At 33.7% G+C, this 72089-nt stretch overlaps 2 protein-coding genes and 1 long non-coding RNA gene across 5 annotated transcripts; all 3 read right to left on the bottom strand.

The window, feature by feature from the left end:
• Positions 1 to 22439: 22439 nt before the first annotated feature.
• On the bottom strand, positions 22440 to 29577 carry LOC120076667 (aspartic proteinase 39). 2 transcript variants are annotated; one of them, XM_039030562.1, is made up of 11 exons: positions 29133 to 29577; positions 28891 to 29020; positions 28548 to 28795; positions 27033 to 27260; positions 26534 to 26696; positions 26378 to 26451; positions 25785 to 25872; positions 24938 to 25013; positions 23981 to 24052; positions 22972 to 23159; positions 22440 to 22894 (listed from the first exon to the last, which is right to left on the bottom strand). In XM_039030562.1, the coding sequence occupies exons 1-10, from the start codon at positions 29384 to 29386 to the stop codon at positions 22996 to 22998; spliced, it is 1497 nt and encodes a 498-aa protein (XP_038886490.1). In that variant the 5' UTR covers positions 29387 to 29577; the 3' UTR covers positions 22440 to 22894; positions 22972 to 22995. The 2 variants fall into 2 exon arrangements, with proteins under 2 accessions (XP_038886490.1, XP_038886489.1); XM_039030561.1 differs by having other exon boundaries at positions 22440 to 23159; positions 29133 to 29576.
• A 20205-nt stretch (positions 29578 to 49782) lies between these two features.
• LOC120075933 lies at positions 49783 to 51505 on the bottom strand. 2 transcript variants are annotated; one of them, XR_005481458.1, is made up of 4 exons: positions 50951 to 51505; positions 50481 to 50806; positions 50227 to 50291; positions 49783 to 50092 (listed from the first exon to the last, which is right to left on the bottom strand). XR_005481458.1 is itself a non-coding variant. In XM_039029685.1 (2 exons), exons 1-2 carry the CDS (start codon positions 51420 to 51422, stop codon positions 50727 to 50729), a joined length of 552 nt encoding a protein of 183 aa, XP_038885613.1. In that variant the 5' UTR covers positions 51423 to 51505; the 3' UTR covers positions 49783 to 50726. The 2 variants fall into 2 exon arrangements, 1 of the variants encoding a protein (XP_038885613.1); XM_039029685.1 differs by having other exon boundaries at positions 49783 to 50806.
• A 10204-nt stretch (positions 51506 to 61709) lies between these two features.
• On the bottom strand, positions 61710 to 63298 carry LOC120076634. Its single transcript, XR_005481591.1, has 2 exons — positions 63018 to 63298; positions 61710 to 62836 (listed from the first exon to the last, which is right to left on the bottom strand). It is a non-coding gene; the product is annotated as an uncharacterized LOC120076634 (long non-coding RNA).
• Positions 63299 to 72089: the final 8791 nt, after the last annotated feature.

Raw genomic sequence — 72089 nt, 5'->3', positions numbered from 1 at the left:
CAAAGGGAGAAGAAGAGAATGTAGGCTGAAATTATGATATGATGGGGATGAATAATTTGTTTTGTTTGGGAGAAACTTGAAGAGAAGATGATCATGATTTAAAATTCCTCTATTCTTAAAGTGAAGCTTATCCAATTAGAATTTCATAAAATGGGATTCCAAATCATTAATCCTATCTAAACTACTTATCACATTTGAACTATAAAATGAACTTTTATTTTTAAAACTCAATTTTACTTTAAAAAATATTTAAAATGTTAAATAGTACTATTATTTATTGAGGTTTTAATTTATAATAAATATGAAATGTGTTGGACGCAATGGAAAATCTTTGAAACATAATTTCTTATGATTATGTTTTATTTAGTTAATTTATAATGAATATGGAAAGTGTTAGACACAATTGAAAATCTTTGAAAGATAATTTCCTAGGGTGAAATATAAATGATTGAATGAATATAATTTTTTTTATTAATTTTAAGACAAAGACTAAAGTAAAAGAGATAAAATAAAATAAGATATTTTTATTTATAAATTTAAATGTTCTTGAGTAATGAAATAAGGCCACCAAGAACATTTTTAGAAAGATAAAATGTGAATGGATGCAAGAAACAAAAAGTAAGAAATATAGTTATTATGGGAAGGAATTTGTATATTTGTTAAAAGATGGGTATGATTTTGAATTTCACTTTACTAATCATTTATTAATGCAAAAGAAGAAGAAGAAAACTAAGAGGGTCCATAAACAAAAAGAAAAAAGTAAAAGAGGAAAAATATGGTAGGAAATGAGGACCAAACAGAAAGGATTGAAAGATTTAATGACAATAAGATAATGAAAAATTAAATAGACAAAACAAAAATTATAAGAGATGTGATTTTGAGAACAAAATAGGAATTACAAAATCTTTAGGGCAAAGAAGGAGCTAAAAAATCTCCCCTCATAACCTATTTCAATATTGTGGATGGAGTGACACAATTTATAAAATGATGTGTGACACATTGGAGGAGCAAATCTAGATAGGAGTCATGTGATATATGCCTCCGTCAACTTGAAAGCTTTTTTTAATATACTAGCCAATAACATGTGTGATGCACGTGAAATATATAGTTTTATCTTTTAGTATGTAGAAAAAAAAAAGGTTTAAAATATTATAATTAATGAAATATTATCATTTACATTGTTTGATCTAAATAGTTATCACTATTTAAGGAGAAAAGACAAAATAGAAGTTAAATAAAAATTTAAGGGGCAAGAGACATGATTTTTCATTCAAACATATCTCCATCGTTAGATAGTGATGCTTTATATCTAGCTATATTCAAATTCCATAGATATGCGAAAGAATACAACACTCTGTCATGTAACAACTTCAATCCGAGTAGATGCAATGGAGCAAAAAGTGTGATTGTATGTTCAAATATATCTCCATTGTTAGATCTCGTTAGTGTTTCACACTCGCGTACAAAATATACTATTCATCGTCATGGTCACTTCTACACAAAAGTTGTAACGAGAGAAAAGTCGTGACTATCTATTCAAACAAATCTCCAATATTAGATCGTGATGTTCTATATCTGTGATCCAGATCACATCCATACACAAAAGAATATACAACTTTGAACATAGCCACTTTGACTCAAATAGTTGTAATGAAGAACGAAATAGGAATTGTCAAAAGATGTAAGAGTGAAATAGGAATGTAAAAGTTCTCTATATCCCCATATATACACATCAACGGTGGAGATATTTTGTCATTTTCCCTTCTCAAAATGATCAAGGAGGAGTTGACACCCTCACGGCCACAGGGTGGCACGGCTTAGCGCCCAGCCAAGACAAGTGGGCAACAAAAAGGCACTTGAACACCTAACGTGTGTGGATGGAAGCATAACGCGATGGGATGGGCATTGATGAGTGCAATGAGCACACATAGGCATGTGCACACCCAGTCGAATACGACACAGCAAGGGTCGCATTGGACAGCACACACAGGATACCTGGACACACGGGGGCACGAGGCAACATGCATGAATGAACCAGGCAGTGGGCAGTAGTGGTGAGTTGTCCTTAAGCTATGGGATGGTTGTTCAGGTTTTAACATCTCCTTAGTCATTTTAAGAAGAGGAAAATGACTAAAGTTGATATCAAAATTCTAGAAATTTGTGAATTAGAAATCCTTTGATGAACTCCAAATAACAAATTCCAAAAATCCTTAAGTCAATTGATGTCAATTCAAAGGGAAGAATTAGAATTGGATTACCTTTTAATTGACAACCAATAGATAAGGAGAACCAGTTCCTTACTCTAAGTTCAAACACTCCACAAGCAAGATGATCAAACTTACCAGAATATTCTTGACATGTAATCCTGTTTCAAGAATTGCAAAAAGATAGTCACGAGACTCTACCATCTACCAAAAAATTTTCATTAAGAGAAAATCCTAAAACTCAAAACATCAAAGACTATCATATGGTGTTTCCCTTTTCCCCCTTAAAACCCATCGTACTTAACCAAAAGGACTTAAAATGACCATTCGGACTTAAAATGACCATTCTTACCCTTACTCAAAATACTAAAAGCCCAAATAAAACATACATGGGTCCAATAAAAAAAAATACCAAAAATAAGGTATGTTTATAAATAAAAAATACACAAATTAAAATTTAAGGAAGTTCAGTCGGTTTCATCTTGTAGCATCAACTTAAACAAATTATAGAGCTTATGATCAGATATTGTTGCTTGGATCCCCTCAAATATTCAATGCTAACTGTAACTTCTTGGTCTTGATTATGTGATTAGTCTCATAGGTAACACTAGGACGTCTTAGTGTATATCATCTTCTCCCTCTTTTGAAGGATTCTTCCTCAAAATCAAGTTCATTAACTGCATCAGAAAGAGTTAAGTCAAAAACATTAAAAGTAACATTTACACCATATTTACCTTCAAGATCAATTTGGTCGACATTGTCATTGATTTTCTTCATCACTTCGAAAGGTCCATCTCCCTTTGGGTTTAACTTAGAATCTCGTAGATGTGGAAATCTTTCCTTCCGAAGGTGGACCCATACCCAATATCCCTCTTTTATATAGGCTTTCGATGTTGGTTAACCCTCTCGGCTACCATGGTATTTTTCTTTTCAATCCTTTCTTTAACCTATTGATGTTGTTCTTGAATGATGTAAAACCCGAACTCTAATTACTTTAAGTAAGAGTAAGTAATGTAATGTCTTCTAATGAGCTATGATGGAATCATGTCTTAGGAATTATGGAAGATGGAAGCAAGGTGAGGAAGAATAAAGCTCTCAAGTGATTATATGTAAAAGTGTGGCTAATTTTGGCTAAGTATGGAAGAAAGAAGAAAATGTGGTAGATGGCCTATGCGGCAAAGTGAATGAAGGGTGAATTGATTGACTGAATTTCACTACGTGTTGGCTAAGGATGGAGCTCACACAATGGGCACGGAAATGAGGAAAGGTGTGGGTGGTAGTTTGCAATCAGGTAGCAAGCCAAGCATGAGGTGGTTGGCCGAATGTTGGAGGGTCATGTTTGACGTTGGAGTGCGTAGTGAGAATATGGATGAGGCCATGAAATTCTTTGAGGTATAATGCTGAATTAACACTATGAGTGGAGTTAGGAAAGGAAAATTAGTTAAATCCTAGTCCTTCATCACATTAGTAGGCAATGTGGCACAAGAAGTTTTCATGCAGGATTTTGGGCGGTGGTAAGTAGAAAGGCCGACTTCATTTGATTGGTTTGAACAAACTAATCGGGCCATTTGTGTTATTCTAGTGGCATTTGAAAGCTCTGTTTGTCAATCTTTAATGGCCAGGCTGATGGAGGAAAAACTTGCTAGAATAAGGCCAGAGGAGCAAACTTAAGAGCAAAGGGTCCGTTTCTCGGGTGAATCTGGGCTATCAGTGAAGAATTGAAGCTTCAATAAGAATTGCTAAGATTTTTGAGCTGAAAAATTTGAGGCAATGTTTTTAACACAATTCTAAACAACTTTGTGGAAGGAAATTTTTTAAGATGAGGTCTGGAATTCGAGTTATATATTTTTGAAGTCTAAACTGGAAAATTGTTGAACAAACAGGCAGCTGCTTGAATTGGGGCCAATGATGAAGGTTTGAAGCTCCAGATCAAACGATGAGGAATTGTGAGCTGAAATTTTAAGGTAATAATACAATTATAAACGAATTTGTAGAAGGAAGTTTCTTGAGATGAGTTCTAGAAATTTAGTTACAAATTTTGAAGTTGAATTTGGAATTCGATAGTCAAGAAGGCAGCTGCTTGGTATGAGTATGCTAGCAACTCGATCGGAAGGAGGCTGCAAGCGTGCGGGCTGAGCGAAGATCACAAGAAAGAAGGTTGTGCACATGGGAGAGAAGAGGCGGTAGCCAAGGACAGGCATGAAGGCCAGTCGCTAGTTCAAGGGAGCACCAAAGTGTAGAGGCATGTGAGCTTGGTTTATTTAGTAGACCTAAAAGGAAGGTTAATGTGAACATTAAGTAGTATGCTTATATGTGTAGGTTCAATGCCCATTGGAGAAGCCTATCAAGCCTTAAGGAAGCAAACTTAAAGGATCTATGAGTGACTAAATAATCTCAATGTTTTCAATGTTTTAAGAATAAAAGACCATGCGATTTCAATGATGTTTGATGATAAGCTTATATGTTTTCAAGAAACTAAGTTTTATGAGATTGCATAGCATTTTCCTCAAATATGTACTTGTTTTATCGCATGCCAAGGTGATATGTTAGTTTTATTTCAAATTAAGTATTTTATGTTCAAGCATGCGTTCTAAAGACTATAGCTAAGTTTCTACAAAATGTTATGCTAAAAGTCATGTTTTGAAAGATTCTTAATGTGTATGGTTTAAAGCATGATATATTTTTAGTAAGTTGGATACTGAAGGTATGGAAGGTATCCAAGAAGTACCTAAGGTGTTGACAGTATTTAGTAACTCCACGTGTATGTAGGAAGTTCTGAATGAGAGGCTGAAGTATGGGTCTTCTAGGCCATATTCCAGTAACCTGAGGTCGAAGTATGGGTGTCTTGGCCTGATACAGACATTGGGAGCTAGAGCGGTGTATGCTCGTTCTCAACTAAGGTTTAATGATGTTTAACGATGTTTAATGAATTTTCTTCTCAAAAGCTTGATGTTATAACTATGTTTACGTTTTAAAAGAAAATTGCTTGAAATGATTTCAGTATGTTTACATGTCTTGTATAAATGAGAAGTATGGCATGTTATGTTTTCTAATAGTCATTCACTGGGCAATTAGCTCACGATTTTCAAATGTTTTCTTTCTCCAAGTAGCGATTAGATTCCTTGAGATTGATCCTATTACTGCTTGCCACATAAAGACTTAGCTAGCCGAAGAAACTTAGGTTAACAGTTGTATATATGTACACATGTTGTGAGGAGTGTCAGGGACTTATCTATATAGTTTTGAGCCCAGCTGTAGTCATGTTGACTGTTGTATGTGGAGTTAATGAATGTATGAATGAAGTTATGTGAACTCCTGGTTTTAATCTGGCTTGAGAAATTGTGTAGATGTTATTAAACTGTTTATTAGGTGCATAGTCCAGAAGTCAAGTTAAGAGTAGGCAGTAAGTGTTGATTAGCATTAGTAACTGTTGCCGTCACATCTTCTTCTAGGTTAAGAGGGTAATCTGGGAGGGGGTGTGATAAATGGTGGCAGTCTACTCATCAGCTTGAAAATTTACAACCTCATTAGAAGGAATAGGAAACAAATCAATAGGTAATAAAGGGTTAAATCCATACACAATCTCAAATAGTATACATTTAGTGACATTATGAATAGTCTTGTTATATGCAAATTCAATAAATGGTAGAAAATCCTCCCATTTTTGGTATTTATTTCTATTATAGCCCTAAGCATAGTCACTATTGTCCTATTGACTACCTCAGTTTTTCGATCAACCTGGGGATGACATGTAATGGAGTAAGCTAACTTAGTACCAAGCTTTCCCCAAAGTACTATCCAAAAATGACTTGGAATTTCACATCCCTATCATTAACAATGCTTCTAGGAATACCATATGATTTAACCACTGTTTAGGGGTATACATGAGTTGAGTTGGGTTGGGTTGGTTGGTAGCCCAAAGGACCCAAGTAAAGTCTCCAACCCAACCCAACCTAACCCTTAAAATTTGGGTTGAGTTGGGACAACACAATTTTTTTTAGTCAACTCACAACCCAACCCAACCCAACAAAAATAGAAAAAGTTTAACTCATCCCAACCAAGAACACACTAACCCAACCCAACCCTTACATTTTGGATGAGGTAGTCTGGGTTATTCGAGTTGTCGGGTTATTTGACCACCCCTACCACTGTTGGGATGTATGTCCTAAATCTCATAGTCTGTTAGTTATAAACAAATTATTGAATACATAAAGTATTATTATTTTCAAATAAGTAACGTGTTATTTATTATTTGCATAACTCAAATTCAATAAACTAAGATCCAAGGTTATTTGTTGTAACTTGAATAGTATGTGGTTGACATATAAGTAGATTGTGTTCAAGTATAACCTAAAAGGTCTATAGTATATGGATATGGGTGTCTTATCCTGGTAAACACTATGGATACATCCCACTTTGTAAGTGTTATAAATGTTGTAAATATTACAAACAATTTGATCCAAATCATTCCTGCGGAGACTTGTGTGTGGGAGTATCTTTTATATAATAAGATTGTATAAGACCGGACCATAAAATATATAATCTCTCTTTGTAACATCGTTAACTGAAGAGATTTATTTCAAACAATAGCTATGTAACTCGATCTCCATCCTGAGCGAGTTATGAAGACATGCTCATGAAGATCATCCTTTGATTTTTATGGATGAGAGTGGCCCGAGTCGCCAACTCAATAAGCCTACCATTCAGGGACGATATCGAATGAGGAGTTGGGAACATAGCTTCAAAAGATGTGATTTACTCCTTTCCACCTTTAGGATAAGTAGAAAAGTTGCTCCTTTAAGTGCCGACTCCAGGACTTGAACAATGAGGTTTCACCCCTCTCACGGGCTGAGAAGGACTTTGTTTACGGTAGAACCATAAATAGATTGTTTACTAAAGGAACAATGGTACTTAAGGAGCAAAAGGTAATAACAAGGGTAAAATAATAATTTGACCCAGCTATAATTATGAACAACTTGTGAAGCATTTACTTAAGTAAAATTGTTAAATCAATGACACATAAATATTCTACAACTCATAAGAGTGCAGCTATGATTCTTCAGTGGAGTTCCTCATAGTTAATGAATGTTGATTAATTTACTTAAAGAGTTTAATTAATTAATCCTCTATCATTGAAGCATATAACTGTAGGTCCATTAGGTCCCTCTGCTAGCTCACAACGGATTAAATAAGGATATTTAGTGTTGAAAGGATTTGAAGTGCTCAAATTATTTTTAAGAGATTTAATATTAATTGTATATGGTACAATTAATATAATGTATAAAGATACATTATAATATAAAGTTAATACTTAATTATATTCAAATTTAAACTTCATAAAATGAGAGAATTAATATTTAAATAAGATTCAAATAGTAAATAAATGTGAATAAGATTCATATTAAAACTATAGGTTATGAGAAAATATGTATGTTAGAATATGTATCATATATACATGATGATATTTAATAAATATTGAATTAATTTGATTAATTAAAGGAATAAATGATTTAATTATATTTTAATATATTTCAAATCGTATCTCTCAAGTGAGAATCAAATTCCCCCTACAAGTGGAGGAGTGGGGCGAGGGGAGTTAACTCCCCTCACGTATCTCTTAAGACTGATGTGTTCTGCCCTACAGTTATTGATTTTCTTCACTCTTTGTCTTTGGTGAAAAGATCACTAAAAAGGAAAAAACTCTCCATCTCTCTCAAGATTCTCGAAGTGTTCTCTGTGAGATTAAAAATTCCCCGTTAGTTTCATTGGATTTCACATTCCATCCTTGTCAAGAGGATAGCGGAGAAGATTTTTTGGTCGTGTCTTGCTCGTGATATTCGTTCGTGTAATCCTAAGTATGTCCTTTTATAAGACTGGGAGAAGATTCATTGAAGAGTTCTTCAAAGGTAGTATATTTATTTCTCTGTATAATTAGAGAGCATGCTGAACTTGTTTACTTCTCTGTTCTGTATCATTAAATTCCTGTAACAAAAGTTAGGGCAAATCAATCACATGCTTCCACTCAGGAATTTGATTCCTTCAACCACATCGTTAAAGAAGATGTCAACCACATGTTTAGCATCATTAGTTTTATTACATGCAATGAAATGTGCCATTTTTCTCGTGCCAACTACTACAAAAATGTTACCCTTCCCTCTCTTAGATCGAGGCACAAAATCTATTGAAGTATCTAACCACAATCCACTAGGAGTTGGTAAAGGCAAATATAGACTATGTGGTTTTGACTTACTTATGTACATCATGACTTATTCTAGGCTAATAAAAGTGTTCATTTAATATTTCATATGTATTAGTTATCTCAAAATGTCCCATTAAACCTCCCTCATGCGCTTCTTTAACTAGTAACTCATGAATAAAATAAATGGGAATGCAAAACTTATTTATACTAAATTGAAACCCATCAAACATCATATAATCAGGCACAACACGTTTTGCATGAGATTTTCAACAATAGATGCAACATAAGTGTCTTGTGAATACAATGTCTTAATGTGTTCAAATCCAAACAACCTAGTGTGAAGTGCGTTTAGCAAAACATACCGCCTAGATAGTGTATCAGCTACTACACATTCCTTACCTTTCATATATCATATCACATAGGAAAATTTTCAATGAACTCTAACCTTGCATGTCTCCGATTCAGCTTATGTTGGCCTTTCAAGTGTCGTAAGCTTTGGTAGTCAGTATGAATGACAAACTCTTTAGGCCCCAAGTAATGTTGCCATGTTTGTAGTGCTCTCACTAAGGCATAAAGTTCCTTATCATATGTAGGATATTTCAAGGAAGTTCCTTTAGCTTCTCATTAAAGTACATCAAAGGTCTTTGATCCAACACTAAAACAGTTCCAATCTCTATTGCACTGGCAGCACACTCAATTTCAAACATTAGTTCAAAATTAAGCAGGACAATTAAAAGTGCATTACGTAGCTTATCTCTCAAATTGTTGAAAGCATGTTCTGTTCTCACTCAAATTTCACTTTTTTTTAATAAGTTCATTAAGTGGTGCAACTCTAATGAATCTCCAATAGAAACCAGCTAGCTCATGGAAACTCCTAGTTTCACTAGCATTCTTAAGTGTAGGTCATCCCTTAATTGCTCTAACTTTCTCATAATTGACTTTCACTTCATGTTTAGGCACAATAAAACCTAAGGAACACCTTTTCCATGCAAAAACAACACTTTTTGAGATTAGCATCAAGCATTTCTTTCTTCGTGCAATCAAAACACACCTAACATGCATAACATGATCCTCTAGTGTCTTAGAATATATTAGGATGTCATCAAAATAAACCACTACAAACTCTCCTAAAAATTCATGCAATACATGGTTCATAAGTCTCATAAAAGTACTAGGTGCATTAGTTAAACCAAAAGGTATAACCAACCATTCATATAAACCATGCTTAGTTTTGAAAATAGTGTATCCCGGTTTAGTGAACGCTCTAGAGAGTTTGCCAAAAAATCCATAGGAAACGGCCCCCACTTCTACATTCACATCAGTGAGTCTATCAATAGTACCCTTATAGCTAGATATCCCACTTGATATCAAGTATAGATCTCATTAAAAACTATGTTCAACCTTTCGTACGCTTCAAGATATCATGCTCAAACTCTAGGTCATAGGAAAGGAACTTTGTGTTCTTTTTAGCATGATTCACTTCATATCACTTGTGATCAGTTATCACCAATTGAACCTGTTTCTTGGAATCTTCAGTCTACATGTTGGGTTTTCCTCATAAGTGATTCATCTTTCTGTAGGTATGAGTCTCATCCTTTCTGAAATTTTGAAAACCTTCTCACTGGCCAATCCTTTCGTCAAAGAATTTGCCAAGTTTTCATCAGTTTGTATATGATCCACTCTAACTGCACCAATAGTGATGAATTCTCTAATGGTACTTTGCTTACAACGTATCTGTCGTCTCTTTCCGTTGTAGTAACAGTTCTGAATTTTTGCAATTGTTGCAGTATTATCGCAATGGATCAATATGGCTGGTACCGGCTTTTCCCATAGGAGAATCTCTATAGCAGACTTCTAAGTCAGTCTACTTCTTCACAAGCTATTACTAGTGCTACCATTTCTGACTCCATCATAGATTGGGCTAAAATAGTCTATTTCTTAGATTTCTAAGAGACAGCTCCGCCTACTATATTAAAGATATAGCCACTTGTAGCCTTTGAATCATCCGAGAGGGAGTTCCAGTCAGCATTGCTGAACCCTTTCAGGACAGTGGAAAACTTCTAATAATGTAATCCTAGGTTTTGGGTTTTCTTTAAATACCTCATAACTTTTTCTATAGCATTCAAATGCTTTATACTAGGTTTACTTGTAAACCTACAAAGTAATCATGCAGCATAAGCTATATCAGGCCTAGTACAATCAACAGTGTATTTGAGATGGCTTATGATGCTCACATACTCAGTTTGATTAACATTGTCATCAGTGCTCTTGAACAACTTAACATTAGGGTCATAAGGGGTATATGCTGGTTTACATTCAAAGTAATTATATTTCTTTAGAATCTTTTCTACATAGTGAGATTGATCCAAAGTTCCCTTTTTTTATACTTAGTCACTTTTATATCTAAGATTACACTCGCTTTTCTTTATGGGGGATTTTGCTTAAGGAGCGGACAAAGTTTCGGGAATATCCCCATTCATAGGTCCGAGATCCACATCTCTTAAGTCTTTCATATCGAATTTTGCACTCAATGTGGATTTCACATCATTTATAACGTGCAAGTTCGATCCAAAGATCAACAAATCATCTACATACAAGCATAAGATCGTGCAAAGATTATTTTCAAACTTGTAGTAGATGCATTTATCACTTTTATTGACTTTGAAACCTTTGGATAGGATTAGATTGTCCATTGCTTAGGAGCTTGTTTCAAACCATAAAGAGATTTATCTAACTTGCAAACCTTGTACTCTTAACTATGGACTATAAAGCCCTCAAGTTGTTCCATATAAATCTCTTCTTTAAGTTCACTGTTTAGGAATGCAGTCTTTACATCCATCTGATACACTAAGAGGTTATAAAAGGCAGCAAGAGAAAACAGTACACGAATTGAGGTAATTCTAATGACAGGGGAGAAGTGTGTCAAAGAAGTCTATGTTTTCTCTTTGTCTAAAGCCCTTTGTTACTAACCGGACTTTAAACTTGTCAACTGTTCCATCAAGTCTAAGCTTCTTCCTTATGATCTATTTATACCATATTGCTTTGCAGTTTGGAGGTAGGTCTGTTAAGTGCAAGTTCTATATGACTCAAGAGAGTCCATCTCATCATTTATAGTTTCTTGCCATAAGTTGGCATCTACAGAGGATAAGGCAACTTTTAGGTCTTTGGGATCTTCTTCTATATTATAGGTCTGGAAATCATCCCAAAATCCTTGACGATTCTAGTTCTTTTGCTTCTTCTAGGTTTTGGGTCAGCTTCCTCTGTAGAGGTAGAATTTCTAACTAGGGTTAGGCTACTGGCTCCCGAACTTCCACTATTTCTCGATTTAAAGGAAAATTTATCCTAAAAAAAGTTAGCATCATTTGACTCAATCATCGCTTGGTTTACTAGGTCATAGAACGTATAGGCTAAACTATTTATGGCATAATCTATAAGGACACATTCATAAGATCTACTAGCAAGTCTTCTTCTTTTAGAGTCTAGAATTCTTACAAAAGCTAGACATCCCCAAGTTCTAAAGTATGACAAGTTTGGTTTCTTATTCTTGAGGACTTCGTAAGGTGAAGTTGTGTTTTTAGATTTAAGTATTCTATTTAGGACATAACACATGATAAGGATGATCTTATCCCAGCAATAAGATGCAGCTACTGAACGGAGAAAAATAGAAACTATTAGCTCATCTTCGGCTTTTCCATTCATTTCAAAAGAGTAAGGTGCAGTCTTTTCATGTATTATTCTATGTGAGTTAAAGAACTCATTAAAGCCGTCTGAATCATACTCAGTTCCCCTACACTATGAAGTCTTTTAACCTTTCGGTTATACTGATTTTCTACTTCAGTTACAAACAATTTATAAGCATCAAATACATCACTTTTGTTTTTCAGTAAATATACAAAGGTAAAATCAGATCAATCATCAATAAAAGTAATAAAATACTTTTATTATTCCTAGTCAAGATGTCATCAAATTCACATAAGCCAGAAGAATTAAATCTAGAGTATAAGAAGTCTTAGTTATTTTCCCTAAATATAGATTTATGCAGAGTCTTAGTTATTTTAGCCTGACTACAATACTCGCATTTATCAAATTCATTCATGGATAACTTAGGTGTCATTTCCAGCCTAATCATGTTACTAATTAATCTCTTATTAACATGATAAAGTGTAGCATGCCAAATATTTAAAGAATACAACATATAAACAAAAAATTTCATTTTATTTATGTCTAGGTTTAATTTGAACATGCCCTCAGTTGCATAACCCTTCCCTATGAATACATTGTTCTTAGTAAGGGTATATAAATCTACACTTATTATTTGAGTAAATCCGACCTTGAAGAGGGGATAGCCCGAGACCAAGTTCTTTCTTATCTCCAGAGTGTGTAAGAAATCCTTCAAGGTGAGAGCCTTCCCATATGTAAACTTTAGCTCCACCGTCGGTTCCAGCAACTTTCGTTGAATGGTGATCCCCCAACAATATGTTTATCCTTAGTTTCAGTATAAGTTTTAAAGAGACTAAGATCGTGATAGACATGGCGCGTAGCATCAGTGTCTATCCACCACCCCTCAGAACCACCGATCACATTTACTTCTGTGATCATGGTAACTAATGAATCTTCTGTCAGGTTCGCCTAACCAGCAGGACGACGTCTGTTCCTACAGTTCCTAGTCATGTATCCAAGTCTATTATAGTTCAAGCAAAGGAACTATATCGTTTCTCCCGAGGGGGGTTTCTGCTTCTTTTGATTGTTCTAGTTGTTGGATCCACTATTCTAACCTTTCCTCTTGGTTCCCTTTAACTTTTGGTCAGGCTTTATCACGATAGAGGTGGATCTCTAAGGAACAATATTCACCTCCTCCCTTTGGTCCTACTTCCGAGCTTCCTCTTCAATCCTCAGGCAGGTGATTAAACTCTCCAAAGAAAACTCCTTGGTCTTATGCCTCAAGATGTTCTTAAAATCCTTCCACGAAAGAGGTAATTTGTCGATGATAACAGCAACTTGGAATTGCTATTTTAGAGGAATACTTTCACTTATTATTTCGTGGGCTATCTTCTGCAGTTCATGGGACTGGTCCTCTACATATTGGTCATCCATCATCTGGAACTTTAGGTAATGGTTGACGACATATTTTTTCAATCCGGCCTCCTAGGTATCATACTTCTTCTGTAGAGCATCCCACACATCTTGTGTTGTCTTTATTGTACTATAATAATCATACAAATCATCAGTCAACCCGTTTAAAATAAAATTTTTGAACAATAAATCTTTTTCTTCCTAATCAGTTGCATCTTTTATTTGTTATTCAGTCGGATCTTCCATAGGGACAGTTGGTTTTTTTGTAGTACAAACGTCAGCAACCATCTTGAATGTGAGGAAAAACAGCATCTTCTACTTCCACCATTTAAAGTTCACTCCTTCGAACCAGAATGAACGGTTGAGGTCAGAGGTTATAATGTCGTTCTAATTTGAAAGGCCCATTACGGAAGCGGAAAATGAAAATCGTCTTAAAATTGTTCGAACCGCTACTCTCTGATGGACAGAAGATGACAGCAATGAACGGTAGTCGTCAAAAAATAAAACCTGCAAAACAGAAACTTGTTACAGATTGAGTTGCATATCTACTCTCTTTAAGACATTTCGCAGCTCTGCCCAAATGTGCAAGCAGTTCTATGGAATTTCCATTACATTGAAGGAACTCTTATACTAAAGTACCTTTGAGCGGAAGCGAAATCGTTCCAAACTCATTGTGACAGAATTAACGTGTTTACAATCTAACATAATAGATATGCAATATTCAACAAATTACCAGCATGCTTTGGAAACTAAACAACAAGAGAACAAATACATATCAGTTGAAGAACTCTTCTTCACCAAAACTCGTTCTCCTCCAAGGAATGCTCCTCTTGCACTCGCTGGAAAAGTCCAAGCCAATCGTCCACCAAAACCCGGTCGTCTACCCACGAACACAACAACGAGGAGGACACCACCACTTAGAACCCTCGGTATTCTCAGTGTGAGAATCCAGGAGGTGTGGGCTCTGTTGGATTTGGCAAAGGGAAGGAGAAAGAGCAGATTGTATACCACGATCAAGCAAGTGGGAGAAGGTCGACGTTTACCATATAGACGATGCTTGATCGTTTAGGAAGCGGTACACGATCGTTTAATAAATAGGTCGTGATCCTATAGACGATCGTTTAGTAAACGCTTAGGCGTGCGATCATTTACGAAAAAGCTAGACGATCGTTTAGCAAATCCTATACAATCGTTTAGTAAACTACGCGCATGTATACGGTCATGTAGAAACGTTGAGCTATCGTGTAGGCTCTCGGTTTACTATGCAATAGACAATATACACTTTACATGAGTGAATGACCGATCTCATTGCAAAATGAAAACGATTTAAATTTTATTCTTCAGTTATGAAAATTGCAAGTAACCTTCCACTATCACACGATTACGGAGAAAATGCCAACACAATTATCCTATAATTGTCCAATTAAAAAAAATAAATATAATCATATTATATTCATTAACCTATGATTTAATATCACATCATATGCAAGACATTAACCATAGTCTTTTTCTCCTCCACTAGATATAAATCATAATTATATCAATTTCCTCCAATTAATGTATCTCATACATAATGTCAATCATATCATATATAATTAACCAGTTCAATCATATCATATACAATCGAACTCCCTCTTGTCAATTTGAACACTTCAAACTGGCCCAAAAACTGATTCTCAACTTGAATCCATTGAGCTACCAAAGGGACCTTATGAAACTATGGCTCAAAGCTCCAACGGTACGTGAATAACTAACTAAATTCTTTAGCCACGAGATCCACCATCCGTTAACTGTCAGGCATTCCACTAAAGACCAACAACTGCACTCTTCTCACCACAGATATATTTCTGTGTCCATTGGATATAACCAATCAACAGTACGATAACCCTTCATAGATGCTCGTAAGTATAGTTGGGCCAATTTACCGTTTTGCCCCTGTAGTTACATCTAACTCCTTAAGTATCACCGATCCCTCTAATGAACAATATAACATAGTCCTACTATGTGTGAACACCTCTCGGGCCATGAGAAGGTTGTGCGCCATATCGTTCAAGTCCCGGAATCAGCTCTAAGAGCAATCTATCTACTTACCCCTACTTCGGAAGGAGTGAATTCCCTCTTTGTTAACTGAGTTCCCAGCTCCCAAATCAGATGAATCCCCAAAGTGGTAGGTTGAGTCGATGATCTGACCACTTGCACCCATAAAATTAAAGGAACTTCCCTCAAAGGTAGGAGTTCCCAACTCACTCAGGATTGAGGTCATATTACCTATGGTCATCCTAATGAAGTGAAGTCTCTGTCATGATGGCATTTATATAACGAGACATATAACACTTCGTGGTCCGGTCTTATACAAAATCCTTTGTATAGGAGCGCCCCGCTCGCATTCCCACATGAATGATCAAGACATACCATTGTTGCAAGAATACAACATTTGTAACTATCTACAAAGCGAGCCGCATCCGAGCGTACCAAATAAGGTATCCTCCTATATTATTACTATCAGACCATTTGGTCATCACTTAAGACTTGATCTACATTTTATGTCCACATACAATGCTAAGTTACAAACGACAATCAAGGATCTTAGTTTATTGGTTTTGTTAAAGCAAATAAAACATCCATGTTCATAGACAAAAGTGAAGAAAATATCATATATTATACATCACAAGCGTTTGTTCAAACTGTGTTTACAAACTACAAGACACAATAGTTTAGGACATCATCTCAACAGTCCCCAGGATAAAATACCCCAGAATTAAATAAATCTGTCTCGAGAGTTGCATCATATCCAACCCAAAAAAACAAACACCCTTCAGGACTACTATGTAGTCTCGAAAACACAAAATGTAAAGGAAGAATTGAGAGAGAAATGAGAAATGAGTTATGTAAGAATGAGATGGCGAGCTGAAGAGGCTTGCCCTTGTATACCTCGAGGGCCAACTGTGGTGAGCAACTAATAGGGATGGAAACACTCGCAGTCGTAGTACGTGCATGAAGACCACACGTAAGATTCGGAAGTTATGCGGACCACGTAAGAACGAAATACTCTTTCTTTTATTTAATAATTAAAATAAATAATTAATTAATTAAATAATAAATATTTTAATAAAAATAATCACGCACGCCTGACCAGACGGCGCCACGCGCTGTGTGGATGTCCACCATACCACATTAGCCTATCTTCTCACTCTCTCTAAATCATGGATACTCCTTGGAGCCCAAAACTCAATCTGTAACAAGTTTTGTTTTCATATTCCATTTCCTAACGACTACCCAAATGTGCAAGCAGTTTTACAGAATGCCATGACTCCTCAGGATAAAATACCCATAATAATAAACTCGTCTCAATCGAACCTGCATTGTACCCGACTGAAAAATGCACACCCTTCAGACTAATATGCTCCAAAAGGAGTGATATGCTCGGAAACCAAAAAATAAAGGAAGAAATCGAGAGAAAGAGAAAAATGGAATGCTAGTAAGAAGGAGAATGAGTGAACTGAGAGAGGCTTACGCCTTTTATAGCCTCAAGGGCCAACTGCGGCGTGCAACTAACAAAGAGAGAAATGCTCGCAGCCAATAGTACGTGGACAAGGACCACACGTAAAACGCGGAAAGTTGCGTGAACCATGTAAAAGGCAAAAGTCTCTTTCTTTTATTTAAGCAACCTTCTTGATTGTGAGGAAAAACAACATCTTCTACTTCCATCATTTGAAGTCACTTGTTCGAACCGAAATGGACGATTGAGGTCAGAGGTCATGTCGTTCTGATATGAAAGGGTCATCAAGATAGGAGCAGATGAAAATTGTCTTAAAATTGTTAGAACCGCTACCCTCTGATGGATAGAAGATGACAGCAACGAACGGTAGTCATCAAAAAATGGAACCTGCAAAACAGAAACTCGTTACAAACTGAGTTGCGTATCTGCTCTCTTTAAGCCGTTTCGCGACTCTGCCCAAATGTTCAAGCAGTTCTACGAAATTGTTACAACGTCCCTAGGATAAAATACCCCATAATAAATAAATATGTCTCGATCGAAGTTGCACTGTATCCGACCGAAAAATGCACACCCTTCAGGACTGATATGCTTAAAAATGACTGAGATGCTCGGAAACCAAAATGTAAAGGAAGCAATCGAGAGAGAAATGAGAAAAGGAAGTTATGTAAGAATGAGATGGGCGAGCTGAGAGAGGCTTGCGCCTTGTATAGGTCTCGAGGGCCAACTGCGACATGCAACTAATAGGGAGAGAAACGTTCACAGTCGTAGTACGTGTACGAGGACCACGCATAAGACGCGGGAAGTTGTGAGGACCATGTAAGAGGTGGAAGACTCTTTCTTTTATTGAATAATAAAAATAAAAATTAATTAATTAAAATAATGATTATTTTAATAAAAAATAATCACGTCACGCCTAATCAGATGATGGCACGCACGTGTGGGATGTCTACTATACCCACATTAGCCTATCTCCTCACTCCCTCTAAAACATGGGTACTCCTTGGGGCCCAAAACTCAGTTTGTAACAAGTTTCTGTTTTGTAGGTTCCATTTTTTGACGACTGCCCAAATGTGCAAGCAGTTTTACGGAATTGTCACGACGTCCTCAGGATAAAACAACCCATAATAAATAAACTTATCTCAATCGAAGTTGCACTGTGTCACAATCGCTCTTTCGGAAGCTTCTCTTAGCGATTGTGCGGCACTTGTTCCCGCTCACGAACAAGCCAGCCAACACTCGGATTACGGACTGCCGATGGCACACAGAGTGCCTCTTGCAACCTCCACCCCCGTTTTAGGGAAAACGGTTTTAGAAAAACGGGTTTGGAGAAAAGGTTTTCGTAAGAAGATTTGTGAGTGTGAATAAAGAAAGAAAGATGGTAGTAGACTAGAAAGCAATAAAGCAACAACAACGGCTTTATAGAGTAACTACTCCGGGTATGAGGAAATGATGGTTAGTCCTTATCCCCATAATAGTGCATTCTGAACAAAAAGCCAACTGGCGCCCTTGCATATGCAAAAGGCGGAGTGGGTCACTTACAATGAAAATGTAAAGAAAGCAAGCTAACTAACTAATACAATACAGGACATGAAAAATATGCTAGAAGGGGGTTGGATTGGGCATGCGGCCATGGCCAACAGGCCCGGACAAGCATGACCGTTACATTCTCCCCCACTTAATTGGTTGACGTCCCCGTCAACCGACCTTGTTCAAAACCTGCGATGGCCGGAAGCCGCATTCTTCAAGTCTTCGGCCCGCTCCCAACTGATCTCTTCATCGGGGAGATCCTTCCATTTCACCAAGAACTCTGTCAGTTCTCGTCTGGGTCTTCCACTGCGGCGCGTACGTTTATCCAAGATTTGTGCAACTTCTTTCTCAGCAAAACTCTTCATCGTGACTGATGGGCGCCTTAGCATGTTCCGCTGTCCATCCTCGGGGTTCGGGATGATAGGGCTTCAGGAGGTTCACACCGATGACGAATGAATCTTCATCCATGAGGGTAACTGAACCCTATATGAGGTTCTCCCGACCTTCTCAATTACCTCACTGGACCTTTCGTATTTCCTTACTAGCCGTTGGTCTCTCTGGCCTCGGAACTGAAAACTGTCCCGGTCGTAGCTTTGATCAGGACCTTGTCCCCAGCTTGAAACTCAAGGGCCCTCTGCTTCTTACCAGCCCATTTCTTCACTCTCCTTGATGCTCTTTCTAGTAGGCGCGAGCTATCTCAGGGGTTTTGCTCCACTCTTTAGTGAAGTTATGTGTCTGAGGACTTTTGCCTGCATAAGGGTGGTCCACCAAGTGTGGCCTGAGTGGCTGTCTGTCGCACACTTCGAGGGCCGATTCAAAAGCTCGGACACTGTACCCAACCGAAAAATGCACAAAGGACTGATATGCTCGAAAAGGACTGGTATGCTCGGAAACCAAAACATAAAGGAAGCAATCGAGAGAGAAATGAGAAATGGAAGTTATGTAAGAATAAGATGAGTGAACTGAGAGAGACTTGCGTCTTTTATAGGCCTCGAGGGCCAACAGGGGTGCACAACTAACAAGGAGAGAAATGTTTGCAGTCGTAGTACGTGTGCGAGGACCACACGTAAGACGCGGGAAGTTGCATAGACCACGTAAAAGGTGGAAGTCTCTTTCTTTTATTTAATAATAAAAATAATAATAAATAAACTATAATAATTATTATTTTTAATAAAATAATAATCACACCACGTCCGACCGGACAGCAACACGTGCTTGTGAGATGTCCACCATACCCACATTAGTGGGTCTCCCTACTCCTTCTAAAACATGGGTACACCCCCTTAGGGCCTAAACCCACAACTCAAGATGGGAGTATATAAATGAGGTCTCATTTCCCAATCAATGTGAAATTCTCAAACAAATCTTTTTCATTTTAAACTTAAATTTTCACTAACATTTTTATTCAGAGAAAACCTTAAAACTCAAAACATTAAAAGATATCGTACTATGTTCTCTTTCTCCCCTTAAAACCCATCCTACTTAACCAAAGAGACTTAAAAAGTTCATTCTACCCCAAAATCAAAATATTAAAAGTCTAAAAACATACGTGGGTCCAATAAAGAAAATACCAAAAATAAGATATGTTTACAAATTTTAAAAGGAAAAAACAAATTAAAATTTAACAAAGTTCAATCGGTTTCATCTTGTAGCATCAATTGAAACCAATTATCAAGCTTATGATCAGATGTTGCTTGAATTCCTTCAGTTGAGTTCATCTCTATTTGTATGCGATTCTTTCTTAAAATACATCTTTTCTTTTCTTTTCTTTTCTCTTTTCATTTCTTTTTTCTTTTTTCTTTTTTCTTTTTCTTTTACAATATTCCTTTTAACATTTGCTACTACGCTTAACATAAAGAAATGGGGAACCTAAGTTAATGTTCATATATGTGGAATCCACTAATGACCAAGGAAAGAAAAAAGTAGGGTAGAGAGAGAGAAGAAATATGAGATAGATTTTAAGTAAAATGGATTTAATAAATCTATGAGAATTTGAAGGTTTAATTTTTACCTTCATCATAGTTTGAAGGTTTAATATTAACCCTTGAAAGTTTAAGATATGATTTTTAATTTTAAAAGTTTGAGAATTTGATTTTAAACATTGAAAGTTTAATGATGTAATTGTTACTACTACCATCATACTTCAAGAATAGATTTTTTAATTTGTCCCTTTTGTAGTAATATAAAAAAGACAAGGAAATAAACATTATCAAATCACTAGACACGGCACCAATGATCCATGGGGGTGGCCTTCAAGTCAAACACCAAAAATGTTGGTTTATTGTATATTATATCCTAGAGTGCGAGCAATGGAATTACAATTTTCGTGGACAAAAGGAGTAGCCTAAAATAATGTCTCGTCGATAAAAAGCTCAAATACCATCAACAAAAGTTTGAAGTTGAAACAACTATGACCATCAAGTAAGTTTAAGACAATCATCAAATGTGTTTTACCCATTATTAAAAAATTCTTACCTCCTCGGCTTAAACAATTTTGTTTAAGAGAGCAACAACTTCGACAAGCTAAAAAAAAACATATTCTAGTTCATCAATCATATGTTTGTGTTGATGTGGAAATAAAAGTTATGAACATACTTTTATTGAATCGGGATTCAAAATTCTGGAATTGCCCTTTTTTAAAACCCTTCTTTATGGTTTGTGATTGGCTTAGATTGAATCGGAATACTAAGCTTTCGCAAGTCTATTCATACCCACAGTTTTGTGAAAACTTTTATGATAGAAGATCGAATTGTTACGAATTTTAAATTTAAAAAACTAAGACCATGTTTAGTAATCATTTGATTTTTTATTTTTTATTTTTAAAAATTAAACCTATAGATCCTACTTTCATCTCCAAATTCTTGTCTTGCTATCCACTTTTTACCAATGATTTAAAAAACCAAAACCAAAATTTGAAAACTAACCAAAGTAACTTTTTTGTTTTTGTTTTTAAAATTTGGCTAAGAATTCCTTAAGAAAGATGTAAATCATTATAAGAAATGAGAAAGAAATAGCTTAATTTTCAAAACCAAAAAATGAAAAACCAAAAAATGAATGCCTCGTCTGATAACCTTTTTGTTTTTGTTTTTTTAAATTAAGTTTATTTCCTTTTCATTTCTTACCATTATTTGCATTTTTCCTAGCCAAATTTTAAAAACAAAAACAAATTTTTAAAAGCTACTTTTTCAGTTTTCAAATTTTGGTTTGATTTTTAAAACCATTGAAAAATTTGAAGGTGAAAGTAGTATCTAAGTCTTAATTTTCAAAAACAAAAACAAGAAACAAAATGATTACCAAATGAGACTAAAATGATTACCAAACAGAACCTAAATCATTACATATAAAGTTAATGAAAATTCCCGGAGTAATTGTTGCTTCAAACAAATTCAAAAGTCAAAAACTAAGACCCCGTTTGTTAACCATTTGGATTTTGGTATTGCTTTCTAAAATTAAACTTATAGACACTACTTCCATCTCTAAATTTCTTCTTTTGTAGTCTACTTTTGACCAGTAGTTTAAAAAACTAAGCCAAATTTTGAAAACTAAAAAAAAAAAAAAAAAAAACTTATTTTTGTTTTTGAAATTTGGATAGGAATTTAACTCTTGTACATAAAAAAATTTCATATCATTTAAAAAATAGAAGAAAAAAAACCTTGATTTTCAAAAACTAAAAACAAAAAGCAAAAAACAAAATAGTTACCAAACGAAGCCTACAAGATTGCGACATTACCTATAAAACTTCATGAACTTTTTGAAAACATTCAGAACTGTGTAAAATAGTAATGATAAGAACAAAAAGATGGCAGTATAGCATGAATATTTCCCTTTTTTCCTCCTTTATTTATTTATTTTTTTTTTTTTTTTTTGGGAGAAATACAAGAAACTTAGCAACAAATTTGGCTTTCCATCATCATCAGGAAAGCTCAAAGATCCGATAAGAAAAATCTGGTAGGCAATAGGCAGAACAAACCTCAATCACAGCTGAACGAGCTAAGCCATCCATCATCATAATGCCCACTCTGTTGTATTATATATAAGCAATAATTTTTCTCTACAAATTAGCATTAACAAAAATGCGAAAAGGCAAAAAGGCCAAAACTTGAGAACTATCAATACCTCAAAGTAGAATAAATACTTTTGGGTGCACAAAACTACCTGCCCCCCTTTTTCTACTGTCATAAACTGTACTGCTGAGGGTCTGCAAATCTTTTTGCAGACATAACCTTCTCAATTTTGCCAAAAGAGGCTTCACTTTACAAATCTAAACACGAAGCAATCAGAGATGATATGTTTCAGAATCTCCTGGGGAAAGAAATTTCCCAGCAGAAGAAACTTTCAAAGAGAAACTATCTATCTCTCGCTCTCACTCTCGCTCTCTTCCATTATACACAACTGCAATCAGTTGAACATCTACAGTTAAATTTCAAGGATTTCTTCTGTACTTGATTCTATCAATCTAAAAATATTACCTTCTGGTTTGTTGGTATTCTTTGTTAGCTAAAGCATCTGAAATGGGCTGACCAGTGCATCAGCAAGATTAGGAATAGCAAGATCACGCCCCATTTGGTATTCAATCTGTTGGCTGAAGAAATGTAATGTGAACCAACTAAATGAACTGTTCCAGTCTGTTCATCCTGTACTTTGATGCTTGATGAACCTGAATATCAATTACTACAGATGTGAGATATTGATTCACCAGATTGAATTATCTCCCTAATGCATCAAGTTTCTTATCCAACATCTCAGAAATATTTGTTCATTAGTGAATAAAACAAGAAATATTGTTAAGGTTTAAAGTCTCATTTTGATAACCATTTTGGTTTTTTGTTTTTAAACATTGTACTTGTTTTTTTTCATGAAAAATATCTTTTTGGTCCCTAGATTTTGGGTCCAATTTCCATTTCGCCTCTAAATTTCAAAATGTTGATCTTTTACCACTAAGTTTAGAGTTTGATTTCTATTTAGTCCTTATGTTTCAAAATGTTACACTTATATCCTTGAATTTCGAGTTGTCTTAATTTGTTTGGTCCCTAGGTTTCAATACTTTCCACTTTTATCCTTGAGATTTTGCTAATGCTTACTTAGTTCGTTGATGTTAACTTTCAGTTAATTTAAAATAGTTATGAAGTGAAATTTTAAAATTAATTTTAAAAGCGATGAAAAAGATAGTGAATTTTTTTTTTTTTTGACGGAACATTCCGATAAGTATTTGTATTTGAGAATATAAACCTTTCATAAACTAGATGCGATTTAGATAGATAATACGCGACATGAATAAGACTAAGAATGGAATTCTTTGTGCAGCTGAATTTCATCAGAATCTTCCATCATGAGACTAGGGTTAAAAAAACAGAAAGGACGAAAAACCAACACTGAAGTGAAGACAAATTACAGCAAACACTGTCAAAGTTGGGCTGCAAACACATGTAATGTCATTCAGAGATAACTTAGAAAACAAAACAAAAACTTTGTACTTACAGTTGTATTCGGTCCATCCGATTGACTGATTTTCAAGATCATATAAAACTAGCTTATTTGAAAGCACTAAATCTGCAAGCAAAAGAGACATGAATGAAGGCCTACAAGAGGAAGATGAAAAGAAAGAAAATAAGAGGGTCCTCCTTTGCTGAATTTAACACAAACAAATAAGAAAAGAAAATCATCCACCATTCAGCTGGGACTAAGAATTAAAAAACGATTCTCTTTTATGCAAATATAGTACAAAGAATTAAAGATAACTCATAGATGATCACATACTTAACCAACTGCAGCGAATAGAAGGTAAAAATGAGATTAATAATCATTAATTTCTCCTCTTAAGGGCCTTTAAGGATGCGCCTCTCTTATCTCATATAAAATTATTGGTGGTTATACTTTATATTGTTTCTCACTTTCATTTTATTTCCAAAGTCAAATTCATAAGAATTGATTATTTCATTTCTTCCCATTACATGTAACATCTGGAAGGAGCTATCATGCTTTCACGTTTCTCCTGCTGCGAGAGATTGAGGTAAAACCCAAAAGAATTATAAACTTGGCCGACCTGTGAATAAACTAGTCTAAAGTATTAAATTTTTTCCTTATAGATAGGTTTTGGATCCTCACCCTTCATTTTAGTAATATTCTATTTTGAAAAAATTAATTACCTGCTCGTCATTCCTTGTAGCAACAGAAAAAAAGCTAAGTAATGTCATCCACAATGAACACAGTATTGAACCAGCACCTAATTTTTCTTATGGTATGATTTCTAACCCATAAAATTCTCAGAGCGATCAAGAGCTCTACATAGCACACTGCCTGAATATACAGCACATCAATTGACGGGAAAATAAGGGATTATGGATACTCTAAAAGTTAGCAACCTTCCTGCCAATAGCAGGCGAGCTAGAATTTTAAGACAAACTAATATTCACGTGGACAAATTTTGGAGTTTACCTCCAAAGAGTGTAACGTTCTTCCTATCCCTAGATTGCATCCCACTGTTTTGCCAACCAATACACCACAAGCTCTCCTGTAGAAGTCCATATTAGTTAACCAACTCATCCATCTACTCCAAGGAAAGAAATAACCCAATTTGAAAATAAAATTTCAGTGCATGGGATAAACTCTACAAAGTAAACAAGCATCACATTCATCTTTAGCAATCTTACATTGCCAAAATAGATGTAAGAATTACTTTAAATGAAACAACAATAGCAAACTACAAAACAATAATACTGATAAATAAAAATGTCTATCTGGTCTAGAAAGCTAGATCGTATAGAACTGGTCCATCAAGGTTTTGCTCACAAGTCACAATGACATTTCATTTGATTTCAATAGCCTTTTTTAGTATAACACGTGGGGTGGGACACTCGAATCTCTAACCTCTTGGTTTAGGGTACATGCCTTAACCAGTTTCAATTGATCATTTGAATTTCAATAGTAGAATACATTCAATTGTCAAACTGGATTGATAGGGAAAATAGTGAAAGCTCACAAGGTAATTCAGTTCATGCTCAAAAATTTCATCTAAATCTCATGAGAGATGAGAACAATACCACAGATCAATTAATAACAATGTCAAAAAGTCCAAAGATAAGAAAGATTTCCAACAGAAAAACTGTACCAACAAACTGGATTTAAAACGTTAATATACATTATGAATCTAGGAGTACCGTGCACCTAAGCAATTGACAAAGGCAGCCTAACGGTGTTGTTAGACAGAGAAATTTTAAAACACCCATTCTTGCAGCAAGTTCAAGGGTTAGTGCACACAGAATGGCAAGTCCAGCATACTCACATATTGGAATAGATACTCATGAGGATAAACCTTCAACAAGAGTGAGTTCTCGAAATGGAAAATAACTGGAGGAAATCCATCGTCAACCCTGCAAACAAAGCAAAATATAATAAATAATGCAATTCTACACCATTGATATACAAGTCAAAAACAATGCATAACAGCTAATCTCTCGATATCTATTTTAATGAAAGAAAGTGGATATAACATTTTTTGACACTAAAAAACAGAGTAAAAGATGTTATCAGGCAAACTTTTCCAGGCAAAATAATCAGAGATATCAGGAGAACAGTTGCATAAGACAAGATCGCCTACTTGATTTTTCACTTCAATATCTCAAATGAACAAGTGAACAACGATGGACGATGCATCCATTAGACACAGAAATTACAAGTAGAGACCCCCTATCTTGCTGGTTTGGCTTTTAGGTCAAATGGTAAACATCACTTTAGGTTTTATTTGGATTTTTTTCTATGAACAATACACCAATTAAGCAAATCCTCTGGTTTGACCCTGATTAACACAAGACAGAATTGCACAGAAAGAATTTCATCTGAACTATAAGAAGTAATCGAATTCAGAATGCTCCATACCTCTCTGAGTACTGAAAACATTTATATTCTCCATGAATGGTTTGAACTTCCAAATTGTGTTGCTGAGAGAGTATCTACAAGAACAAAATCAAATATGATCATTTCAACTTTGTAATGAAGTTCTCCAATGGATGAAGCTCTGGCATTATTTAGTACCATGGTCACTAATGGCTTATAAATCAGCTCAGGAAGATATGCCAAGGTTGTACCACTATCGATGATTGTCCCTTTTCTGTCTCCTGCCTCGAATACATCGGCAGAAATATTTAACATGACACGACCAACTTGTACTCCCGTCATATTGACATTGTAATGTGGCCTAAATTTAATTAATGAATAAAAGATAAAATCACGCACATAATAAAGATAAAATAATCAATCATATGATAACAATAAAATATATTTAATCATCAATGGTACAATATAGTTTTGGGTTTGCCATAACAATTTCAAATTAGTTTTTAATAGCTGATATATTTCATTAGAACAAAATACATAGCATTTTGCATAAATTTTGATTTATAAAACTCACAAAACAAACCAATAAGTTAATGCAAGGACCATAGAAACCAACAAAATTCTAAGATGGGAAAAACATGGAAACCAAAAGATTAATGAAAGCAACAATTGAGAGCTAAGAAAGCAAATTACATACTGATTTGGTACCAATGGAGTCATGTTAACTCTTGGCTGCACAACATGTCCCATCGCAAAGATACCACCCCCATTTATTCCATCTAGGCAATGAGCAAACATCTTCTTCACTTTTCTTGAGGATGCTAGTTGTGAAATAATAGATGAATTTGATTTTCCAAAACCAAGTATGCCATCAAGTGCTTCTTCGCCAGATGAGCCTAGATCCCCAGATTGTCTGGCACCACATCTATCAAACAGAAATAAATAAATTTTAAAATCATAGGAACCAAATAGATTAAATGAAATTCTCCAAGGTTATGAAATTAACAGGACAGGAGAATTAACTCAGAGGACCAATGTTGACAAAAACTACAATGTGGCAGTTGGCATCTCTTAGACATTGATAGTTTCAATTTTGCCCCCATAGATCAATATAGTAAAATAACACAGTTGTTCTTTGCTGAAAACCCAATGATCTTGTACATGTACCCAACCTGTTCTGAAAGGAAATTGTTGACTTGCATGGATTCAGAATTTGATTACAAGTCATTTGGATTCAAATTCTCAAGCCAGTTTAGGAAAAGCTTGTGAGAGAAGTTTTGACACATCGTTAGAGATATAGAAAATGTCATCCCTACCTGATGGTCAAATGGAGGTGATTAATGAGACATTACGAAATTTAAATTGATGGCTTAACATGAAAATCCTAGAAGTAGGACTTGCGTCTCCCACAAGCAGAGTTCATATTTATTAATATGAACAGATCGATGAGCAGAACAACTTTCATGATGGTATCTAATAAATTCACCCATTTAACTATTGAGCTAATAAATTTGCCTAGCTCTACAAATGTAATCCCAAGATTGAAGCGAATATTTGATCATATGAAAAAGGAGCATATTGAGGTGGTCGATAATTATGTGGACTAACATGCAAATGTGTGACCATAGCAAGTCACCACTGTAAATTAGTGGACTAACATGCAAATGTGTGACCATAGCAAGTCACCACTGTAAATTTCAGGTACACCTTCATCATTCAATTTTTCTCTAGTCTGCTGTATAAGAAGATTTCCTTTTTGTACATAAAACTATAATAAGAACCTCTCATAAGATTCTTTATTTGCACAACTCATAAGTAAGGTGGCAGGGTGGGGATGGGTGGGATGGAAAGCTCCATTTATTCTTTGGTTGTGGAGATCTCAAATTGTGCCTAATTCTCTTTCGCCATTTTTCTGACTGCTACCTAGTACTGTGGCTTGAATACCATGCCTAGAGCTCAAGCTGAAGGAAGGAACAACGGCAGTTTGCACTCTCCTTGAACAGCTATTCTAGAAAATTTTCCTCTACATAAAGGCTCCTGTTCGTTTAGAGTTTTGCAAGGAACAAAGTTTATAAGGAGATTGATGCATGGTGATCTCTCTATAGTTTCTTCATCTTTCTAGGTTATATGTTTCCCCCCTCGTTCATCATTCCCCTACATTGTGTTGGAGCTACACTACAGAGTACAGAAAAGCAGGATAAAAACAACTCACCCAAACTTGATACTTCCATTGGCAGCTGTAGTTTCAAGATCTCCAGAAACCCGATCATATTGTACATAGTCCTTCACAAAGTACCCTGCAGTGGAGCTCCCATCACCATATATCTGAAGATATGGGCAGGACATATTAGTAGTGCAGCCTGAAAGTGGACCCCCATTCACCTCCAAGCAAAATTGTTCATCACAAGAAACCAATTTCCCAGTCGTGGATTCCTCTAAATCATAAGGAGTGAGTTCCATCTGATGCCAAAGGAAAAACACTCCAATTAACCCCTTCACATCATCAATCAAAAATAAAAAACAACATGCTATGAAAATAACAAGACATTTAATACCCCAAGAGAGCTTTTCCTCGGACACTCCCTACACTGAATACAGTTCACCCACACGATATCGCTCCCTGTATCAACTTGAACATAATAATCCTTCGGAGGAGTTCCTATTCCAATTTTCGCATAGTAAAGCCTAGAATCAACAAAGTGAATCCTCCAATTAAGACCACAACACAATCAACACATACACAAACAAAAAATTTTAAAAAAAAAAAAAAAAAAAAAAAAAAAAAAAAACCACTAACCCGACGGCATCAGGCCGGCCAGAACCACCGAGAGGGATATCGACTCCGGCAAGAAATCGAAGCTGACGACTGATGTCGTGCGCCTTAAGAGTACTGAGAGAACGTTCCCGTCCGGCATACTTGTATTTGACGCTGAACACGCCGTTATCAGCATAGACGCCTCCTCCGCCGGTGATGGTGTTGGAAAGTGAGTTGATGATTACAAAGAGCAATAGAGTCAAAGGGCGTGAAGTACCGATGCCGGCGGTGGCCATGGTCGACGGTTTCTGAAGCTCCACGGGCTCCGGAAGGGTCTCAGCTTCGCCCTAAGGTTCTGAAACTTCAAATTCTGAGCAGAGGAAACACCATTTTTCCTCTTCCAAGGATGACTGGAAGAAACCAAGGGACACAAATGGGCTCCTCTTGTTCTTGACTTTCTTTTTCTTTTTCCTTTTTTCCTTTTACTTCTTTTTCCCACTTAATTTCACTGATATCTTCTTTAATCTCATTTTAGGCATTAATTTTATAAACACAATCATTTTGGTCTTTATGATGTTACTACGTTTTTCTCTCTATTTGTATCTAACTAAGTTTTTTCTCAATTATCAGCCGAAAATAGAAGTTCAATTCTCTATCCTACATAGTGTTAAGAAAAAATATTTGACTTGAAATCATTCTCGTTTTAACGTGCTAGTACGCATACTTCAAATCTACTTCGTTAATTTATTAATCTTGAAACGAAAATAAGGACTAAAATAGATGTGTTCATTTAAGTTTAGGAATTAAAATATATAATTTAAAAGTTTCGGGTCAAAATAAAACAACCTTTAAAGTTAATAAATTTAATTTCTCTATTTTGAATACTAAATTTCATTTGAAGAAATGATATCTTCACAAGTCGAAATGTTTGTCAAAATAAACACAAAAGCCTATTATCAAAAGGTAATTCAATAGGTTGATGGTCAAAATAAATATAAGATGGAAAACACCAATATACCAAACCAAAGTCTTAAATGACTCGTTTATAAAAGAATCTATATAATCATTCCTTCTTTTGAGGTCTAGGATATTCATACTGTAGTCTTGTAAAATGTCAAGATTTTTCATTCCATACTCTACTATATTGAAATCTATATGATTTTTGGGATATATTATGATAATGATAAAAATAAAGACTAATTTTTTTATATCGAAGACATGGTTCAACTTTCACATTGATACTTCTCACCATCAAACAACCATAACAAAACTACAACGCATATAAAACTCGATGAGCAATATCTTCCCTGCATTTTTTCTTTGAAATAAAAAGAATTTGAGGGCATCAAAAAATGAACAAAGTCCCAAAATGCATGGATGTCAAGACTACTTTTCTGAATGGCAATTTTAAGGAGATCATTTATATGGAGTTGTCTGAGGGATTCATAACCCAAGGTCAAGAGCAAAAGGTTTGCAAGTTTAGTCAGTCCATTTATGGATTGAAGCAAGCTTCTCGATCTTGGAATGATACTGCAGTCAAGTCTTGTGGCTTTGATCAAAATATTGATGAACCTTGTGTTTACAAGAAAATCATCAATAGTTCAGTAGTTTTTCTAGTGTTGTATGTAGACGGATATCCTACTCATTGAGAATGATGTAGATCTACTCACTGAAATTAAAAATTGGCTAACAATCCAATTCCAAATGAAATATTTGGGAGAGGTGCAGTTTGTTCTAGGCATTCAGATCTTTTGAGATCGAAAAAACAAAATGCTAGCTATGTCTCAAGCATCGTACATTGACAAGATGTTTGTCAAGTTTTCGATGTAGAACTCTAAGATAGGCTTGCTCCCTTTCAGACATTGAGTTATATTGTCTAAAGAACAGTGTCCTAGGACACCCCAAGAGGTTGAGTAAATGAGATGGATCCCCTATACATCAGATGTTGGTAGCCTGATGTATGCGATGTTATGTACTAAACCTACATCTGCTATGCAGTGAGGATAGTTAGTAGATATCAGTCTAATCCTGGATTTCATTACTAGACCGTCGTTAAGAACATCCTCAAGTATCTAAAAGAACGAGGGATTACATACTCGTGTATGGTTCTAATGATTTGATCCTTACAGGATACACAGACTTTGATTTCCAAACTGATAAGGATTCTAGGAAATCCACATCAGAATAAGGGTTCACTCTTAATAAAGGGGCAGTAGTCTGGAGGAGCACCAAGCAAGGGTGCATTGCTGATCCCACTATGGAGGCTGAGTACGTAACGGCTTGTGAAGCTACTAAGAAAGTTGTGTGGCTCAGAAAATTCCTAGCTATTCTGGAAATGGTTCCAGATATCTCTAAGTTTATCACCCTTTATTATAATAATAGTGGTATTGTGGCTAATTCCCGAGAGTTTAGGAGTCACAAGCGTGGGAAGCACGTAGAGTAGAAGTATCATCTCTTCTCATCCGAGAAATTATGCATTGAGGGGACGTGATCATCACGCAGATAGCTTCGGAGCACAACATTGTCAATCCATTTACAAAGGCCCTCATGGCTAAAGTGTTTGAGGGTCACCTGCAGAGTATGGGTCTATGGGATAGGTCACATCTAATCTAGGACAAATGGGAAATTTTGTACTAGACACGTATTATGCCCTAGTTTATTGTTTTATATGTACTTTTATATTAGTATGACTTTTATATTATACACCCTGCTAACTTTAGGACAAGTAAGAGATTGTTGGGGTTGATGCTCTAAATCTCGTGGGTCCTGTAGTTTGTAATTGTAATGTACAAACATTGTATTTATTTAATAAAATATGAGATGTTTTATTCGACATTTAGTAGCATTAACCCACAAACCAATAAACTAACATCCAAGGTTATCTTCTGTAGCTTAAACATATATATAGAGACATACAGGTGGATCATGTTTAAGTGATAACCTAAATGGTCTATAGTAGATGGATAAGGTTGGATACCTTATCATGGTAATACTACGAATATGGTCTATTTTACAATTGTTGTAAAGTGCTATTGATGATCTGATCTTGATCATTCATGTGGAGATATGTGAGTGAGGGCATTCTATACAAAGGAGTTTGTATAAGACTGGATCATAACATGACTAGTCTCATTATATAACACCGTTAATAATAGAGACTTACATTTCACCAGGATGACCATAGGTGATATGACTTGAATTCTAAGTGAGTTGTGAACTCCTGCCTATGAAGGCAGTCCTTTGATGTGTATAGGTGAAACTCGTCAAATCGCTGACTCGATAAGTTTACCATTTTGTGGATTCGTCTGATTGAGGAGTTGGGAACACAGCTACACAAGACGAAATTCACTCCTTCTTTAACGTCAGGGTAAGTAGATAAATTGCTCCCTTAAGGGCTGATTCCTAGGCTTGAACAATGTGGTGCCACACCCTCTCTTGGCTTGAGAGTGGTTTGGTCATAATTGGCTATGACTTATTGTTCATTGGAGAGATCAATGGTACTTAAGGAGTTAGATGTAACTACAGGGGTAAAACGATAATTTTGGTCTAGTTGTACTTACGAAAAATTTGTGAAGGCATCACATTGTTGACTGGTTATATCCAAAGAACACAGAAATATATCTATTATGTAAAGAGTGCAACTACCGGTCTCTAATAGAGTGACCGACAATTAATGGTGAAGGGAAACCAATGACGGTTTTGTTGAGGTTGATGCCCTAAATCTCGTAGGGTCCTGTAGTTTGTAAACACATGTATGAAAAAACGCTTGTGATGTGATAATATGAGATATTTTCTTGATTTTTGTCTATGAAATATGAGATATTTTAGTTACATTAACCATAAACTAATAAACTAAGATCCCTGGTTGTCGTTTAACTTAAGCATGTATGTGAAGACATACAAGTAGATCATGCCTTAAATGATAACCTAAATGGTCTGTAGTATATGGATAAAAGAGAGCAACCTTATCCTGGTAACACTATGGATACGACCCACTTTGTAGATGCTACAAGTATTGTAAAGTGCTACAAATGGTCTGATCCTGATCATTCATGTGGAGACATGCGAGCGAAGGTGTCCTATACAAAGGAGTTTGTATAAGACCGGACCATGAAATGTTTAGTCTCGTTATATAATGTTGCTCATGATAGAGACTTTCATTTCATTAGGATGACCATAGGTAACATGACATTAATCCTAAGTAAGTTGGAAACTCATGTCTATGAGGGCGGTCCTTTGATTTGCATGGGTGCGAATGGCCAGATTGCCGACTCAAACCTACCACTTTGGGGATTCGTCTGATTGGGGAGTTGGGAACTCAGCTACACAAGATGGAATTCACTCCTTCCCTGAAGTAGAGGTAAATAGATAGATTGTTCCCTTAAGGGTTGGTTCTGGGACTTGAATGATGTGGCACCACACATTTTCTCATGGTCCGAGAGGTGTTCACTCATAGAAAGACTATGATGTATTGTTCACTAGAGGAATCAGTGGTACTTAAGGAGTTAGATGTAACTACAGAGGCGAAATGGTAAATTGGCTCAACTGTACTTACAAGAGATCTGTGAAGGGTTATCGTACTGTTGATTGGTTATATCCAATGGACACAGAAATATATTTGTAGTGAAAAGAGTGCAGTTGTCGGTCTTTAGTGGAGTGCCCGGCAGTTAACGGATGGTGGATTTCGTGATTAAAGAGTTTAGTCAGTTATTCATGTACCGTTGGAGCTTCAAGCTACAGGTCCATAAGGTCTCCTTGATAGCTCAATGGATTCAAGTTGGGAGTTAATATTTGGGTTAGTATTAAGTGTTCAAATTAACAAGAGTTATTATATATTCCATAAGGTCTCCTTGGTAACTCAATGGATTCAAGTTGAGAATCAATATTTGGGTTAGTATTAAGTGTTCAAATTAACAAGAGTGATTATATATGATATAATTAAATTGATTCAAATATGTGTGATATAATTGATTTGATGTATTAGATACATTAATTGGAGGAATTGATATAAATATGATTTATATTAAATAAAGGAGAAAAGAAATATGGTTTAAATATTACATATGATGTGATATTAAAACTATAGGTTATAAATATAATATGATAAGTTAGTAATTATATTTATTTATAATAAAAATAATTATGAGATAATTGTTCTTGGTTCGTTATTTTCTCCATTAACTGTGAAAGTGGGACGTTATTTTCAGTTTTTAATAATTGAAGGATAAAATGAAAAGAGTTTTCATTTTTGCTAATCGATCGCTTCATTTAGTGGATTACTAATCGTTTTGCTCACGAGAGACTACATGATAGCCTTCACGAGAGACTAAATGATAGAGCGAGATTTACTAAACGATCGTGTAAACGATCTAGCGAGAGACCAAACGATCATGTAAAACAAGAAACTAAACAATCATGTAAAGCGAGAGACTAAACGATCGTGTAAACGATCTAGCGAAAGACTAAACGATCGAGCAGTGATTTGCTAGTCAATTGGCTAGGCGATTCTCACAAGAGCGAGATTTACTAAACGATCAAGTACTCTCTGTCTATGCGATAGACAAAACCATTTTCCCACTTACTTGATCGTATAGTTCAATCATTTTCTTCTTCCTTCTCTCTACCAAATTCACACAGAGCCCACACCTCATGGATTCTCACTTCGATAATACCAAGGTTGCCGAGTGGTAATGTTGAAGGGTTCTTTTTTTAGGAGCAGTCTGTTCGTGATATGAATGACAGCGAGAGATTAGCTAGACGATTGTGACGACAGCGAGAGGTTGTTGTTCAATTGCTCACAAGAGCGAGAGATTGTTGTCCAATTGTTCACGAGAGCGAGTGATTTACAAAAGAAGAGTTCTTCGAAGGTATGTCTCTAAATTTCTTTTGTATTTGATTAAGAAAGCATGTTGTAATTTTGTTTAAGATGCATAATTATTTTGTGTGTTTGTGAATGTCTTTATTCTTTCACAATGGACTTGGAAAGATCTTGCTTTCACTCATAGAGATCTCTGTTTAGATTTTCTTCAGGTTTCTGTGCGGAAGCAAGGATCGATCCCATCTTTAATTTTCACATAATTCAAAAATTACAAAATAACAAGAAGAAGATTATGTATTAATAAATCTAAATTTATAGCATGCATTTGTATAATAAATAGGGAAGAAATCGCTTACCCTTGAAACCAATTTCTTCATGTTTTCCTCAATCTAGATCACGGTCTCTTCTCCAATTAGGACACCACCATATAAAAGAACCTTCTGTATTCTCTAGAGTTGAGAATTGGCAGGAGTTATGGGCTCTACCCTAAATTTGGAAGAGGGAGGAAAGATTGAGAGGGAAGAGAATAACCTTTCTTCTCTATCAAGTTTTTTGGGAGAGAAACTGAGAGAGTTTTTCAGTTCCTCAAAATGGTGGAAGAAGACGATTGAACTCCCAACCCATACACTGCACGTTTTTCCTGAGAGAATTGGGAGGAGGGGGAGAGTTGTAACTCTCTTCCTTTAATTAAATTAAATATAAAATTAATTTTATTAAAATAATANGTAACTCTCTTCCTTTAATTAAATTAAATATAAAATTAATTTTATTAAAATAATATATATATTATATCAAATACAACATATCACTTATAGTTTTATATTGTATCAAATACAATATAACCTATAGTTTTATTATCTCTCAACAATGCATGATATTTAATATAAATCATATTATATTAAAATTAATTATATGAATCTCATACACATAATTAGTATTTGAATCATATTCAAATTTCTCTCAAAATACTTTATATTATAATGTATCAAATATATTATATTAATTATATCATATATAATTAATTTTCCTCAATTAATTTGAGCAATTCAAATTAATCCAAAATTAATTCTCAATTAAATCCCTGTTGAGCTAAAGAGGGGACCTTATGGACCTGCAGATTAAAACTCTAATGGTGCTTGGATAATTAACTAAACTCTTTAATTAAATTACCCAATTTCCATTAACTATCAATCACTCCATTAAAGATCGATAGCTACACTCTTTGCATTACAGATATATTTTTGTGTTCATTGGATATAACCAATCAACAGTGCCATGAGCCTTCACAAATTGCTCATAAGTACAGCTAGATCAAAATTATCATTTTGCCCCTGTAGTTACATCTAACTCCTTAAGTACCACTAATTCCTCTAATGAACAATAAGTCATAGTCCAACTATGACCAAGTCCCTCTCAGGCCAAGAGAGGGTGTGGCCACATTGGTCAAGCCTCGAAATCAGCCCTTAAAGGAGCAATTTATCTACTTAACCTCGACATCAAGGAATGAGTGAATTTCGTCTTGTGTAGTTGTGTTTCCAACTCTCCAATCAGACGAATCCCCAAAATGGTAGGCTTATTGAGTTGGCAATCTGGCCACTCTCACCCATACAAATCAAAGGAACTCAACTACACAAGACGAAGTTCACAACTCATTCAGGATTCAGGTCATGTCACCTATGGTCATTCTGGTGAAATGTAAGTCTTTACTATTAACAGTGTTATATAATAAGACTAATCATTTTGTGGTCTGGTCTTATACAAACTCTTTGTATAGGATACCCTTGCTCACATGCCTCCACATTAATTATCAGGATCATATCATTTGTAGCATTTTACAACATTTGTAACATCTACAAAGCGGGTTGTATCCGTAGTGTCACTAAGATAAGATACCCAACCTTATCTATCTACTACAGACCATTTAGGTTATTATTTAAACAAGATCCACCTGTATGACTCTACATACTTGTTTAAATTACATAAAATAACCTAGGATCTTAGTAGATTGAGTGTATGCTCATAAAAGGACAATTATTTTATTAATAACAATTTGTTTATACAATGTTTACAAACTACGAGAATATAAGAGATTTAGGACATCAATTCCAACAAATGGATGTTAAATAATTTAATTAAAGGAGTTTAAGTAATTATTCAGGTACTATGGGAGCTTCAATTTACAGATTGATAAGGTCCCCTCTGTAGCTCAACAAGGATCATTGAGAATCATTTTTTGATTAATTTGAATTGTTCGTATTAAATGAAGGAATTAATTATATGTGATATAATTAATTTAATTTAATTACATATGATATAATTAATATAATGTATTTGTTACAATTAATATAATGTATTTGTTACATTATAACATAAAGTATATTTGAAAGGAAATAAATATTTGAATATGATTCAAATATTAATTATATGGATGAGAATCATATAATTAAATTTAGTATAAATGTGATTTATATTAAATACTATGCACGTATGAGAGAAATAAAAAACTATAGGTTATATTGTATTTGATACAATATAAAAACTATAGATTATGTGTTATAGATGATATAACATATGGTTTAATATATATATTATATGATGAATTAGTTATCATATAAACATATATTAAAATTTATTGTATTTGTTAAAAAATTAATTAAATTTTGAATTTAATTTTGGGAGGAGATATAACTCTCTCCCCTCTTTGCTCTCGTTTGAGACATGTGTTGGTGGGAAGTTTTTAGAGGAATCATCTTTTATTGTCTTCTTCTTCATAGAGAAGTAAGGTGATGCTTCTGCTTTTTCCTCTAAGAAAATTCTCTCTCATTTTCTCAATCCCTCTTCCAAAAATCTCAGAGCCCACATAATCCTGAGGATTCTCCACCTAAAAGAGAATACAGAAGGCTTTGCTTATTGGTGTCCTCGTTGGGTGTTCATGATCTAGTTGTTCGTGATAGGGTAAGATCTTTAAAACCCTGATTTCTTTTTTCCCCTCTATTGCATACTGTAAATTTTTGTATTTTGCATAATCTTGTTCTGTAAATTTTGTTCTGTGTAAAATTAAAGAAAAAAAATGAGACCAATCCCCAATCCCCGCTTCCGTAATGGAACTTCACAATTCATTCAATTGGTATCAAAGGGTGGTTTTTTGTCCCAAATTTTAATTTTTCCAGAATGTTTTTACAGATTTATGGTGGGTTGCATTTTGTAAAATTTGTTCATGTGATGAATATATGGAATGATTTTTTTGTTTACAATTTTTCGATGTTTTCGGGATTGAATTATAGTTTTACAGTTTTATTTTACAAATTTGATTTGTAAATGCCCCTTTTTTAAGGCATAAATTGTTATAGAGTCGGTAATTTGTAAGTCTTGTGTCGTTCGTGATCATTTCAATGAATTTTTGGAGAAAACGAGGCCTAAATTGGAGAAGGATCGACAAAATTCGCAATTGCACAGTGGCTAATGTATAGTAGCGTGCAACATTGTGTTCTAGCATTGTAATGTTGCGAACGGCGGATGAAATTTTTTTTCGTAGCATTGCAATCACAATATTTCAATGATCTGAGATGGAAATTTTTTTCGGTTAGACTGCATCTGGTTCACGTCCAATTTGCTTGGTTCGAACGGTTTGAGGGTGGTTCGGGTGCCACGGTCGTACTTCTCCAACCGTACGGCATCATGATTCCTACACAATCATGATTAGCCTTAAGGGAAATTCAAGTCCCGATTCACTTTTTGCTCGACTCTCTGAAGCTTCGTCAAACCTTGGGTAAGGTTCTTTCATCCTCGTCGTATCTCTTTTTATCATCTTGCTTCCCAACAACACATCCCCAATACTCTTACATTGCTTTGGAACTTCATTGGGATGAGTTCGGACCCTTCATTGAGCCAGACTTATAACATTTTACCAGGGCTTACCGGGTGATTCAGACACTTATTGGGGCTTACTAAGACATAACAATGCTTATCGGGCTCTGCCTAACTACTTCAGTGCCTACCGGGCTTCTACCGGTCTAATGGTCGACTATTGGGCTTTATCAAGCTATACTATGCTTATTAGAATAACTCAAGCAAGTATCGGGCCAACCAGGAACTATCGAGTCCTACTGATGCTTCAGGATACCATCCCGAATTTCAGGATGTCATCAGTTTTCTTTCTCCTACTCAAGCACATTTATTAAGAACCATCATCAACCAACTCATGAGCAACAATCCAACTCAGGTCTTCCTGGGCATCTATCCATTTGGACATAATCGAGACTTAAACCCTTCTGAGTCCTCGTCGAATCAAAACTGTTGGGATTGGTGCTCTAATTCTCCCGTAGTCTCGTAGTTTGTAAACAATTTGTACACATCATTATAAATAAAATAAGAGTTATTTTATTTGCATTTACTCATATCCAATAAACTAAGATCCGTGGTTATTTCATGTAAACTTAAGCATGTATGTGAGACATACAAGTGTATCATGCCTTAAGTAATAACCTAAATGGTCTGTAGTATAAGGATAAAGGAGGGATACCTTATCCTAGCGACACTACGGATACGCCCCGCTTTGTAGAAGTTTACAAGTGTTGTAAACTATTACAGATGGTTTAATCTTGACCATTCATGTGGAAACATGCGAGTAGGGGTGTTCTATACAAAGAGTTTGTATAAGACCAGATCACGAGATTATTAGTCTCTTTATATAACACCGTCGATAATTGAGACTTACATCTCACTAAAATGACCATAGGTGACATGATCTTAATCGAGTGTTTTGGGAACTCTTGCCTATGAGGGCAGTCCTTTTATTAGTATGGGTGAGAGTGGCCAAATTGCCAACTCAATAAGCCTACCTTTTTGGGGATTTTTCTGATTGGAGAGTTGGAAACTCAGTTACACAAGATGGAATTCACTCCTTCTCTGAAGTAGGATCAAGTAGATAAATCACTCCCTTAAGAACTGATTCCGGGTCTTGAATATAGTGGTCACACCCTCTCTTTGGAAGAGAGGACTCAATCATAGTAGGACTATGACTTATTATTCATTAGAGAAATCAGTGGTACTTAAGGAGTTAGATGTAACTACAGAGGCAAAATGGTAAATTGACCCAGTTGTACTTACGAGCGATTTGTGAAGGGTTATTGCACTGTTGATTGGTTGATATGGACACAGAAATATATCTGTAGTGAGAAGAGTGCAGACATCGATCTTTAGTGAAGTGCCCGACAATTAACGGATGGTGGATCTCGTGACTAAAAAGGTTAGTCAGTTATTCACGTACCGTTGGAGCTTCAAGCTACAGGTCCAAAAGATCCCCTTGGTAGCTCAATGGGTTCAAGTTGAGAATCAGATTTTAGGTTGATTTAAAGTGTTCAAATTAACATGAGGAAATTCAATTATATATGATATAATTGGTGTGATGTATGAGATACATTATTTGAAGCAATTAATATAAATATGATCTGCATTAAGTACCATAAAATAGAAAAATAACTATGGTTTATATGTTTTATGTGATGAAATATTAAAACCGTTGGTGTTGATGCCCTAAACTCTCGTAGGGTCCTGTAGTTTGTAAACACCTGTATGAACAAACACTTGTGATGTACTAATATGAGATATTTTCTTCATTGTTATCTATGAAATATGAGATATTTTATTTGCATTTACCACAAACCAATAAACTAAGATCCTTGGTTGTCATTATAACTTAAGCATGTATGTGGAGACATACAAGTAGATCATGCCTTAATTGATAACCTAAATGGTCTGTAGTATATGGATATAGGGGGGAAACCTTATCCTGGTGACACTACGGATACAAACTGCTTTGTAGATAGTTATAAGTTCGTGATGTGCTACAGATGGTATGATCCTGATCATTCATGTGGAGACATGCGAGCGGAGGTGTCCTATACAAAGGAGTTTATATAAGATCAGACCACGAAGTGTTTAATCTCGTTATATAACATCGTTCATGACAGAGACTTTCATTTCACTAGGATGACCATAGGTAACATGACCTTAATCCTGAGTGAGTTGGGAACTCCTGCCTATGAGGGTGGTCTTTTGATTTGCATGGGTGCGAATGGCCAAATTGTCGAATTAAACCTACCACTTTGGGGATTCGTCTGATTGGGGAGCTAGGAACTTAGCTACACAAGATGGAATTCACTCCTTCCCCGAAGCAAGGGTAAGTAGATAGATTGCTCCCTTAAGGGTTGATTTCAGGACTTGAACGATACGGCGCCGCACACCTTCTCATGGCCCGAGAGATATCCACTCATAGTAGAACTATGATGTATTGTTCATTAGAGGGATCAATAGTACTTAAGGAGTTAGATGTAACTATAGGGTAAAATGGTAAATTGGCCTAACTGTACTTACGAGCGATATGTGAAGGGTTATCGTACGGTTTACTGGTTATATCCGATGGACACAAAAATATATATGTAGTGAGAAGAGTGCAGTTGTCGGTCTTTAGTGGAATGCCCGACAGCTAACGGATGGTGGATCTCGTGATTAAAGAGTTTAGTCAGCTATTCACGTATCGTTGGAGCTTCAAGCTACATGTCCATAAGGTCCCCTTGGTAGCTCAATGGATTCAAGTTGAGAATCAATTTTTGGGTCAGTTTGAAGTATTCAAATTGACAAGAGGGAGTTGGATTATATATGATATGATTAAACTGGTTCAATTATATGTGATATAATTGATATGATGTATGAGATATATTAATTGGAGGATTTTGATATAAATATGATTTATATTGAATAAAGGAGAAAGGAACTATGGTTTAAATGTTACATATGATGGAATATTAAAACTATAGGTTATAAATATAATATGATAAGTTAGTTATTATATTTATTTTTAATTAAAACAATTATATGATAATTGTTGGCGGTTTATCCTTTAACTGTGTGTTAAAATGGAAGGTTATGTTCAGTTTTCATAACTGAAGGATAAAATGAAAAATGTTTTCATTTTGAAATGAATCGCTTCATTAAGAGCATTACCAATCGTTTAGCTTATTAGAGACTACACGACAGCCTTCTAAATGACAACCTAAATGATCGCGTAAGCGTCTTTCTCTAAATGATCGTGTGCCTAGCGAGTTTCTTTAAACGATCGTGTAAACAATCAAGCCTATTTTACTAAACGATCTTGTACCTCCGAGTTTTACTAAACGATCAAGCACACAACGTTTATACGATAGACAGTTCATTTTCCCACTTTCTTGGTCGTTTGGTTCGATCGTTTACTTGCCTCCAACCCTCTACCAAATCCAACAGAGCTCACACCTTTTGGATTCTCACTCCGAGAATACCAAGGTTACTGAGTGCTGGTATCTAAAAGGTTGCTTGTTCGTAGAGAAGTTTGTTCGTGACCACTAGATGATTGGGTAGGCGATCTGGGCAAGAGCGAGAAATTGTTGTCCAAGTTCTTCACGAGAGTGAGAGGTCAATAGAAGAAAAGTTCTTCAAATGTATGTCTCTCGTTCCTTTTGTTTTTAATTATGAAAGCATACTGTAATTTGTTAGAAGATGTATAACTGTTCTGTTTGTTTTTTAATGCCTTTAATTCTGTCACAATCGATCATGGGTTCTCTTTGATAAGAGTTCCTTAAAAAACTATAGGTTATAAATATAATATGATAAGTTAGTTATTATTTTTATTTATAATATATTAATTATATGATAATTAATTCTTTTTCTCTATAACCAATTGAGTGGGAGGTTATTAGAAGTTTTATGGTAACCGTGAGATAAAAGAAAAACTATTTTCCTAAATTTAGTAATGTTCCATTTGGAAAATACTCATGGAAAAAGCTATCAAGTAAAAGAATTTTACTAAGCGATAGTGTTTAGAGACTACACGATCAGCTAAGCGGTCGCTTAGAGTTGACTATACAATAGTTACTCAGCTGATCATTGCTACACGATCAAGTAGCAAAGTTACAATAGGCTTTAGTTTACTAAACGATCGAGCACATCGTCTATGCGGTAGACCAGCTTCTTATCTCCCACTTGCTCAATCGTCTACTTAATCGTAGACCTCCAGTCTCTTCCTCAAGCCAAGATCATACAGAGCCCACAACTTCTGGATTCTTACATCGAGAATACCAAGGTAACACTTGTGGTGGTGTTCAACTCTGTTTGTGGATCGAGTGGGACTTGATTGGGTTTGAGGAGCTTTCATCCATTCGTGTTCATGGAGGCTGTGTTCATGTTCATTGGTGTTTTTGTTCGTTACGTTCGAGAGTTGCTGTGGATGCATTGAACTTCGTTTGAGGGATTCTTGAAGAATGGTTCTTCAAAAGTACGCATACTCTATCCCTTGAATCTCTTGAAGCATGTTGTAATTTCTATTTATGCATAACCTGTTAGTTTTCATTTTAGACTGTAATGGTTTGTGTTCAATCGGAATGGAATTTGGAACGATCTCTTCCGTTGCTTATGGAAATCCTCGTTTTTGATTTCCTTTCGGCATATTGGGTGCTACGTTGAACCTTTGGCCCATGGGAAGGGGCACAATGCTGGCACACCTGTGTCGTCCAACACTATCCATGAAATCTCATTCTCGATGGAAGACGCCTAAAACACTTGTCTTGTAACGCTCGCCCATGCCAAGAAACACGCATGTGCCATGGGGTAGCTCACTTAGGCCACAGGGCCTAGGGATGGTGAAGAGTTGACACCATGCCTCCCCCTATAGTGCATTCTGAACATTTTTCTCTTTACCACCCATGCATATAAAATGTGGAGAATGGTCACTCACCAACGTAGAGCGCCCGTTTGAACTCTGATTGACATGAAATTTGACGTGCTTGCATATCTTATCAATATGCATATAACTCTAGAGTCGTTCATCCAAACTCGTGATGAAACCCCACTTTTCGAGGTCACAGCTTGGGGTCCCATCTGGCCCCCACTGAGCTTGTCACTAACACCACTGATGACATGGTTATTTGTCTTTCCACTTAATGTTCAACATGATATGCTTGCTCACTTATATTGGTGTGTTGGATGATACACCATCCTCCTCGATTGCATCACGATACTTCTCTTGGTCCTCCTTCTTTGTTGGATGTGTCGGCACTCACGTGTCGCCATTACACTTGTCTACACAAGTGGATTCATAATCTATTATCTCAAAGTTAGATTGTGACACTTTCCCACACTTAACCGCCGTCCCGATGAAACACTTAGGGGTGCAATCCACTTTCATTCTCGTGGGATTGCAACACTGGGCAATCTGGTTCGAGCGGTTCAAGGCTCAATTCACTTGTTTTAAACCGGTTGGCTATTAATTATGTAATAGTTGGTTGTTTTTAATTAATTAAATTAATATAAGTGTTATATTAATTGTTTAAAAGTCCAATCTCGATCCAATAATTGTTGTTTAAATTATACATATGATGTATGGTTTAATTTATATAATTATATGTCATAATGTATGCCATATAGTAAATCCCACCATAGGCTATACATTATTCATGCATCATTTATATTATAAATGTTGTAATATATAGTTCCATGATTTATTTTATAGCATGCTCATGCATCATATATAAGTGTTAAATATATGTTTGGATGCATTAATAACATAGTCATTCATCATTTATATTATAAGTGTTATAATATATAGTTGGATGTATGTATGAATGTATGTTATTGATTATTTCATTACTTTATTATATAAGTGTTATGTATGTTGAGTAACGAAATGGAATTGCATGAAACATGACATTACTTTAGATTATTTTATAATTATTATAATTTACCTAAGTATGCTTCCACATGCAATGATTAGTTTTAGTTTATTTATTTCTTTTTATAAATGTTATAATTAAATGAAATAAGAAATTAAAATCATCAATTTAGAATTGCATGCAAAACTTAGGTTAAAATCATTTTTCAAAATAGTTTTAAAATATTATCGACATAAACCTAAGATCACATTTCTAATGAGATTAGAAATAAGTTTAATCTTTTAATCAATTTAAAATTGGTTTTAATTAAAAGATTAAATTTGTAGCAAATGTATCTATAGGGGACCTTCTATTTAAGGCTAGTTCTGTCTAGACTGAAGTATTTAAACTGACGGAAACGGAACACCCCTACCTGAGAACTGATCTGGAAAGGTAAATTAGATAGATTTGCTACAAGCATGCAATCATTGATCAAAGTTTATTAAAGTGTTTAATTAGCATTAATCAAAGTTGTTTAACTATCTAAAATACGTGTTCCTTTTGGGCAAATTTAAACAATCACTTAGTAAAAATAATTAGCCGTATTTTTCTAAGTTAAATTAACCCTAGATAAAACACTTAGTGGGAGGAAAATGGGGTATATGATGCTTCATTTTTCCTTTTTCATGTTTCTCCCTATAAGTTCACACCGTGAGATTTATACTCGACCTCGAGGCACCTTTGTTTGTCTCCCCTAGGGTAGTGTTTGTATAGGCCAATACCAAGGTGAATGAAGGGAGTGTTTATAGTAAGTGGGAGAGAGACGTGTGTCAATACATCCCTCGGTATCTCTCATTAGGTTGTAGTAAATTTTCATGCTTAGCCTCGAGGCACATTTACTGGTGTCCCCCTACGAATGGCATTTGCATGATTTTTTACTCAAACTCCAGAACTGGATTTGATTGCTTTTTTTTTTGTCCCAATCAGTTTTTCCCTACAATTGGCTCATTGGGGCAAAACTCTAGAATCTAAAATGGGAAGTTACACTTATAAGAAAATGTTGAGCCAGTTAACAGTTTATGGACCGAACAATGGTGATTGATATTTACAGTAACAAGGAGTTATTCTATATATTGGTTAAGATGGTCTCATTTCAGTGAAGGGGTATTTAATCACCCTACGATCACTTTTACCCTGCCTCACTGAAACATCATTGCAAAAGTCACATGGGGTGTATAGGACTTTGGTTACAGAATAGTTACATTTTATTAGAAAATGTATATGTTGTTCCTGAATTAAAAATGAACTTAATTTCTGTAAAGTGTTTACTGTGGCAAAAATATTATGTTTCATTTAATGTAAATAAAGTGTTTATTTACAAAAATGGTATCAATATTTGTTCTACTAAGTTGGAAGATAATCTTTATGTGCTAAGACCATTTGCAACTAAAGCCCTCCTGAATACTAAACTATTTAAAACAAATTTCTCCAAAGGAAAATCCCAACGCATGAAGGTGGTATTGGAGTTGGTCGCTTGTGTTTGTTATCAGAGCCCAAAGTTAGTCGTTAGAGTTGGTTGCGTGAAGATGGTCGTCGAAGTTGATCGTTGAAGGTAATTTTTGCCAGAGTTTGTAGTCGGAGCCTTGGTCATCGAGGTTGGTCGCATGAAGGTGGTTGTCGGAAGTGATTGTCGGAGTGTAGAGGTTGTTCTTGGAGTATGGCAGCGTCGCCAACGGTGGCTGATGGTATGGAGGCATTGAAAACATTGTAAGAATATAGAGAGTTGAGGTAAGTTGGGTAAGTTGATAAAATATATCAGCTCAACTCTACCAACATTTAAAGTTAATGGGCCAAACATTGAGTTAGTATATTTTTACCAACTCAACTCAAATCATGTTGGTGAGCCATTTTGAAAGTTACAATCAAATAGAAATTTGACAAAAAAAAAAAAAAAAAAAAAAAAAAAAAAATTGAGGGAACTTTTTTTTTCCTCCTCTAAATTTTCACTATCATTTATATCCTCTAATTGAAGTTTATTGGACATTGATACATGTTTGAGAAATAACACAAATCCAAAACGACACGCCATTTGCAATTTTGATTGCATTCTAGAAAGAAACATGCGAGTCCAACAATCATCATTTGTTGCACTCCTAAGTCATGTTTTTCACTATTTGCAAAGGCTCTCCCTCCTTTAAAATCAATAATAAATAAACTACTAATTTCATGTTTAATTTTAATTTATGGATTTTTAAATGTTGAATATTAGTTTATACTTTCGATAGTATAAATCTTAAATTTGATTCATATTACTAGTTTAAATTATTTTTTTAATTGTTTAATAATGTTTTCACTTTAAATTTTGAAAATTATACCCATATTGTATTTTCTTGCATTAAAAGTATGTGAATTAAAATTAGACATTTAAAACTACAATGACAACATGCAACTATTTGACAAATTAACAAATGTCGCCTCAAATGGGTGTCTAGAAAGGCGTCGGACAACAACAATAGAAGTATAGGAGGATAACAATAATATATATAATTGTAGATAAGGGGATCCAAACCACAAATCTCATGGTTGCTAGCCCACTCGTACATAATAGAATTGTATTCGTTTCGTAATTTGAAACTAAACTTAAAACATAAGATTAATAAAAATTCGTGACAAATAAAGATGATTAAGTATAAAATTAGAATATAAAATTTTATTCCTTTGTTTGTCCTTTCTCATACAAGATAAGATAATTTGACTAGATGTTAATAGAAATGATTTCACCATTGTTTTAAGATTCTTTTGAGTGGAAGCAATTTGTTTCAATTTGATGTGAATAATAATATTAGATGGAGCAATCCAAATAAGACCATGGTTTAGGCAAGTTGCCTTCATCCAAAGATTTCTTCTTGGTGGTCATCTTTAAAGAAGAATTATCCAAAGAATTATTCTCTTATACCTTCCACAAAACATCACTTCATACCAAAACAACTTCAAACACAATTATCTTTTGTATGGAAAAGATATATATATATTTGTAAATAATAAGAACAATTTTTTGCCATCCCAAAAGCACTATATAAAGGGACTTGCTTTTGAAAGCTATTTTGTATTTATGAAAAAATATACAATGTAAACACTTGGTTAACAATTTAATATAAGGTCATTCTCATTGCTTTTCTTTTTTTCTTTTTTCTTTTTTATGTTTTGGAATATTGTTATTTTATTGATAAAGCGAAAATATAGACCAAGTGCAAAGAATGACCTTAATTAGAGCATAGCATACTACTAATAGCCTGTTTGTTTCATAGAATATTTGATGAATTTTTGTATGAAAAATTAGTGTATGTGTTTATTTTATGTAATTTAGTTTTTAAAATGTTGGGTATTGATTATTTTTGGTTAAAAATATCTCTGTGAAGATTTTTTTTTTTTTGGGATGCTGCATGAGAGAGGAAAAGAATGACTGCATCACCAAAAAAAAAAAAAAAAATTACTGCTTCTCTTTCTAAATCAATAACATCATTATTTCATATTTTAAATAATTAATATATTATTATTAAATTAATTTATTATATTTTTAGTAAAAATATATACTTTTAAATTAATTATAATATTAAATAATTATTTATATTCTTTTAAGTTTTAGTTAATCATTTAACATTTAATTCTCATATATTAATTATATTTACATATTTAAAGGAAACATTTAACTCCCCGATATTAATTATACTATAGATCCTTACATGCATTTATTATTCTAGATATTTAATATCTATATCTATAAAACAATATTTGCGATCCAAACAACCCCTAAATGAATAAATAGTATACCGAACAAGGAAATTACAAAAATGATTCAATTAAAATTTTAATCGACAATAAAAAATAACAATATGAAAGTCAAAGCGAGTAGACCAAATCGTTTCTAAAAATCAAACCGAACCGAACCAAAAACTCAATGAAACCGAAAAATTCGATTCGATCTGGTTTGAAGAAATTTTGAAACCGAATTAATTCGATTCAGTTCGATTTCACTTTTGAAAACCGAATGAAACCGAACCAAACCGTTTTTAACTAATATATATATATATATTTATATATTAAAAAAAAAAGTAAAACCAAATTTAAAACTGAATCGCTTTTTAATTAAAAAAGAATATAACATGAATTTTTTAAAAATGGTAAAACCGAACCTTCAGTTCGATTTGAACCAATAAATCGGTTCGATTCAGTTCGGTTTGACCACCGAACCGAACCGAATCGAACTGTTTCCACCCCTAAAAGAGAGCATAATAACCCAGATTTCTTTGATTCAAATCTCCACTCAAATTGAAATAAACACCTTTATTAGATATAATACTTGATGGTTATATAAAACGTTTAACAACAAATCATTTTGATATTGGAATTTACTCTAGTAAAAAGTACTTTTAAAATGTTTCACATAAGTACCCCAAGCACTTCTATGCACTTTTATGACACTAAAACAAGCGTAGTCAATTTAATTGACTAAACATCAACTAGAGTTTTATATCACAGAAAGATCATACGTTCTTTCAACAGCATCATAGGCATAAATAAATAACTAGTAAAATAACCAAAACATTGCAAAATTCCATTTCTAAAAGAACTATTTGGCAAAACAAGCTAAGACTAAGGGTCTATAACTTTCCAAGTACTTAGAAACTCTTTTTTCACTAAAATAATCATCACTACACTAAATAAATAAATAAAAGCTGTTAGAAGAGAATGTCTTACCCAAAAGACTTGCTCAAATGCCAAATGGGGCTGTGTTCTCTCCTTGTAACACATAGAACAACCCAAGGGCTTCCTAACTAAACAAAATGAAAAACCAAACATGTTTTCGAGTAATTACAAAATAGTTAAAATCATTTTAAAAATATGTATTAGTTTGACTTTGAATTATTGACCGTTTCAAAACGATTTTGATTCTAACCATTTCAAAGTTACTTTCAAATATGTCCGAACAAACGGAGGAAACAATCCTTCTCTAATCATGTCATTACAATCATATTCAGAATACAAAACCAGAGAAAGCATCTTCAAGTTCAAGATGAAACAGGCAGTTCTCTCCCATCTCTCCCTACAACAAAGGAAAATTGGGGATTGATCCAGCCATATAAGAACTGAACAGAGATTAAGTAAGAAACCAAACAAACAAGAGGAGCAAAAGTAAGTAAAAAGGGATTAAATTGATGGTTTTCTAGTAATGTCATTACAATTTACAATAAATGATCATTCACAATCCAGAACAAGAAAACAACTCCAAATTCAACATGAAAAAAGATAAAACCAATCATAGATTGGTACAAGGCAGTCAGTCAGTCAGTCAGTCAGAAAATGATCGATCACCCGATCGTTTTCCAGTCGTATCATTAAGAGAAACCAGAAAACATCCCCAAGTTCAAGAAGCAAAACCGAGATGAAGCAGGCAATTCTCCGAGCAAACCGGTATTCAAATTTCAACCAACTATATTTGTGGACTGAACAGAAACAGTTAGCACAATCTAGCATTTGTTAGCACTCAGGAATCACAAAAATATGAAAACATGACAAAGCAATGGAACATCAAAAGAACCATCAAAGCATTGTTCTTCAGTTAGGTAAGGTTAGTTACCTCAGCATGTGCAGAGGTGTGAAGCAAAAAGGCTGTTGGTGGAAGCTCTGATGGGGCTCTCACCACTGCATAAAAGCCACTAAACTAACTAAGATTGGAACTTGAAATGGAAAGCCACCAAATTAACAAAGCAGCAAACATATAATCAACCAAATTTTGAGAGAAATAATGCTTTCTCAATATGTTCCAATTATACAATTTTCTAAAGAATTGAATCAGACATAAGTTCATTGGATCATTGGCTGATCTCAAACCTGAGACATTCTTCTTCATCTTCTTCTTCTTTCTTCATCCATCATCAAAACCAGACCAACCATAGACAGTCTCAGGAAACCCATCTCTGGCTACAAATGGAAAATCTTATGGAGATGGGTTTTTCTTTTTGTTTTTTTGGTTAAAGGGATTGCCAAGCACGAGCTCAAGAAGAAGATTCATGTCATCTTCTCTAACAATCTTGAAAAATCTCCATTCACAACAGTCTATTGATTTTTCAGGCTCCTTCAGTTGCATAATCTAACAGTACAAGCCACAGCTTGCGCCCAGTATTTGAGCCTCGCCTTAACATCTTCTGGATGATCACCTGAACACACAACAATTTCAAACTGAATCATAATCAACCTAAACAAACAGTTCAAAAATTGAAGAAATATACACTAAGTTTCGTTCCAAACACTCCCAATTTTTCAAGCAAAACTGAGATGAAGAATTGAATCGAATGGCTCACCAGGACTAGAGATCTTCCAATTCGGAATGGGACTAGAAACAGAATCCACCGACTCAGGCGGAGAATTTTCCGGAACCTTCTGGTGTTCATCCATAAACTTTTGGCTCATCGAATAACAAAGCTCGAGCGCCGGCAAGGTGTTACAGAGCTCGGGAATCTCGTCATAGCAAAACGCAAACCCTAGATCCACACATCCTTTGAGCTCCTCAAGATCGTCATCCGTCAAGCTCTTTGTCCTCGTCAAATTATCCTCATCCGATGCCTCCACAAAACCCTCGAGCAATATCTGGTTCTTGTTCTTTTTCTTCTTCTTCTTCTTCGTGTTTTTCCAGTCCGTCAGAGAAACTGACTCGTCGTGATCGTCTTCAGAACTGAATTCAGATTGGAAATGGAGGATTTGAGCTTCTGGGTCCCCTTCAACGGCGGATTCAGGAGAAATCTGAGATTCGGATTCAGAAGAAAATGGATTCATTTTTTTTTCTTTGAAGTTTGAGATTCGGCGGTTTTCGCCAAACGCGTAGGGGAAATGAATGAAAGTTGGTTGCTTTATAAAGCTGAGCCCACCTGTTAAAACCAAGAGACAAAAACAAAGTCATATAATATACAATTCAAAAAAAAAAAAAAACAAAAAACAAAAACAAAACAATAATAGTGAAATTTTCACGTAGGATAAATACCCAATTTTTTATAAAAATAGTAAAAAAAAAAAAAAAAACAAGACTTTTATTCATCTCTATCCACGATAAGGTTATATAAGTTTCTATCACTACACTTCTATTCGTTTCTATTAACATTTATCAATGATAGATTTGTATCAGTTTCTATCATTATACTTTTATCAGCGTCTATTATTCATAATAATATCTATTACAATTATAATTAAATTTTGTTATTTGTGTAAATATTTTTCCTTTTTTTCTATTTTTTAAAATGTCTATAATAATAATAATAATGGAATTGTTTTAGGAGAATTTTCAAAAATAGAAAAATAAGGAAAATTATTTATACAAAATAACAAAATTTAATCTTCTTTGATAGAGGATGATACAAGTTTATCAGTACCTATCAGTAATAGAAGTCTATCATTGATAATATGTAATAAACGTTGATAGAGGTCTATTAAAGTCTATTATTGTTTTTCTTTTGCCATTTCTATAAACAGTTTAACATTTTTTCTATAGGTGAAATTTTTTCAATAACTTACCTAAACTAATTAATTTATGAACTCATTTTATATTAAAATTTTATATAATTATAATTTTGTAACATCACACAATATATAATATATTACATAATACATAATTTAATTTAACAAAATTAATCGAGTTTATAACATAAAATAATGTATTTATTATAATTTTTAACTTTTCTAATGATATAATTCTACATTTTGAAAATTCAAATTCATAATATGGATACACTGTAAACATAAAAATATTATTTTTAGAATTTATACGATTTTGATTACAAAATCTAAAAACTTTTTTTTTAAAAAAAAATAGAATTCAAACTGCCTAACACAATTCATCAATGAATTTAAATTGTCTATCAAAAAATCTTCACCGTGTACTTTTTTTTTTCTCTTATTAATAAATTATTGACTCTTTTTTTTTTGTATAAATAAATAATTGTGTTTTGAAAATAAAGCTAAAATTATTTTTCTCTCTTTTTTTTTTGTTTTCTTTTTTTTTTTCTGAATGAACTTATCGATACTTTGAACCTTGTAAATAAAGGTATAAATAGTTTGTCAATGGAAATTTCATTATCTTACTAGAAATGTCCATTAAAATGTCACGTCTATGAATGTTTATGAAAAAAATCATAAAAATAAGAAGTATATAAAAATTTCTAAATAATGCTATAAAATATTTTAAACTAACAAATAACTTCAAATTAGATCCCTGATTTTGATTTCAAACCATGAGTGTATGACCATACAAAAATATATAAATGTAAGGTTTGTTATATGTCATTTTTGGACCAAAATTCACGAGCTTAGGAAGGCAAATTGTCAAAGGTAAAACCAGAAGAATGAACATCACATAAGAATTAAAGAAGTATATGAAACGAGCCAGTGGGTCAGGGAAGAAAGGACCAGGAAAAGGAAAAGGATTGTGCCAAATGACCCAACTTACCCGCCTCAATCTCGACAATGAGCCTCATACCATCCTCGAGAGCCCTCTTCTAGTGGGTCATGGTTGTCCAAGCTCTCTTGGACGGTCTGAATCTACTGTAACGACCCGACCCCCTAGGACTTAGATAAGGCCGTTACTAAAATAAATGCATGCACAGAATTTAAAACTACGCTCAGTTATTTGAAATAAATGATAATTAAACAAGAGAAGTTCAAAAGACATTTATTAAATGCAATTGTTAAAACAAATAATAGGGTACCCAAAATTCTTAAAGACTAACAAACGTATATAAAAGAAACAATCCTTAGTAATAAATTTTAAACAGTAAAACTAAGTATTAAGAGGAAAGTAAGGACTCAAATTTCAAGGTGCGGAAGCGAAAAAAATATCTAGTCCCAGTGATCACGAATTCCGCTGCACCATCGCCGGTGCATCTTTACCTTTTCCTAAAACATCAACATAAGAAAGAATGAGTATGAAATACTCGGTAAGTAACCCCACCACTGGGGTCAAGCCAGGCATCTATGTCCTCTAGATACCCACCTATGGCACATAAACACATGAAACAGACAAGAGATTGAGTCACATCCTATTGTAGTTAAGTATACCCACAAAACTGGTGAATCCCGAAGGAAACACAAACTGGTGAATCCCAAAGAAAACACAAACCTGGTGAATCCCGAAGGAAACACAAAACTGGTGAATCCCGAAGGAAACACAAAACTGGTGAGCATCTAACTAATCAATGAGGATATTCACACAGTCTCAACGTTCAGAGAATCAACACCGTACAATTCTAAAACATACATGAAATCCTTGGTACTATGGCTCCATCACATACACATAATCCTCAACAACATATTATACAATATTCATGTAAACCTTACATCATAATTCTACAACATACAAGTATGCCTCAATACCAGCAAATCAGACGTCGACATATGAAAACACATACCATCACATACTAACAATCAAGTGCATAGGTGTGTATTTAAACAATTCAGAACTCATGCCAGAACATACTTTGATTCAGGTCATACTATCAATCAACATGCTAACAATTTACCATAACATACACTCACCATGCTAGCATACAACTAAAGTCTGGCCCGTGGGCAGTCCCAGTGATAAGATTACTTACCTCGAAGTCAAAATTATGTCTAAGCGACAAGCAAATTAATCTTCCTCCTAGCTTAGATGGATCTTGAATTAGGCCTAAACATAATCCAAATTGCAATTAATAAAAGAGCTTAGTTCCAATAACCAAATTAACCAAATAATTCCCAATAATCTTACCCAAAAGCTTGTCGAAACCACAAACAAATCCTCCTGACAGCACATTTTTAACTTCAAAACTTCTCCAAAACTTGATTTTTAAAGCCTAAAAAAATATGTGTCAATAAATTGAAGTAGAACACCATTAGCCACTAAATCCAATTAAAAAAAATGGCACAATCTTACCCAAATCCACAAGTTCCGACGACCCTTACTGTTGGCAGCACAAACGACAAGAAACGATGGATTCGAAACACCCTTGCGTGACTGATGGCGAGCGACCTGACCGTCGGGTTGTGAATATTCAAATCTGGGCGCGAGTGACTGTGGAATCTTGAGACTCTGGGCGATGACCTGCAATCCACAGAGACCAGCGCGGGTTGGCAAGCGATACCATCGGGGTTCGACGATCAGAGACACGGCTGATCTCATGAATCGAGTGGCGGCGATTGCTTCGTGGCCTAGACGACTTAGGATGCACGCCTTGAACAAATGCTCGCAGTCGGAAGAGGGGGGCCGTGGTGTTCGTGGCTTTGGACGAAGGCGGCGTGCGGTTGGGAGGAAAGAAGAAAGAAAAAATTGGGGATGGTAGTGTTGCCGTGCGGTGCGAGGAAGAAGAAGGAGAAGGGTTGGTGGGGGTTTAAAAAATAATAATAATAAATATAATAACTAAAAAAAAGGTATAATTATAATAAATTCTTTCCGTTTCGAAAGGAAAATTAATTTATGCCATAACTTTCACATTGAAATTCAAAATTGAATAATTGAATAATTTTCCGCCAAACTTAAATTCTCGCATTTATACTTGAGATCCAAAATGAATTACCAAATAATAACGTTACTAAAATTATATTATTATATTAAAAAAAAATATGCGGGATTTTACATCTACATTCCCTAATCCCTTTTAGATTCAAAACCATAGGTTCACCTCAATATAAATAAGGGGTCATGACATCACTAAAGGTAAGTTTTTCTTTCTACTACTAACTTGCTCTGACCCTTTGCTAAGCATCAGAGGTTCTGTGGCAGACACCATACTGATGTTTTCTTCTTCCTTCTCTTCCACGTCGTCTTTTTAAATTCTTCCCCAAATTATAAATTCATCATTGAAAGCACGTGAAAATCAGATTACTCTTCATGTCTAAATTTTATGATCAATAAAATTTAAAATGTTTGACACGTGGAGGAAAGTTTAATAATCGATTAACCTTACCCTTTGCATATAACATGGTTTTAAAATTCTTTTAAAAAAAACATAGTTTTAAATTTTCGTTAAAAAACCATAGGTTCAAGAAGAAAAAAGTTTTAAAATATAGTTACTAATAAATAAAGGAAAAAAGCGTGACATTCTTGTTTTCAAAATATGGGTAAAAATAATATTTCAAACTTGAAATTTAGGTCATCCATATAAAATATTGTTAGTTTCAAAACAACTTTATTTTAAAACTTTTTTTTTTAAAAAAAAAATCAATATGTACTTATAAATTTGTTAAGTTGTCTAGTTTTCTCTTTAGAACTTTTAACTTCATCGAATTAAACTCAAGTAGTTGCAACTTCTTACTCTCTATTCAATCTCCCCTAATCTACCCAGTAATCAACAACATAAAAATCGTTGTACTAATAACACGAAGTTTGTGATTCGAATTCCCCAATCTCAATAGTTGTACTAAAAAAAATATTGTAAATTCGATATTTTTAATATAATTGTGCTTCACACAAAATTAAATTTTATTGCACAAATTAACCATCAAATAACTTTGTCAAAAACTCACAAATTTTAAAAGAAAGAAAAATCCTAGCTAGTTTGATGTCATTTTTCTTTGAACTTGTAACAAATTTGTACCATGCATATGTTTTATTTGAAATTCATTAAGCTTTAAGGTAAAGATTAGAAACATTATGTAAGTTATGTACTTTATTTAATGTTTAGCTTTGAAAGTTTTATTTTTTTGAAGTTATTGTTAAATACGTTATTCCTTGAGTAAATGTGTCTAAAAGAAAATAATTAAATTGTCCTAGTTGAAAATGCTTGTCTTAATTCTTGAATGTTAAAAAATAATAAAAATAATTATAATCATTATAGCTAATTTGTTATCTACCTAATAGGTACTTTGATACAATCGTGAAATAGTAGAGAATCAATATAGATATTTACATGGTTCATTAACAATGTATTAGCTACATCCAGGAACAGAGAGAGAACAATTTTATTATTAAAACTGTAAATATGACAATCACAAATACAACTTAGGTTTCGAGGGCGTTGTCCTCAAACCCTCACCATGGCATGTCGCTTGGACTCCGACTCGCTAACCGTACTTAGTCGTTTGATGCACCAAATAATAGATTCAAAGTAGATACATCTATGTTGTGTGGTTAAGCCAAGGCATCTTGATTAATTACAAGTTTAGGCATACACATTATCATTAACTACCTTTTACTTCAACTCAAACAAATGGGTTAGGCAAGGGGTACAACAAAATCATCCTACCTTACCTTCCTTATTTGAAGGATTAAAGAAACTTTTAACCTAACAACTTGATCCAACACATGGTTTCTTTAAAGCTATGATATTATCAATTTTTGTCCTCCAATCCAATGCTTGTCATTGTAGGATAATTATCGTCTCTATTATCAATATTAATTCCTTTTTGACAATAGAGACTTGAACTAACTTATTTTATAAATTAAATAGTATAATTAATTAACTATATAATCCATTTAGTTAATACATTTAATTTGTTTTAATTCCACAATATGCGGAAGATTTGAACTCCTAACCTCTTGTTTCGGAATATACATCTTAATCAATTCAAGTCAAGTTAATCGAAAATATTAGTAGTTTAGTTTTTACGTTATTGGATCTCGATTTGAATATTAACTTTAATATATATGTTATAGATAGGTTAAAAGTGTCTCGATACTCAGGATTGATGGGATAAATATCAAATTCAAGCAAAAATATATAATAGTGTTTTTTTTAATACCAATTTTCTTGGAATTTTCCTTTTTTTAACCCTTTCTTCACTTTTCTTCACTTTTTTTTTTTTAAAAAAAAAATCAGTAGGATTGATTATTTATGATGATGGGTGTATGCATAATGAAATGCATGTATATATGAGCATGACATAGACATCTGGAATGACAGGTTGGTGATGAATGACAGCCACGAGTCGAGAAGTTTGTGGCTGTGATTTTGGATTCCAAACACGGCACTGTGAGGATATCAAAAAATATTTGCCCGTGTGTTACACGTGTTTCCGGCTAAATTACTTACACCCTATTTTTTCTTTTTCTTGTTTTTTTCATTTGGTGTGCCAAAATTTTTAACAAGGAATTCTAAAATTTTTATTTATTATTTTTTAATATATATACAATACAATTAGGTCAAGCTTCCCCAAGTGAAAACGTAATAGATCAATGAGAATAAAAAAAAGTGGATCATGTTTGATTACTTTCGGTGCTATTTACCTATGTTTTGCATTTATACTGATACATGAATATTGATGAATAAAGAGTACTCAATCTGATTACACCTGAGAATTACGTCATACTGTTATCATTATAGTTACCGTTACGGCTACCATTATTGCTACTATTACAACTGAAAAATTATCAATTTTAACGTCTTTACTGTTACCGTTACTATCTGACTATTAGAGATAAAGATAGAGATAGAGGTGACGGTAATAGTAAATTTGACAAAATTCATAATTTTAAATAAATGTGATCAAAATCAATTCAATTAGATTTGCAATTCAAGCTTAATACAATTGATCCATCAATAAAATTTCATTATGACTACATCAATTTTCATTACGATTTGGTAAATGTAGCCTAGGATTACATTTTAATTAATTTGTTAATAATAAGATTGTTTTTGTTTATTATTTTTTTTTACATTATTTGTTGTACATTTAATTTTCAGTCTCATTTATATTTAATATGAGATTGAATGTTTTTTTAAAGAAAATATGAGATTAAATATAAATGAAATACATTTTGTTAAATTGAGACACTCGGTTTGAATTTAAATTTTATATTTTTGAATAATATTTAGGATAAACTTTAGAATATATTTCAAATTAATTTCAGGTAAATGTTGTATGTTTCAATGAAATACTTAAATAATTTATCTAGAAGCAAGTGCTTTGGATCTATTTTATTAGAGTTATCCTAGTAACTTTATATATATATAAAGAGAGAGAGAGATTTACACACACTTTTAAAGTTTAATCGGTAAATCCCTTCATAAAATACGAACCAAACATTACGTATTATTTTTTAAAAATTTTTATCATTCATTAGCACTTTAAGAGAAATGACAGAACACAAATTTAGTGAGGTGTGGTTGGATTTTAGATGTTTTGCTAGATAGGTAGGAAATTAATTATCATTGCCAAGCTGGTTTCAAAAATTAAAAAAAGAACAAGAAAAAGAAAAAGAAAAAGAAAAAAGACATTGCCAAGCAAGGTTTTTTAAAATTGATTTTGTTGGCTAAGTTGGATATTTATTGCAAGGAATTGAACGTTGAAATAGTATAGTGCCACTTGAAATGATAAAAGTCTGTACTACCGACTTTAAAGTTAGAATTTTGATTCCTTCACCTCGTATATTAATAATAAAAATGTATCTACTACAAGCCTAATGCCACGATAATAATATATGAGAAACGATAACGACGATAAATAACATATTATGCATACCTATATTGTTAAGGATGCCAACACAGTCAGCCACGTCACCAAAGAAAAATCCACTCGGCAACTCCATTAGCACTTCATAAATTATAGTCTTACCTCTTTACCAAAATAATAGGATGGTTACAACAAGTGTCTAACTATTTTTTGTTGTTCAGTTATTCTTGCATTCCCAAATTAGGGATTCCATGTTGTATAATATAACACTTATATACACTTCAAAATACAAGGAAATATAAAGGAAAGGTTGGCGTGCCACTATCGTATACTTTCTGTATTATCGTCTACCTAGTTAAAACTATCGTTTTACCTTTGTTTGATACTATTGTCTACCTCTTGACGTTATCGTCTACACGCCATCGTCTATCTCCTGACGTTATCGTCTACCTCTTTTAGACGTTATCGTTTACCTCCTCTAAACACTATCGTCTATCTCTTGACGCTGTCGTTTACCTCTGTTAAATGCTATCGTCTACCACTTGACACTATCGTCTACTTGTTGGTGTTATCGTCTACCTTTTCACTATTATCGTTTACCGTCCTGTCGTATACCTCTTCAAACGACAATGCGCACTTCAACTTCCTGCGTGAGTCTGTCGTCTCCTTCAACTTCACACTTTAACTTATACTGGTTCAAAATTAAAAATGAGTGCATCTGCTTTATTATGATAAAGATTGTGATATTAGTGATTCCACAAGTCTATACACAGACATTGACTTGATGGTCATGGAAGTTGTGATAATGGCTGAAGAACTTTTGGGTGAGCTAAGTATAAGTTGCACCATAAATTTCAGTAAGGTTTACCGGCATGTGAAGAAAAAAGAAAAATCTTAGAAGGTGGTATTCCAGGCAGTGATTCCACAAGTCTATACACAGACTATGATTTTCGGTGGAGATAATAGTTGTAGTAGAAGCTGTGGATTCTTCAAATTTCTTAACAAGATGAACCTTGTTGAGTTTTGGAAAAATATTAAAAGAATAATTTTCCACATCTAAAAGGTTTAAGAAAGTGATGGGCTCCGAAGCACTATAAAATAAGAGTATATGCATTAATTTTCAAATCATCTAAATTAAATTTGAAACACTTTAAGTTCGGTATACTAACTTAGTTATGTGAATGATATAATGTTTTGAGAAAATGCTATTATATTTGGGGTCTAGGAGGTTTCAGTATGATTATAATAATTTGTTAAATAGTGAAAATTTCCTGGTTTGTAGTTTTTCCTCAAATTTGGAGGTTTTTATTTTTTCATGTTAATTCTTAGTTTTTTTTTTTTATTGTATTTGTTTTTGTTTTTGTTTTTTTTTTCCTTTTAATTTCTCAATATTTTTTTGGTAGTTTAAGTAGGAGGTTTCTTAGTGTTTGAGATGTATTATTTTGATGCATACAACGATGAATAGTCATATTGATAGGATCAAAGATGAATCGTGAACGGCTGTTATTCAACCTAGACATAAATATGGGCATCATTTGAGTTAAATTAATAATTTATTTTTACATATGCTAATAGAACCGAACTAACCAAGTCTTTAAAACTTCAACCCAATTAAAACAAAAAATTAGCTAACTCAACTAACTGTTATAATTTAATGTACGAATTATGCACACCATTTTCAAAAGAAAATTCATCGAATCTAAAAAATAGAAAAGGAGTGTGGGACCCACTGGTCGAAAAGAAAACGTAATATTTATCTAGCAATTTTAGACTATAAAATTATAAGTTTGTCTATTTATGACATGAATTTTAAAGAATGTACGATATAGGTCTACAAATATTCAATTTTATGTTGTTTTCAATTTTTTTTTAAGTGCTTAATAGATATTTTAAATTTTAAATTTTATGTCCAAAAAATTTATGAATTTTCAATTTTGTGTCTTATGTCATTGATTCTTTTTTCAAAAAAGAAATGCAAAGATTTTTGGACACGTAATTAAAAATTTAATGATCTATTAAACACAACTCAATTTTATATGGATAAGTCAATTTTTAAAATTTTTAAAATATATATTCAACATAAAAGTGGAAGTTTGGAAAGTTGTTAGATATTTTAAAGTTATAGGCCTATTAAATTACTCTTAAAAATTGATAGATGTAAACCAATGATTGAAATATCGATGCATGTTTCGATATCAATATTTCAAAATATATTTACAAAATATCAATATTGACAAATATCTTCATAAATAAAAAACTTTAAAAAATTAATAATCGTGTTGATTTCATAAAAGATATAAAAAAATATCAATTAATCTTTAAGATATCATATTAAGCCCTCCCATTTATAAATATAAAGTCACATTGACGAATATTTTAATTCTTCAATTTTAAAGGGCATATTGTAAAAACACACTTGAAGTATGATGGTTGCCATAAGTCATTACATCTTTAAACTTTCAATTGTAAAAGTTACTCTTCAAATTTATACAAATGTTAAAATTAAACTCTTAAACTTATTCGAATAGTAGAAATTTGACCCTAAAATGATAAAACTTGAACCTTCAAATTTGTATAGTCGTTATAATTTCTACAATTATATAAATTTGGAAGTCCAATTTTAACAGTTATATAGGTTTAAGAGCTCATTTTTCAAATCGAAAATTTCGAGAGTATAATTACAAATATAATAACAACAATTATATTTTTGCAATTTCTTCAATTTTTATATTTTTTGAAAATTTATGAGGAGAAAGAGACACGTGCATAATAATTGGGCCGCAGCCCCCGAAAGGCCTAAACAGATAACGACAATTATTCCTCACGTGGCTTGTCTGTCGCGAAGACAATAATTCCAAAGAAAAGAAAAAACAATCAAACACCCAGTCAGGATATTATTTCTCTCACCACTAATCATTTTACGCCACGTAATGTGGGCCCACCAATTAGACTTAAGAATGACCAGTAGGAGCACGCCACGTTAACTGGGCAATTGGCTGTCATTTACTTGGAAAACTGTCTCAGACACGCAATTATGGCGGCTGTATTAGTAATATCCGGATTTAATCAGGGGCAGAGTTGGAATAAAAATTCTGACCAAATTTTGTTAATCATTTAAAATGGTAATGTAATTTAAGTTGACTAAGGAATTGACAAAGTAAAATTAGATGGTCAAATGTGACCTTAATCTTCAAATTTGTTTAATCTTTTTTTGGGTAAAATCTTGAAGATTTCCAAGTAATTCATTTCTATTTTAATGATCATTCAATTTTCTACTTTTCAAAGGTAGAAATTAAAAATGTTAGATTAATCTTTGTTGTCTTGTCCATAATTTCTACATTATCATATATTTTATGCACCTTGTTTTTCCTTGATCGTGATTTTTTTTAATTATTTTTTTAATTGGGGTGTTGAGATTAGATGAAAGGTTTCATATTTGTCTTTAGTAGAAGTTTAATAAATATATTAAAATTATATATGTTTTATGGTAAAATGGATATTCATGTTATTCTACTAGTTGATGGTTATTGTCTTAAAAAAATATATGCATTTAAAATCTTTTTTTTCTTTCAGTATAAAGAAGAAACGAAGAAACTAAAAAGAACGCCAGTCGGCAGCTAATAAGGAATCCACTCATAGGGATTGTCTTTATTAAGCCAAATCAACGACAAATGATATCTTTGTGCATGAAAGCAGGCTCGTGAGCCACAACATTATAGTGGCAATTAATAGAGTTGAAGCCCTTCAATGATACATCAACGTTGTAGATCATGCAAAGAATCTACGAACAATTGAATCTTTTTCGAATTTCGAGAGGCTGTCGTCAGAAGGCCCTAAAGAATCAACAAATCAATCTCATGAAGGTTTGTGAGAATCATGCAGAAGCGAGATCAGATCCCAATTTTAATTTTTTATAGAAACATAAAATTACAAATATGAAATATTACGCATAAAATTTACAGCATGCTTTTATTGAAGAAAAGAGAGAGGAAATAAGGTTAGGATAATACTTACCCTTGAAGTCACAAAGGTTTTCACGTATCCTCCATTTTGAATTACACAGATATAACGAACACCTAAAAAAGGACACTACCAAATGAAAACATTTGCATTTTCTTTTGGGCTGAGAATCTACAAGAATTTGTAGGTTTTGTGATTAATTTTGGGAGAGGGATAGAGAGTTTTTCAGAGGAAGCTTTTTTATAGATAATTTAATTTGGGAGGGTGCACCGTGTTTTTTCTCTGTGTGAACAAGGAAGAAGAAAAACTCTCTTTTTCTCCAACCTCATCTCCACATTTATGAGAGAAATAAAGGGAGAGAAGTTATTTTTCATAACTCCCCCTTTAATTCAAAAAATAAATTAAAATAAAAAATAAATTTTAATTTAATTAATATATATTTACATAATATCTAACTTACTATATAATTTATATTAAATATATATTATATCTAATATAAACATAATATAACCTATAAATATTAATTATAATTCAAATATATATAACCTATAGTATTTAATATGAATCAAATTCACATTAAATTTAACCAATAGTTTTTATATGAATAATATTCAAATATTGATTTCCTCTCAAATAAAATTTCATATTGTAATGTATCAAATACACTATATTAATTATATAATTCCCTCAATTAATTTGAACAATTCAAATTATTCTAAAATTAATTTAATTATCAATAATCCCAATTGAGCTATCTAGGGGACCTTATGGACCTACAGATTGAAACTTCAATAGTACTTCGTTAATTAATAATTAATTAATTAAACTCTTTAATTATCCAACATCCATTAATAGTCTGTCACTCCACTAAAGACCAACAACTGCACTCATTGCACTATAGATATATTTTTGTGTCCATTGGATATAATCAATCAACAGTGCGAAGACCTTCACAAAGTACAACTGAGTCAAAAATTACCGTTTTGCCCTTGTAGTTACAGCTAACTTCTTAAGTTCCACCGATCCCTCTAATGAACAATAAGTCATAGTCTAATATGACCAAACCCCTCTTGGGTCAGGAGAGGGTATGACACCACATTGTTTAAGCCCCAGAATCAATCCTTAAGGGAGCAATTTCTCTACTTACTCTAACTATCAAGAAGAAGTGAATTCCTTCTTGCGTAGCTGCGTTCCCAACTCCCCAATCAGATGAATCCCAAAATGGTAGGCATATTGAGTCGACGACATTGGCCACTCTCACCCATGCAGATCAAAGGACCGCCTTCATAAGTAGGAGTTCACAACTCACTCAAGATTCAGGTCAAGTTACCTATGGTCATTCTGATGAAATATAAGTCTCTTCTATCAATGATGTTATATAGTGAGACTAGTCATTTTGTGGTTCGGTCTTATACAAATTCTTTGTATAGAACATACCAGCTCACATGTCTCCACATGAATGATCATTAAATCATTTGTAGTACTTTACAACAGTTGTAACATCTACAAAGCGGGTTGTATTCGTAGTGTCACCAGGATAAGGTACCACACTTTATCCATCTACTTCAGACCGTGTAAATTGTCTCTTAAACATGATCCACCTGTATGTCTCCATATACATGTTTAAGTTACAGAAGGCAATCTTGGATCTTAGTTTATTAGTTTCGTGGGTTAATACTCCTAAATGTCAAATAAAATACTAATTATTTCATTAAATAAATAAATTATTTGTACATTACATTTAAAAACTATAGGACCCACGAGATTTAGAGCATCAACCCCAATATCTCAACCTTAAGAGGATGAATGTCAATTTTCAAGGTCTTTGAAATTACCTCATGGAGAGCCAACACTTTAGCAAGTTCCATAGAACCAATGAAATGTTGGCACTTTTTCATGACCATGAGAATCCCACCATTGGAATCACAAACAACAACTCTAAGACCTATCTCACTACATTAAATAGCAACATCCGAATTCACCTTAAAAGACTTTGAGGGAGGGTCGTCCAAAAAGCCTCCTCAATCGTTAGAAGAACCTGGATACCCTGCCCATAAGGAAGGAGCTAGGTTGGCTATAGTTTAATGAAAGACTTATATACGTAATAACGATAAGAAAAGTTTGTATTAAGGGCAATTACACCATTAATAAAAAATAAATTGAAAATTGGGTGCGTATCCCTAGGTTTTGTTTTTTTTTTTTAAAACAAAAAACTTCCGCTGAAAATTTGATTGCTATCTGATTTCTATGTAATTGTTATGTAATTGCTATCTAATTTGTATGTGATTACTATGTGATTGGCATACATGCAATTATAAAAAAATTGAAGCCATGGCTTTGATTTCTTAAAATGTATTTGCCATACAATGCAATTTCCCTTTGTATTAAAAGAAAAAGAAAGATAATACAAGTGAATATTTACATTTAGAACTTTATTAAGTCAATTTTAACTCTCAACTTTCATTTCAAGATCTGAACCTCAAAATTTAATAAGTGTGACAATTTAAACTACATTCTTAAATAAGTAGTTAAATAGAAAATTGACAAAATTGGCTATTTGGAGTTTGATTTTGTATTTTTGACATATTTTTGAAAAACAAGTTTTATCTACCTCCCGAAGAAAAATATAATGAATTAGTGGTCCATTGAAGATGATGTTTGTGTCAAGGAGAGGTTCAAAACATGTATGTCTAAACATGGCTAATTGTGTCGGAGATATTTTTTTCTTAATTTTAGGGATAGTCTTTCCTATGTGGGAACAACATGAAAGGCTGTAGGAAAATGGTCATTAGGATGAACCTTCATATCTAATTCCATTATAACCTACATTTTTCATGAAATAGATAAATTAGAAGACAACACATCATGATCATCAATGCATACTTAAAAAAAATAAATAATTATATATAAATATAAATAAAAAATGGCCCAGCCCATACCCGACCGGGTACGACACCGGACGAAAAAATAGAATACCCCTACCTAATCCAATGTTTGGCTGTCCCGAAACATCCCCTACATGACCCGACCCCTCTACCCGGTTCCCCCCCTACACAGCTATCGTCTAGTGTTTGCTGAAGCTAAACAATCGCTTAGTACCATCGCCTAGCTATCACTTCGCTCTATCGCATAGAACTACACGATCGCTTAACACGATCGCCTAGCTCTTTCATGTCATTGCTTAATATCCGTTGCAGCTAAACGATCGCTTAGCTCAGCATCTAAACGATCGCTCAGCGTTATCACGTAGCACTTCATCGCATCGCTTAGCGCGCGTCATAGCTAAACGATCATATAGTGCCATCATTTAGCAAATCCAATGTATCGTTTAGTTCCCACGCCACAATCGCTTAGCTCTGCATCTAAATGATCGTTCAGCGCTTGCGTAGCACTTCATCGCATCGTTTAGCGCACGTCATAGCTAAACGATCGTGTAGTGCCATTGTTAGCAATTCCAACGCATCGTTTAGTTCCTACGTCAATTCTTAATACTTCTACGCACGCCCTCTCTCACCCGGTGCCCTCCCCTTACTCAGTCCAATGCTTGGCCGGGTCGGACCGGGCCAAATTCCAGAATATCCACTTACATGGCCTGGTCACGTACTCGGTTCAAGTGCTTTGAAGCCCAGCCGGGCGCCACCTATTCCTACCGGTTTTGCCTCCTTCCCCCTCGTCCTTTCCTCTCTTCCCCGCCCATACCCGGTCGAAATACACATACGGCCCAACCGGTCTACCACCGGGCACAATCTTCCCCAAATCTATCCCAAAGTAACCTCAAACTTGCCTGCCCGGTCACAATGGTATGAAGCCTGGCCGGTAAAGATCGATTTCCGAAAATGCATTTTAGGCTTAAACTTATTCAGAAAATGGCGAACATGATGTTTTTGGGAAAAAAAATAACATTCAACAAATAGATCTAACATAGATTTCAAATATTTACACAAGAACACCTAACATAAACTAACACATTGAGTGGAAAAAAAATGAAAATCCATACCTTAGTTGAAAAATCCCAAATGATCTTTAATGAAAAGGAGAATGACAAGGAAATGTAGAATGGGAAGAGTGAAATGGAGTGAGATTGAGGACTTTTGAAATGGAGTGAAAATGGAAAAGAAAAGTGAGGATTTAGAGGGTTTGAGTGAGTTTTGAAATGTGAAGGGTATTAGGGTAATTTTCATTAATTTTCAAAATTGTGGGGTAAAAAAAAACTTTTTAAAAAGGGTCCAAAAGTCAAAATCAAAACTTGAAAAAAGTTATTTTTGTCAATTACCCCTTATTTAAGGGCAAATACCAATTTATACCCCTAAACTTTGAGGATTGTATCAATTTAAATTTTAGACTTTGGAGGTTGTATCAATTTAAACCCGAACTTTGATATTTGTATCAATTTAAATCTCAAACTAATAATTGTATCAATTTAAATCCTGAATTTTCATAAGTGTATCAGTTTAACCCCGAGCTTTCATAAATATATCAATTTAAATCCTGAACTTTCATAAGTATATCCAAATAAAACATAATGGAGGGTTTAAGTTGATACAATTTTGAAAGTTCAAAGTTTAAATTGATACACTTGTAAAAGTTCATGGTTTAAATTGATATAATGATTAATTTGGGATTTAAGTTGATACAATCCTCAAAGTTAAGGATTTAAATTCATACAATTATTAATTTAGGATTTAAATTGATACAACACCTAAAGTTCAAAGATATAAATTGACATTTACCCTTAAATTAATGAGGTAACTAAAGTTTCGACTTCAACTTGAACTCGAACTCAATATGAGATGTGAGATGTGAATCTGAAACTTGACCATCTAATTTCTTCCCCATTCTAGAGTTCTTCATCTCTAATTTGGGATTGGAACAATTTTTTAATTTTTTTTTTTTATAAGTTCTCTCTTCCTCAAATTACAAATTTATTGTTGTTGTCATGTGAATGTCAGATACATTTTTTTTATTTGAATTTTGGCATCAACAAGTTATTCAAAATTTAAATTTATTGATAAAATTTGAAGTTTAATTTTAGGACTAAAATTAACTCACCCAAGAAAAACATATGATTTTTCTCCTAATAATTTTAAAACATTGAAGATTATTGTGGTGGGAAAAAAGAATTTATTTCTCTTCTTATCCCCAAATAAAAGATTAAGACTCTTGTAAGATCTTGATTTATCAAGGACTTTGGTTTATGATCAACCAACAACTTATAATTATATAATTTTTTTTTTCAGGTTCTTTGAAAAATGACATAAAATACACATAAAGCCGATTTTATTTTCTCAATTATGATATTTTGAGCAACTCTAGAACATTCCATTTTCAAAATCTTACTGGTTCCATCAAATATAGCCATTCTTCTTGTCAACATATGGACTAGATTGCCAATTTGTCTTGGTGCATTGACAATTTTGAAGAGTGCATTATTAAAAATATTATTTTTAAAGGTTTAATTATTTATTTGTTCCATATTACTTTGTTAAACTTGTAAAATAATATTTATACTATTCTTTAACTTACATGAAAATCTACCAAGAGAACTATTTTTTTACTCAACCCAAACCTCCTAATACTAATACAATAAATTGACCATCTTTTTGGATCACATTTATCAATCCGTAATGAAAATTGGTATAATTGTAATAGAATCTCATTAATAGATTAATCGTAATGGACCAAAATTGCAAATATAATTGGATTGTTTTTTTTATCACGTTGGCTTAAAATTATAAATTTTATCACATTTAATGTTACCGTTAGCATTACATTTACCTCTGAGGGTCAAATAATGGTAAGGTAACAGTAACAGTAAAAGTGTCAAAATTCATAATTTTTTTCTTTGAAACAGTAACAATAATACTAATTGTAATGGGAATCGTATGACATAATTTCCAGATACAATTGGATTGAGCATTCTCTGCTCGTTAGTTAGTTTGTAATTTTTTATTACAGAATTTGAATTGGCCTCATAGGTTAATACACGTATAGAACACAAGTAAATAATACCAAAGGTAATTAAATGAGGTCCACTTTTCACATATCATTGATTTATTACATTTTTATTGGGATAAACGTGGCCTTAATTCAACTTAATAGAAAGATGAGCATTGCAAACCATTCAAAAAATAGTATACCATACACTTTGTGATAAAATTGGAATACTTAGAACCAACAAAACATGGCCTTAATTTAGGTCATGTTTAATAATCATTTGGTTTTTGGTTTTTGAAAATTAAGCCTATTTTCTCTCCATTTCTTACAAGGGTTTTCATCTTTCTTAAGTAAAAAAGTTGCATTGCTAGCCAAATTTCAAAAACAAAAACAAGTTTTTAAAAGCTTTTTTTCTTCAAAATTTGGTTTAGTGTTTGAAAATATTGGTAGAAACTAGACAACAAAGTTAGAAATAAGGAGTTTTTTTTTAAGGAACGGTATATTCCACAGCGGAAGCGGGGATCGTTTCCAATTTTTAATTTTATATTGAACTGAAATTAACAGAACCAAATTATGCATTAACATAATTTTACAACGTGCTAAGAAGAATGAGAAAAAGGGTTAGAGTTTCAAGAAAGCTTACCCTTGAGGAACAATTTCTTCTTCTTCACGAAATTCCCTTTTTCCAAAACGTTCGCGATCAATCACGAATCGATCACCGCCACAAGAGGACACCACCAATAGAATTTCCTCTATATTCTCCTTGGAATAGGGTGAGAATATCAGAAGTGTGTAGGCTTTGAAAAATTTTGGAAAAAGGGATTGAGATTTTTGGAGAAGAAATTTTTCTTGCAGGGAGATTTCTTCTGAATGTCCTCACTATATGGCCTTCTGTAAAGAAGGCGAAGTAATTGTAAAAAATTGAACCACTCCCTTCCATGATCTGATGAGAGAATTAAGGAGGAGAGAGTTGTATTAAGTTCAAATAAATAATAAATTATATATATATGATAACTATCTTATCATATACTATATATATTAAACTATATGTTATATCAAATATAACACATAACCTATAGTTTCTATATTGTATCAAATACAAGATAACCTATAGTTTGTTTTTCTCTCGATAATACATGACATTTAATATGAATCACATTTATAATAAATTTAATTATATGAATCTCATCCATATAATTAATATTTGAATTATGTTCAAATACATAATTCTTCTAAAATAAAAATTATATTATAGTGTATCAAATACATTATATTAATTATATCACATATAATTAATTTATATTATTTATATCATATATAATTAATTCCCTCAATTAATTTGAACAATTCAAATTAATCAAAAATTAATTCTCAATAATCTTTGTTGAGCTACAGAGGGGACCTTATGTACCTAGATTGAAGCTCTAATGGTACTCAGATAATTAATTAAACTTCTTTAATTAAATTATTCAATATCCATTAACTGTCGGTCACTCCACTAAAGACCAACGACTACACTCTTTGCACTATAAATATATTTCCGTGTCTATTGGATATAACCACTTAATAGTATGATGACTCTTAACAAATTGCTCATAAGTACAACTTTACCAAAGTTACCGTTTTGCCCCTGTAGTTACATCTAACTTCCTAAGTACTATTGATCCTTCTAATAAACAATAAGTCATAGTCCAACTATGACCCAAAACCATCTTGGGCCAAGAGAGGGTGTGGCGCCAAATTTTTCAAGCCCAAGAATTAACCCTTAAAGGAGCAATTTATCTACTTACCTTGACTTTAGGGAATGAGTGAATTCTGTCATGTGTAGTTGTGTTCCCAGCTCCTCAATCAAGCAAATCCCCAAAATGATAGGCTTATTGAGTTAGTGATCTGATCACTCTTACTCATACAAACCAAAGGACCGCATTTATAGGCAAGAGTTCACAACTCACTTAGGATTCAGGTCATGTCACCTATGGTCATCCTGGTGAAATGCAAGTCTCTATTATCAATAGTGTTATATAATGAGACTAATCATTTTCTGGTCCGGTCTTATACAAACTCCTCTGTATAAAATACCTCCGCACATGTCTCTACACGAATGATCGAAATCAGATCATTTATGGCACATTACAATAATTGTAACATCCAAAAAGCGGGTCATATTCATAGTGTCACCAGGATAAGGTACCCAGTCTTATCTATTTACTACAAATCATTTAGGTTATCACTTAAACATGGTCCACCTGTATGTCTCTACATACATGTTTAAGCTACAGAAGATAACCTTGGATGTTAGTTTATTGGTTTATGGGTTAATACTACTCGAATGAAACATCTCATATTTTATTAAATAAATAAATCATTTGTACATTACAATTACAAACTACATGACCTACGAGATTTAGGGCATCAACCCCAACAATCTACTACTTGTCCTAAAACTAGTAGAGTGTACATCATAAAAGTCATACTAATATACAAGTACACTAAACAGTAAACTAGGACATAATACACGCCCAATACAAAATCTCCGACTTGCCCTAGATTAGATGTGATCTGTCCTATAGACCCATACTCTGCAAGTGACCCTCAAACACTTTAACTATTGGGTTTTATGTCCTAAAAACTTGCAATTTCTAAAATAATAAACATTTTCTATTATCAATATACTTGTTATTGATCTCATAAATTGTATGAAAGTCTAAATCCAATAAACTAAGACCCATGACTATTGTATGAGTACTTGAACTTTATGTGGAGACATAAGAGTGGATCAGGTTCAAGTAAATAGTCAAAATGATCTATGGTACATGAATGAGGTTGGGTACCTTATTCTGGTAACACCATTGGATGCGGCCTACTCTATAGTTGTTACAAAGAGTTGTAAAGTACTACATATGATGTGATTCTAATTTGTACATGTTATGACATGAGGAGTGGGGCGTCCTATGTAATGAGTTTGCATAAGATCATGACCAAGAAATAAGTCACTCTTTACTTTATAAACGCTGTTTACTGGTTAAGATTGACTATTTCACCTAGATGACCTAGGTAACTCGATCTTAATCCTGAGCTAACTCTGAACTCCTGTTTATTCGAGATTACTCTTAGATTTGCATAGTTGAGGGTTGACTCAACAGTGCCAGCTCAATAAGACTCCCATTTCAGGGATAAGATCGGATAGATAAC

This window comes from Benincasa hispida, chromosome 4, assembly GCF_009727055.1.
Source record: "Benincasa hispida cultivar B227 chromosome 4, ASM972705v1, whole genome shotgun sequence".
Classification (NCBI taxonomy): domain Eukaryota; kingdom Viridiplantae; phylum Streptophyta; class Magnoliopsida; order Cucurbitales; family Cucurbitaceae; genus Benincasa; species Benincasa hispida.
Note: the sequence above shows the minus strand (reverse complement) of the source record. Positions and strands in the feature narration are given on the sequence as shown.

Coding starts and splice junctions, on each gene's coding strand:
- LOC120076667 (XM_039030562.1), bottom strand. CDS start 29,386: ATGGCCACCGCCGGCATCGGTACTTCACGCCCTTTGACTCTATTGCTC. Junction 25,014..25,784: donor ATGAGTATCTATTCCAATAT/GTGAGTATGCTG, acceptor GGACTTCTACAG/GAGAGCTTGTGGTGTATTGG. Junction 24,053..24,937: donor GAACGTTACACTCTTTGGAG/GTAAACTCCAAA, acceptor TTTTGCTTGCAG/ATTTAGTGCTTTCAAATAAG.
- LOC120075933 (XM_039029685.1), bottom strand. CDS start 51,422: ATGAATCCATTTTCTTCTGAATCCGAATCTCAGATTTCTCCTGAATCC. Junction 50,807..50,950: donor TTGGAAGATCTCTAGTCCTG/GTGAGCCATTCG, acceptor TTGTGTGTTCAG/GTGATCATCCAGAAGATGTT.